The sequence below is a fragment of the Diospyros lotus genome, chromosome 7, assembly GCF_014633365.1.
Source record: "Diospyros lotus cultivar Yz01 chromosome 7, ASM1463336v1, whole genome shotgun sequence".
NCBI classification, from domain to species: domain Eukaryota; kingdom Viridiplantae; phylum Streptophyta; class Magnoliopsida; order Ericales; family Ebenaceae; genus Diospyros; species Diospyros lotus.
The window spans coordinates 34,827,946-34,895,324 of NC_068344.1; the positions used below are offsets into that span (position 1 = coordinate 34,827,946).

At 32.6% G+C, this 67,379-nt stretch overlaps 4 protein-coding genes, 1 long non-coding RNA gene, 1 other non-coding gene and 1 pseudogene across 7 annotated transcripts; all 7 read right to left on the reverse strand.

Annotated features, from left to right (window-relative positions):
• Positions 1 to 6,153: 6,153 nt before the first annotated feature.
• LOC127806219 (aldehyde dehydrogenase family 2 member C4-like) lies at positions 6,154 to 10,188 on the reverse strand. The gene is made up of 9 exons (XM_052343360.1): positions 10,056 to 10,188; positions 9,141 to 9,283; positions 8,680 to 9,063; positions 8,490 to 8,579; positions 7,851 to 8,024; positions 7,594 to 7,731; positions 7,208 to 7,345; positions 7,020 to 7,081; positions 6,154 to 6,923 (listed from the first exon to the last, which is right to left on the reverse strand). Exons 1-9 carry the CDS (start codon positions 10,156 to 10,158, stop codon positions 6,650 to 6,652), a joined length of 1,506 nt encoding a protein of 501 aa, XP_052199320.1. The 5' UTR covers positions 10,159 to 10,188; the 3' UTR covers positions 6,154 to 6,649.
• A 1,045-nt stretch (positions 10,189 to 11,233) lies between these two features.
• On the reverse strand, positions 11,234 to 15,099 carry LOC127805707 (aldehyde dehydrogenase family 2 member C4-like; annotated as a pseudogene).
• LOC127807025 (U2 spliceosomal RNA) lies at positions 15,063 to 15,261 on the reverse strand. The gene has a single exon (XR_008024562.1). It is a non-coding gene; the product is annotated as a U2 spliceosomal RNA (small nuclear RNA).
• A 14,771-nt stretch (positions 15,262 to 30,032) lies between these two features.
• Positions 30,033 to 30,534, reverse strand: LOC127806221 (uncharacterized). The gene has a single exon (XM_052343363.1). The coding sequence runs from the start codon at positions 30,452 to 30,454 to the stop codon at positions 30,113 to 30,115; it is 342 nt and encodes a 113-aa protein (XP_052199323.1). The 5' UTR covers positions 30,455 to 30,534; the 3' UTR covers positions 30,033 to 30,112.
• A 4,003-nt stretch (positions 30,535 to 34,537) lies between these two features.
• On the reverse strand, positions 34,538 to 40,681 carry LOC127806220 (aldehyde dehydrogenase family 2 member C4-like). 2 transcript variants are annotated; one of them, XM_052343361.1, is made up of 9 exons: positions 40,527 to 40,681; positions 39,401 to 39,543; positions 38,892 to 39,275; positions 38,691 to 38,780; positions 38,135 to 38,308; positions 37,903 to 38,040; positions 36,364 to 36,501; positions 35,105 to 35,166; positions 34,538 to 34,963 (listed from the first exon to the last, which is right to left on the reverse strand). In XM_052343361.1, exons 1-9 carry the CDS (start codon positions 40,627 to 40,629, stop codon positions 34,690 to 34,692), a joined length of 1,506 nt encoding a protein of 501 aa, XP_052199321.1. In that variant the 5' UTR covers positions 40,630 to 40,681; the 3' UTR covers positions 34,538 to 34,689. The 2 variants fall into 2 exon arrangements, with proteins under 2 accessions (XP_052199321.1, XP_052199322.1); XM_052343362.1 differs by lacking the exons at positions 34,538 to 34,963; positions 35,105 to 35,166 and adding an exon at positions 35,173 to 35,824.
• Positions 40,682 to 44,390: 3,709 nt separating this feature from the next.
• Positions 44,391 to 56,206, reverse strand: LOC127806218 (casein kinase 1-like protein HD16). Its single transcript, XM_052343359.1, has 18 exons — positions 56,021 to 56,206; positions 53,728 to 54,194; positions 51,558 to 51,683; positions 51,356 to 51,429; positions 51,192 to 51,261; positions 51,000 to 51,055; positions 50,841 to 50,912; positions 50,653 to 50,747; positions 50,467 to 50,533; positions 49,981 to 50,110; positions 49,666 to 49,884; positions 49,445 to 49,575; positions 48,726 to 48,900; positions 48,543 to 48,633; positions 46,862 to 47,019; positions 46,593 to 46,781; positions 45,063 to 45,157; positions 44,391 to 44,781 (listed from the first exon to the last, which is right to left on the reverse strand). Exons 2-17 carry the CDS (start codon positions 54,106 to 54,108, stop codon positions 45,098 to 45,100), a joined length of 2,094 nt encoding a protein of 697 aa, XP_052199319.1. The 5' UTR covers positions 54,109 to 54,194; positions 56,021 to 56,206; the 3' UTR covers positions 44,391 to 44,781; positions 45,063 to 45,097.
• A 6,894-nt stretch (positions 56,207 to 63,100) lies between these two features.
• LOC127806491 (uncharacterized) lies at positions 63,101 to 64,154 on the reverse strand. The gene is made up of 2 exons (XR_008024425.1): positions 63,766 to 64,154; positions 63,101 to 63,324 (listed from the first exon to the last, which is right to left on the reverse strand). It is a non-coding gene; the product is annotated as an uncharacterized LOC127806491 (long non-coding RNA).
• Between the last annotated feature and the right edge of the window lie 3,225 nt (positions 64,155 to 67,379).

Consider the following 67,379-nt stretch of genomic DNA (forward strand, 5'->3'; position numbering starts at 1 on the left):
CCTAAGCCTTAAAATTTACGCCTTTGTTATTTTTTCTTTGGGAACTACCAGCAGCAAAGAGTTGCTGCATAAGGACTAGGCATGCACTGTCTATTTGAGAAATCAAAACTTTCTCCTCTCTTATCTTTTCCTAGCAGCCCAAATGTGCTCTTGCTTGGTCTTCAACCATACCAAACGAAAATAAATACATATATGGCTTACTTTAATTCCCTTAGTTGAACATCAGACAAAAAGAAGATGCCAAGTACCTTATCCCTTATGTAGAAAAAGAAAAAGGAAAACAACTTGTTCAACCCAGAAAATTTCTTGGCCTTCTCGGAATTATGATTGTTCCAAAGGTGACAATTTATCCATTCAATCCTCCTGGAGCAATAAAATGAAAATCATACTATATGGTAATCTTCATCTATCTTTTCTCAGAATATGTAGTCCTGGGATTTACATGTATAATAGAAAACAACATTCATGATCGTGTCCAAAACAAGCACCCAAGAGTACATGGAAACCAACGTTGGACCTTCCCACAAGTTCATCCCTCTATACATCCTGAACTCAAACAAACACTCAACTAGCCTAAAACCTACATTACTCAATAAAGCCATAGCCAGGGCCATTTGTTTTCTCCCCTTAATAAGACTCCTAGCCTTTACTAATGATTCAAACCCAGAACACTCACCCTCCAATACAGATAAAACTCTTGCTAAGTTTCCCACAACCATCACGTGTGCAAATGCCACACAAAAGGGTACCCCAAAAAACCCTATGACAGTCCAGAAACCTAATGCCCTTGAACATATACCCCATGCTAGCAGTATCTTTGGAGCAGTAGTCAAACTAGTAACCAGAACTCCAAGGAGGCCAAGTATAATCATGAACTCCCAAAAACTTGTGTGGAGAAGCCTAAACCAAGCCAACCCACTTCTGACAAAAAGCCTTCTTCCATTGAGGTTGACTCCATTGTAGGTGTCTGAAACTGCTTGAATGGTTGCGGCCCTTCCAAGGAGGGAGAAGGTGATGGCTGAAGGTAGGCAAATGATTATGTGGACAATGGTTTTTGGAAGTAGCTTGGGCAAGGGCAGATCACCATTTTGTCCAAGCACACGGTCTGTGACTTCAAGCATGGAGAAGGGTATCTGAGGAAAATTGTGAATGAGGAAGTGGGAGATGAAGAGAGAGATCGGGAGAGGTGAGAATAGAAAGATAGAAATAGAATGGAAGTAAGTTGGATGGAGTTGTAGAATTCTGATTGATTCTCTGAAGATTTGAGCTGTGTTAATGAAATGGCTTGAGTCAAGTGTTTGTATCGTTCGTCTTGGCATTGTGTGAACTAGAGAGCGGGAGGGAAATGCAGATGATAGAATGGGAGAATGTCAGCCTGTGTGGATGTATGCTTGTTATTGATGAGTATAAAAAGGCCACCCTATCTTAGACTCCTTATAAACTAAGGTTTGGTTGCTTGCTTGCTAATAATTCATGATTGAAGAGGCTTGTTTCAGGGTGGTCATATCATTCACCAAATTCCACATGCATTGTCTTTCGAATGTTGAGTTAATATTATAAAGCTATCAATCATGACTATGTAGAAATTCGTAGGTAAATAATACATTTTGAAAAAACTTGATTTGTTGCTTCGCATATTATTGAATCTGGTTACTTTGCTTGTGACAGAAGAGCTATCAATGTTGATCACAAAGTTACAACTCTAAAAGCATAAAATTTCCTTAATTGCAGGGTTCGTCCTGAGTCAAATGCCTACCACATTCTTGCATAGAAGTTTTATTAAGATTGCTGATGCTGATTGCTGGATAACCCAAAATTTTTAATATCATATTTAATTACCAAAAGTGATCATGTATAGTAAAAGCTATTGAATTAGAGCTCTAGAGAATCCATTTTTCAGATGGTCGCCTACTCCATGCTTCTGGAGAGTGAATTGGGGCAAGAAAGGCACGATCACGGGATTGGAGGATTAATTAAGGGGTGATTAAAATAGGGGCTAAGGTTTCATGATGTACCTTGAACGAGGGGTAATGATTTGAGCTCCCATTTCGGATGAATTCGGGTGTGGTGGATGAAATGATGAGAAAGAGAGGAAGATTGGTAGTTGTTTGAAATTATAAAGAATAGTTCCTGTCAACTTCAAATTTCAAGATTATCTAAACTCCGTGAAACAATAGTTAAATTATAGTCAAGGCTTCTTTGATTGAAAGACTTCTAATTCTTTGGGTAAAGTAAATGGTATATTCTTGATATTTCATATAATTATAAAGAAGATTTGTATTTATCAAAAATTATACTGATTATTCTTAATATTCAGAAATTGTATCCAATTATTCATTATTACTAGATTCACATCACTAAGAATACCTCTAATGTTTTATATATTTACACATTTTTTAACATCTGTCTAACAAAAAAGAAGTTAGTGTAACTTTCAAAATATGAGGGGTCCAACTTGCAATTTGGTGAAACTTTGTGCTGTATTTTATTTACTCTATTCTTTTTCTTGAGTTTTTTCCTTTTGTTTCAAAGTGATGTTTGCTTCCCAGAAAAGGATAAACCATGGGAGCCAGCCGGACTGGATAAGGCAATGTTTGGATGTCTTCTTTCCCCTAGTTGTTGTATAGGAAGCAGCCAAACAGGGCTTAAGCTGGGATGTTGTCAGAGTGGGGACTTCAGATTGGATGCTATTTCTCTCTTGAGGTGGAGGAAATGACTTCTCATGTAAGCCAGCAATAATGCTGATAACTTGACAATTCAAACACATCCCAAGTTTTAGAATTTTCTCGTCATCTTCCATATATATATATATATATAATGATGAAAATAATTTAATTATTTTTGTGAATTTATAATTTTATTCAATCTTTTTATTTTTATCAATTAAGATCAAATTGATTTAATTAGATGTATTTTATTCATCAATTTAGAAAGAAGTGTCTATATGTTGACTTGGCATATTAGGTATCGTATAATAGTAATATTTGTAAGAATTATATTTTTATATAAATAATATATATATAATTTCTTGTTCAGATTTTACTTTTTTTTTATAGTTATATTTTTTTCTTTTCTTTACTTATTTATACATGTGGGTCTAATAAATATTATTATTATGACACTTGACATGTCAAGTTAACATGAACACCACCATTCTAAATTAATTGTATATGTTGGATAAAATTATATTTAATTTAGATTTAATTGTCAAAATTAAAAGAATTAGATAAAATTATAAATCAACAAAAAAAATTGAATTGTTTTTATATATATTATTATCAAGCTTGGACAACTTAAAATTTTGTTACTAAAAGTATCTGCTTACATGTAGATGGGCAATTACATTTTCATGTTACTTCAGGGTTCATTTGGAACATCTTATAGAAATTAGTTTATTGAAATAGGTTGTAGTTTCCGTTCAAACGTTTTTATTAATTTTATAAAAACAAATGTTAAGGTTAAGCTAATTAAGAAGTAAGAAACCCACAAAAACTAAAACAAAAAATTGAAATTTTTTTTTTTTTTTTTTTGGGGGGGGGGGGTTTGAGTATAAAAAAAGTAAATAATCAATTGAATATATGGTGGCAAATGAAGAGTTTAATATTTGAAACTCAATATATATTCATAATGTTAATGTCGGAGCAGGGGAATTTTAAATATTACGCTATTAATATATAAGTTGTGTTGTACCCCTTAGTTAGAGTTATAATCAACTGTACCTTTTCAATTAGATATTATAACCAAAAAGAATTACCTATAAATAAGTTAAGTGCAGAGGATGAGAGGTATGTTGAGAAATAACACAAATTCCTCTCTCAAATTCTCTCTCTCTCTCTCTCTTTCTCTAAATCCTCCCTTGTTTCAAATTCTCTCTATTTCTATTCTTCTTCTTGGATTTTTTATATTTTTTTTTAGAATTGTCCAAGACTCATCCTTGAGGCTTGATATTTTGATATCAAAGCCAATCTTCGACTATGGAGTGAGTTGAGGCAATTGTTATAGCTAGGCGATTGCTGATCTACCGCAATTCCAACCTGATTCGATGATCGAAAAGTTAAGGGAATTAGGATCATCAACAAGTAGAGTTGATAGTAACACCAATCATTGGCGACACACCATTGGTGTTCAAATTGGGAATTATATGCAAGAGTAAGGCAGATTCGAAGTAAGATACTGAAGGATGGCCAAATGGACAAGGATGAAGTAGTTGGAATCAAGGATGGAGGTTTGGGGTGTCGCAAACATAGAAGGCCATGATCCGCAGGGATGACATTTCAGCCATAAGGAAGAATGTGTAAGGAGATCTCGCTACAACTCGAGAAAGTATGTAAAGAGAATTGAAAAAGCACATGTAGACCATGGATCACTACAAAGAGACCATGGATCAGTATGACCAAAGAATTAATAACATGTTCAATATGTTGTCATCACTACCTCAATTCTGGTAGCCACCAAATTTCCCTCTTACTGATCCGATTTTGCCTAGCAATGGCATCCTTTCTAGGGGCACTGAAATGCAAGAAACAGAGGAAGATTCGATCCTAGAATTGGTGATTCAAGTAAGGGGATCCTGTTCTCAAACCTCTAATTACACTCCAATGCCAAGGTTAGAGATTCCGTTTGAGGGATTGAAGTTGAGGTGGTGGATCCATCATTATGAAAGGTTCTTTTAGTTTTATAATGTTGTTGAAGGGTAGAGAATTAACTTGGTAGTAGTGGCTTATCTAAATGACATGGCTAATTTTTGGTACTAGGGGTGGATTAAGACTATGAGATTTGAGGCCAGTTGGGTTAAGTTTGTTAAAGAAATATGTGACCGTTTTGGTGAGAAAAATATGACTGATGTGATTGAGAAATTTAACAAGTTAAAACAAAACGGATCGGTAGTTGAGTATCAAATGAAATTTGAGGAATTAAGATCTATAATGTGGAACTCGCAGCCAGTCCTAATGGAGTAATACTTTGCATCTAGTTTCATTAATAGTTTAAAAGATGAATTGAGGCTCATGGTCAAGATGATGATGCCTACAACAGTGAAACAAGTTGCTGAGAAATGAAGGTTACAAAAGCTTACTCTAGAAGCAATTTTCAAAAAGCACGGAATCCTATTGAGTAATAACCCTTCAACTAGTTAGTAGTTGAAAGGAAATCTTGGGGCTGCAACAATAGGAATGAACCAAGGAGATCTCGAGGTTTACTCAATAAAAAATTCTATGCCAGAACAAAAGAGATAGTTAGGATCGTGCTATAAATGCGAAGACAAATTCCATCCAAGTCACCAAATGCTAAAGATTGTTATTGAACATAGAAAGATTAGATGAAAAGGAAGAAAAGGAGGAGGAGGTTGTTCTCTAAAAAGAATTGGTGAGTGCAAGGTGATCACCGAGAAAAAGTCGCATAAATTATTACAAAAATGGACTCAAAAGTCTTACACTCTATACAGGCTGTTGAATTTGAAAAAAAAATGACTAAGGCAGATGAGGAGCATTCAAAAGTTACGAACTATTACACTTGAACTCCTCAATGGGATTGCCACAACCCCAAGAATATGTTAATCATTATGCTATTAATATATAAGTTGTGTTACACCCTTTAGTTAGATCTGTAATCGATTGTACCTTTTTAGTTAGACATTACAACTGAACGGAAAAGCCTATAAATAGAGGATGAGAGGCATATGGAAAAATAACACAAATTTTTTTCCTCATTTTTCTTTCTCTAAATCCTTCCCTTCCTTTCAAATTCTCCCCCCATTTTTATTCTTCTTTTCGGATCTTCTCTATATTTTGAATTGTCAAAGTCTCAACCTCGAGCCTTGACCATTAACTCAGATTATAATCAAAATAATCATTTAATATGGTAATGGTCTAGTAGAAAATGGATCAAGGATGGGATTTGGAGTAACCAGTTGAGCCAACACTCTGCTCTCTTTTATAGTCATGGAAACTAAGTCTTTTTTTTTTTTTGGGGGGGGGGGGGGGGGGGGGGGGGTTGGTTTAATATGGCTATTGATAAGAATTTATAGTCACTATCTTTTGGGTGTGTACTAATAAACTTGCTAAATATGTGCACTATTATCTCCGATACTATAATATCAATAAAGTACATAAAAATTTATATATAAATTAATTTCTATAAAAAATTAAACTCTAATCACAAAGAAAGACAATTAGAAGTTTTTATTGATAGGACAACAGGTTGAGAGTGGAAAAGAACTTTGTATGATAGACCCTGCATGCCCAAACAGTACGAGAGAAGATGCCTTTTTTCCTGAATATGTCTCAGCCTAAAACTGTATTATCTTTATCTCACCAGTCCAGCAAAAGGGAAACTAACCGAACTTAGTTTAATTCCTTCTTAAAAAAATGAAAATAAATAAGTAAAAGAACTTGCCTAGCCTAACTTAAAAGAACCCAAGGGTAGCTTCTTCTTTTCCCGGGCTTGAAGCAAAGTTCTCTCATATTGTGACTAAATATCACAGCATGACTTAAGTGCAGGCTTGGCCTAGACCTTTCTTCATCAAAACATTAAAACTAAATTCGATACTTGATATGACATTGACAGTTATGACAAGAAGGAACTTTTTGTCTTTATTCATCATTATTGTTTACCCTCCATGTTTGTTGCATGGCAAAGCCAGCAAATGCATTCAGAGCCAGGGTGAGTTGTAAATGGGAGTAACCACAGACTTGACATGAAGATACTTGTGAAGAGCATGTAGACCCATATCTCTCCCAAAGCCACTCATCTTGTAACCTCCATATGGGCAGTCTTTGTCAAAAGCAAAGTAACAGTTGATCCAAATGATTCCAGCCTTCACTGATCTTGAAACTGTGTTGGCAATATTCAGATTGTTGGTCACTATGCCTGCTGCCAGCCCATATCTTGTGTCATTGGCTCTCTTTATTGCCTCTTCTACTGTCCTGCAGTGTTCAAAGTAGAGTAAAAAAGGTTTTAAGTTTCAGTTGAAATCCAAAGCCTAAATGAGATTTTGTTGCTACATAAGAAGATCCACTTACTTGAACTTCATTAGTGACATGACAGGGCCAAATATCTCATCCCTTGCAATTAGCATATCATCCTGAGTAATTTAATAGCGTTAATTTAAGAGCAGTAACATATTTGTGGGCCCATTACTCATGTTCAATAAATTGATTTAGTTCAGGTTCAAAAAGTAATGATTGTAAGCTTTTAAAAATGTCTTTACCATAACATTACTGAAAATTGTTGGCTTTATATAGTATCCTTTCTCGCCATAGCGCTCCCCACCAGTTAGAAGGGTGGCCCCTTCCCTCTTGCCATGCTCAATGTATGAAAGTATTTTCTCAAATTGAGTCTTATCTACCTGAAAACAGTGTAATTTACACTTATGATTATATAAGTTATGTATAACTTCTATTTGCACATCAAAAGAATATAAAAAATTGTGATTATACTTGAGTTTAGAAGGAATTGGAAGGAAATGGAAAACGATCAAGCTGTAGGAATAGAAAGTCCATTTTCAAGCATTTTCACTTTCCCTTTACTTTACTTTACTTTACTTCACTTAATTATAGTTTATAGAGTTTATAGCAGTCAACTTTCTTTGTTTACCTGAGGCCCTTGTCGAACAGAAGGATCAAAGGGGTCCCCAACCACCCAAGTCTTTGCCTTTTCCAACAACTTCTTCACAAGTTCATCATAAATCCCTTCTTGAACTAACACTCTCGAACCAGCAACACAAACTTCACCCTTCAAGCCCAACAACATTAAAAGAGAGTCAATATTACAAGAACAAGAACAATCAAGCATGGAGCAAACTAAATGCAAGAAATCAATAATTAATTGAAGTGTGTATAGAGTTATCCTGCCTTGTTATGTAGAATGCCTAGTAGAGCAAGATCTGCTGCTTTATCAACATCTGCATCATCAAAAATGATGAGCGGTGACTTCCCTCCCAATTCAAGTGAGATTTGCTTTAAATTGGTCGTGGCTGCAGCTTGCATTACAAGACGTCCCACTTCTGTCGATCCTGTAAAGCTTACCTATCCAAACATCAAAATTAGAGATGAGGTTATTTAATCATATATTTGAATGATTTTTGTTAAAAATAAAATATATGAGAGACTAATATTGTTAAAAATAAAACATCAAAAATGATTTGATCATATTAAAAGAACATCAATAAAGGTCTCTGTGTGACGATAGCGGATGGATTGGAACAACTTTTTAACACAAAAGATGAAGGAAGGCCAAGAAAAAATCTCTTGAAGCATGGAATACTAATATAAGTATAATAGGAGTTGCAAGAGTTGTACATAATATATATAAGACTATAAATAGAAATGACTCGTGAGCTAATGTAACTAACCCCAAGTATATATAGTGCCTAGGTATATTGTTACAAAGAACACAAGAAAAATCCAACGGCAGAAAAGGTTCCAGTTTCTAAACTTGTAACTCAAATACAAGTGATTGTAGGGATTTGAAGGAGATGGTACCGTACTCACTTTATCAACGTCCATGTGAGAGGCGATGGCAGCACCAGCTGTTGGTCCAAAACCCGTTATAACATTCAACACGCCATTAGGAATACCTGCCTAATGATCAAAAGAGATCATTAAAAACAACCAGTTGCCATATGAGCTTTAGAGCAATGGAGGTTAATCAAATAATGTAGCGAAATTAGAGCTTAATTACCTGTTTAGCTAGATGAGCATGGTAGAGAGCTGAAAGAGGAGTCTGCTCGGCGGGCTTGACAATCATGGTGCAGCCAGCGGCTAGGGCTGGGCTAACCTTCATGAAGAAGAGGGAAGTTGGGAAGTTCCAGGGAATGATGTGGCCGACGACGCCGACAGGCTCCAACAGGGTGTAGGCTTGAAACTCGCCAGACATCTTTAGCGTCTCGCCGTGAATCTTGTCAGCAGCGCCGGCGTAGTAACGTAGAAGATCTGCTGCTGCCGGAATGTCCCTGTCCATGCCCCGGCTAAACAACTTCCCGGCGTCAATGGTGTCCAAGGCGGCTAGCTCCTCGGCATTTTCGTCGATTAGATTTGCCAGTTTCATAAGTATCTTTGCCCTTGCCTGATGCAGGAAAAGAGTGGGAAATTTTAGCTATGGAGGTAATTGGGTTGAAAAATGACGTATTAAAGAACACTTACTGAGCCAGATAAACGAGGCCAAGGACCATAGTCGAAAGCTTCTCGAGCAGCTTTAACAGCTAGATCAACGTCTTCTTTCTCACCTTCAGCAATCTTTGCTATCACCTCTCCTGTTCTTGGATCTATTGTCTCAAATGTTTTCCCTTCATTAAAATACTCAAAAATTAAACAACGGAATTAGATAATTTTATCATCAATCACCATCTACCTTTAGAGATCCTTGGCGGCCAGACAATTTTCAAATGCAAAAGTTCATTATCTTCTCTTGAACAACTGAATTACATAGAAATCTTTCATACAAAACATTTAACAGTTAATGCAATAATCATAGTTTTTATTATTCTTGAGTAGACATGGAAAGTTGAAAGAATATGGAATAAGATTAACATCTGATGCGGTTATCAATCAAAATTCAGCACAAATTGATCAAATCGAAATAATATTTTAATATTTTTTAAAATTTAAAATTCTACTTAATTTAAGATTCTATTTCATGTTATTTTAATACTTCTTAAGTTTTAGAATTTCACTTGATTTAAGATTCAACTTCATGTTTCTACTATTTAGAATTCTACTTCATGTTAAATTAGAATTTTAATTAGATTTTGTTTATAAATATTAAATGAATTTGAATTAGTCAAATATTATAAATATACCTAAGATCTAGAATTTGTAATAAAAAAATTTCAATTAAATTTCAACAATCTATTTGGGTTTCTTAGCAAAACAATCTTATTTTTGCATCTTTTTGAAAGTCAAGGTTCGACCACTGAAATTTATTTTTTTAAGAGTTTATTTTAGTGTATTTTCTTCATACTCGCGCTATACACTTCATTTATCATCAAAGAGCTAGCTAGCAAATATAGGAATAGAAAAAGTATATATACATATATATATATATATATATGAAAGAACCTGAAATGGAATCCACAAACTCTCCATTGATGAACAGCTTCTTGAACTTTATCTCTGGGATCTTCATAAATGCCTCTGAACTCCCATTCCTCTCTCCCTCCATCTCTCTCTCTCTCTCCCTCTCTCTCTCCCTCTAGCTGAAGTTAATCATAGAACTCTGTTCTAATTAAGCTTTCCTTTGTAGATACACACATATGTATATATATCCAGATCCAGATCCAGATCGAGATGGCCTATTTGAGTATTCTATGCCTTTAATGAAAAATAATCCGATCTGACATCACTAACAAAGAGATTGATCTCGCTGATAACTTCAAACCAGATAATGTTTAAGAAGGTAACTGACAGCTACTTAGGACTTGGGATAATAAATGAAATCATGAATCAAACAAAATCCTCATTAAATTAATGGTAGTTCCATATAATATTACGAAAGCTTCCATTATTATGATGAATGAAACCTTTGTTGTAATTGTTTTTTTTCCATCAAGACAAAATATAATTATTAATAAGAAGGTTATGGGTATCAAATGGGCGGCCAGGCGGGACAGCCCTCCACTTGGCCCCTTTTTTTAGAGAGAGAGAGAGAGAGAGAGGTGTGAGAGAGAGAAAAAAGAATTTAAATTTCGAGACTTTTGTTTTGCTATCCTCCCTTCATTGGAAAGATATCATTCGAGATATAGCGATATTTTGTACCAAAATATCTCTTGAGTGACACTGAGAGTGATATTGAGAGTGGCCCAATAGCATATTACTCTTTTTGAAACAAGTTGTGCCATTCCCGACCTCAACCCAACCCATGTTAGCGAAGCGGGTCTAGCACAACTCCCAAGGCTTTAATAAAAAGGCCGCGGCACAGCTTGTGTGAACTTTGGTTTTGGGGGGGGGGGGGGGGGGACACGAAGTTATTAGGTAAAATGGGTTGATTTATGTAAATTTAAAAAAAATATATTTTACAAGTATTTTATCGATTGCTTGAAATTCTCTTAGTTGAACTTACAAATTTTATGATGTAAAATCATTTAAATGTCATTACAACTAGAATTTAAACTCATAATTTTGAATTCATAAGAAGGTATTTTTATGTACTTAAATTGGACTCATAATTTTAGAAGTATAACTTAAATTTGTTGCAATCATTTGTAATTCTACAAATGAGACTAGTGCATGATGCTCTAATGAGGAATGATTAAATAATTAAATATTAAATATAATATTCATATTTATATGTACTTGTCTTCAGTTTGCTGTGCTTGCCTGAGGCCCTCGTTGAACAGAAGGATCAAAAGGGTCCCCAACCACCCAAATCTTTGCCTTTTCCAACAATTTCTTCGCAAGATTATCGTAAATCCCTTCTTGAACGAAAGCTCTTGAACCGGCCATACAAATCTCACCCTTCAGGCACAAGAATATATATTAAAAGAGAGAATTATGCAAGAACAAGAATAATCAAGCATGTAGGAAATTAAGGGCAAAAAAGAATTAATTAGCCAACGGAAGTATGTGTGGTCTCACCTTATGTGACGTCCTGACCCCACTATCGAGTGCCACCACAACTCACATTATAATCTCGGCCTACTACAAAGAACGATTATATCTCTGTCAATATAAAGTTTTAAGATAATATGGGTGCTCTGAGTGGAGTCTAGACTTCGCCGCCTTCGATCGGTTGAAAACTCGAGAGTAAATTGTATAGGCAGCAAAAACGCACCCAAGTCTCGTACCTGATTAGGCCTTTGGAGTATAAATTCGATTTCAAATAAATAAATACCAACAAGCTCAATAAATTACTTAAATCACCAAATATATTTAAACATATCTCAATTTTCGGTCGTAGCCGACAGGTACAAGTTCCTTACCCTACTGGGTTTACTCATAGTGGGAACCTTAACTTGATTCCAGTTTGCTTCAGGTTAAACCATAACCATCACTTATAGTTAACACACAGTAATTGTATTACATTATTAACATTTGGGGTTAACCCACACCCTCATGGTTAACGGTCGTTGCCAACTGGCAGCTCATCTATTAGCACCGCCTTTCCCTTCTCAGATCCCGAGCCACTTGCTGGGTTAGTGGAAAAAATATAGGGGTGAGTTCGGGGACTTAGTAAAGGCAATATGTAGTGTAATAAATTAATAAACATAACATCATAGATAAAAGTGAAGTGCAGCGTGCATGCAAAGCTGTCCACCGCACCCTGATCTCGATTTTGGTGGCCCTATTGACTTCATCAGGGACCCCATCTCAAGACTCACAAGGCCCAAATCCACAGCCTCATGTCTAGGCACTTCCTCAATGTCTTATGCAAGTCATGACAAACGTAAATTTACACACAAAGCATATTAAACTCATACATCGATTAATTCGAAGAAAAAATCAGGAAAACATCCACCTAGCGTTGTTTTCTAAACTGCCATCTCGTGTTCGAATTCCTATTTTCGAGTCTTTGACACGTTCCTTAAGCTCCAAATTAATTTCTACAATTTTTCCCATTTTTTCAGAAATTTCTAATTATATTTTCTTTTTTTTTCTTTTTTCTTTTATTTCCTTTTTTTTTTCTCTCTTTTCTTTTCTTTCTTCCTCCCTCCTTCTTCCTCTGTTCTTCTTCCCCGCGGCCCCCCTACGCGCGCCGGCTCTAGCCTCCACCAGCCGCCGCTGCCGCGGCCATCGCCAGTCGCTCCTCACCGCAACGCGACCATCGGCCTCTGCCGCGGTGCCATCGCTGCTTCGCTCGCAGCCACTGCGAGCTTCCAACCTACTCGCGCACAACAACACCTCCGGCCACCGCTCGCCCCTGCTGCTCCAGCCAGCATCGTCGTCGACCCCCCACGCTTCTGCTGCCCTGACTGGCCTCCATGAATGCTCCAACTCCACCCGGATTCATTGCGGCACAGCCATGGCCGCTGCTCCAGGTTGCAGTCTCTGAAAACGGCTCTGGCCGGCCGCTTCTCGCTCCCACTCAATCTCTTGATCTCTCTTTCTCTGCTCTCGGCTCCCTATCTCTCTCCCACTCTTTCTCTCTCGAGCTCTCATCTCTCCCTCTCGCGATCTCTCACTCCCCCAATCTCTCTCTGTTTCTCGGCCAAAGCTGAGAGGAAATATCTTATTTTTGATGCTTGTTCTCCAAGTACATGCACCGCCACATATATATATATACATTATATATTTATAGTTTATATATTTTATTATATAATAAAAATTACATATAAATCCATAAATTAATTATTTTAAAGTTAAGGGTATTACACCTTACCTTGTTAACAATGCAAGATCTGCAGCTTTTTCTGTTTTTCAACATCAGCATCATCAAAAATGATGAGAGAGGACTTTCCCCCAAGTTCAAGTGAGACTTGCTTTAAGTTGCTTGCAGCTGCAGTTTGCATTACAAGGTGCCCCACTTCTTTGTTTGTTAGAAAGGGTTTGACTCTTAAACCGATAAAGTTCATATAATCATCTGTGATCCTTTAAGTTAGCCTAGGTTTGTCTCATTTATATTTATGTTGCCCGCCAGTGGGCAACATAACATTCCTCTGAAAAGAATAGAACCCAAAAATAAATAAGTTGCTTGACAAGGTGTTAGAAATTAATTTCCTAGGCTAGATCCCCTCTCCCATCCATAACCCTAGTTTACAAATATATAAAAATTGGATTGGAAGGGGATGAAGACCTATAACCCTTATTCAAACAAATCAGCATTAATTTCATGGCAGTGTGTAATGGTTTGTATTTCATTCTTATATTGACATTATACAATAAAACAATGTTTTAGTTATTAGTTTAGCATATGATTTTGCTCTCATTTTAAACGAGTAATTTTATGGTTATGAATTAGGAGGATATATAGTGAACTCACTTTATCAATGTTCATGGGAGAGCAGATGGCAGCACCAGCTGCTCGACCAAAGCTTGTTATCACATTCAATACTCCATCGGGATTAATTACCTGCTTGGCCAGATGGAGAATAGTAGAGAGCTGAAAGAGGAGTGTGCTCGGCTGGCTTGACAAGCATGGTGCTGCCAGCGGCTACGGCTGGGCTAACCTTCAGAAGAACATGGTAGTTGGGAAGTTCCAAAGAATGATGCGGCCGACGACGCCGATCGGCTCCAGAAGCGCGTAAGCCTATGCCAAGTTTAATGATAAAAATATTTTTTACCCAAAGGAGGTCTAATAAATTTCTAATGATAAATATTTTAATATTAAAAAGGAATCCTAATAAAATTTTTATATTTTTTAAAAAAATTCTAAATTTTAAATGACTAAGACCCTTAAATTTCATAGATGAGCAGGAATCATGTCGGCAGCACAGTAGCACAAAAGATTTGCTGCCTGGCTTGCCCCAAGCGAACAATACAGCTTCCGGACGTCAATGGTATCCAAGGCAGCTAGCTCCTCCACATTTTTGTCAATCAAGTCTACCAGATTTTCTGGGTGTAGGGGCACTCAAGGTGAGCGATTTCACCTTTTGGACCAAGTATACCAAGTTTCATTATCCTTGCTCTTGTAACTAAGTCTACCATTGATGATCGGCACCGAAAGAGGGCAATGGCTAAAGGTGGTTAGTGACATGTCTAGGAAGTCGCCGCAGTTGTAGTCAAAACGAATTTGTATGAGAATCTCCCAAGTTCACAAGAAAATTCAAGGTAAAAGCCATGGTGGCAATGAAAATTCATACACGAGACCACTTTCACGATAAATCGCTGCTTACACAATCTAAATTGTAGAGTTCAAACATAACCTAAATTGAGCTAAAATTGACCGACTTAAATTGCTTACACCTAATAATAACATACTTAATAAGACTTCCTACAATTTTTCTAATTAACATATTTAATAGACTTGACTTAAATTTCTTACACCTAATAATAACATATATAACTCAATTATTAAATATTGAAAAAACAACTATTCGATTCTTATAGCTATATACAGTACAGGTTAATAACAAACCAAACGAAGATTCGGCCGGCTTTTAGGCCCAAACGAAACTTTAACTAGAGCATTGGGTGGGGCAAGCCAGGCCCGTGCAGTAGTGCAAAGCATGGGCGACCCGCGAGGCCCCCAGTAGCAAGCTACTGCTAGTGGAACCTCAACCCCGAGAAAAATTAATTTAATATCATGTGAGCCGATGGCCCACGTATCAGATATTAAACTGATAAGAACAGATACTACACTTGATCTTAGCCAAAAGGCCGAGAAAGGTATGCTTTGGCACTCGTTGTTCCTTCTCTTATGTAACTTCCGTTTGGCTTATCTCCACTCTTGCTTATTCGATGTGGGACAGTGTTCGTCGCTGTCACCATATGCTTTGTCTTCAAAACATGAATAAAATGAATTGTTCCAAGAGCTTTGCTTATTTTTCTTCTTCTATTTTTTTATTCCTCACAAATTCGATGACAAGCAATTTTTCTAATTAAACAATTATCATAGAAAAATGGATGCATTTTAAAATATGATTTATTTATTATTAATGAATAGAAATATTTAGTATTAAAAACAAAATGTACTAAATATACCTTAAGGAGTGTCAATATAATATAAAACTACTTCATTTAACCAAATAAAACAATATGATTTTTCATACACCAAACAAAGTAGGGACTTGGCAAACCATAAATATACAAATAAGATTAATTACAAAAATCACTGTAAATATAGTGTATAGATAATTAATTATTCTTACTATATATATATATATATATGTGTGTGTGGGTGCGCTAATCTCGAAAGCCAGACCTTCCATAAGGCTCATGAAGTGATTGTCGAGTAAATCACACCAAAGATCATAAAATTTTGACGTTCTTTTCAATTTGATTACTAAACTTTAATTTCTTGCAAAGTGATAACAAAATTTTAAAATGTTTTGTAATGTGATCATTAAAGTAATTTTTTTATGGTTCCTAGCTGAAATTGCTAACGTAACGATGACGTGGCGATGATATGGCCATTGCCACGTCAGTAATTTTGATGAAAAATTATCAAAAAATTACTTTAATAATCATATTATAAAATATTTTAAAATTTTATTATCACTTTATAAGGAATTAAAATTTAGTAATTAAATTAAAAAAGACATTAAAATTTTGTGACCTTTAGTGTGATTTACCCAACGATTGGCTCAGGTTCATGAAAAATTAACTATTTAAGAGCCAAACCTCTTTCTTGTATGGGCCCACTGCCCAGGCTTAGCCGCCCACCTCCTCTTCCTCTGCAAAGCTTTGCGTTGCCCTTGCTCTCGCCCTCGCCGATTAGCAGTGCGGCATTGCTAATCTCTATTTGTATACTTTTATCAAATTAAATATTAGATACATATATACATATAAATTAAAAATTCATGTACAGTGCATTGCCCCAGCCTCGATAACCTATAAAAACAAAGATGGATTAAATGGAGATGTCCTAATTGATGTAGCCAGCTACCCAAATTCATAGATATTTATAGCTTCAAACTTCGGCGGGCCACCCTACATATGGTCTAACTAATTAATTACACGTAAATGCAGCGCTAACTTTCCAACAAATGATTATTTAATTTCAAATAATCTTTATCTTTAAATATATAAAAGTATTATAGTTTGGTAAAAAGTTTTTTTCCTCAAAACTTGCATTAATTACTAAAAGTATTAATTATTATAAAATTAATAATAAAGTTTCCAATACATAAGTTTTTCAATACTAATTATGGGTTTTTCAATCCATTATTTTGTGTATATTAAATATTTAATTAAAGTACACATAATAAAGTACGATAGTTTGTAAAAAAAATTTCTCTCCAAAACTTGCATTAATAATAATTAAATTATCTTTATTTTTATATTATTATTATTATTGTTATTTTATATATATATATAAGTATGATAGTTTGAAAAAAAAATTCTCCCCAAAATTTACATTATTAATTTACATTTAATACTTATTGCATTAATAATTTAAATTTTTCAATTACTTTGAAATAATAAATACTAATTACTGTAAAATTAATACTAAATTTTAAATACACGAGATTTTCAATACTAATCATGAGTTTTTCAATACATTATTATGTAAATATTAAATATTTAATTAATTCGTCAATCAATCAAAAATAAATACTATTTATGAGGAATATGAATACACACTTAAAGTATTAATTAAGTTACATAAAATTATCCATCAAATAAAATCTTATCTTTATATAATATAATCTTTATATCTATAAAAGTATGATAGTCTGAAAAAAGAAAATTCCCAAAACTTACATTAATAATTCGCATTAATAATTTAAATTTTCTAATTGCTTTGAAATAATAAGTACTAATTACTGTAAAATTAATAATAAATTTTAAATACATGAGTTTTTCAATGTTAATCATGAGTTTTCCAATACATTATTATGTGAATATTAAATATTTAATTAATCTATATATCAATCAAAAATAAATACTATTTATGAGGAATATGAATAGACACTTCAAATATTAATTAAGCCACATAAAATTATCCATTAAATATATAAAAGTAAGATAGTTTGGCAAAGAATTTTCCTCCAAAACTTGCATTAATTACTAAAAGTATTAATTATTGTAAAATTAATAATAAATTTTCCAATACATGAATTTTTCAATGCTAATTATAGGTTTTTCAATGCATTATTTTGTGTATATTAAATATTTAGTTAATATACACATAATAAAGTAAGATAGTCTGCAAAAGAAATTTTCTCTCCAAAACTTTCATTAATAATAATTAAATATCTTTATCTTTATATTATTATTATTGTTATTATTATTATTATAAAAGTAGAATAGTCTACAAAAAAAAAATTCCCCCAAAACTTGTATTAATTATAATTAAATTATTATTACTAAAAGTAGTAGTAATTAATAATTACTATAAAATTAATAATAAAATTTTTAATACATGAGTTTTTCAATGCTAATTATGGGTTTTAGAACGCATTATTATATGTATATTAAATACTTAGTTAGTAAATAATTTGTTGTGAACACAATTAAATAGATGAATATATGTATACACATAGATAATTTTTAATTTACAATAATGGATACACACTAAGAAATTACACAAGATGTAGCGAGAAAATCACTTTTATTTTGATTTTTCATAGTCTTTCCGGCTTACTTGCTAAAAAATTATTAAAAACCATTTATAATGTGTATATTATTTATTCACCTGTTTAAATATTTAGTTAGTTAACTTCTAAGTATGGATTTTTCAATGCATTATTATGTGTATATAAATATTAGTTATTAAGTAGTTTGCTAAGCATTTTTTTCCTCCAAAGTATTTTTTACCTCTAAAACTTGCATTAAATTAAAGATAATAATAATTAATAATTAAAGTAATTTCCAATACTATTTATAAAATTTATTTATAACTTAATTTTAAACTCAATTAATCTTCTCATCAATTAATTAAAAATATTTATAATATTATTGTTGATTAATTCCTCAATTAATTCCTCAATCAATCAAAAATAAAAATTGGTTATTAATTAAGTCATAGAAAATTGTTCAATTGTATAAAATAAAAATAATTTACATTTAGTACTTATTATTCCAAAGCAATTGGAGACTGTTAGACCGAGAGGTGCTATGGTTATTTTAAAAACTTAATTGAACTTGAAAAGCTTTTTAACACAAATTGAGGTTTTAGAATTTAAAACGTGAAATATATAAAAATGACATATGTAAGTTTACAAAGATAAATATGTGAACCAAGTGAGGAATAATGAAATGTTTGGAAAGATAAATAGATCAAAGAGCACAAGCATAAGAAACACAAGGATTTATAATGGTTCGACTTAACCCAAGCCTAATCCACTACCTTAGCTCCTCACTAAGAATTTTGCAAACAATCCACTAAGACCCCCTACTTAAACAAAGTAGGTCCTCTGGTCCAAGACTAGGAATTACAATCTCTTGTTTATACAAGCAAGCCCTCTAGCACCTAACTAGGAATTACAGCCCCTTGCTTCAACGAGCAAGTCTTCTAGTACAAAGTTAAGAAAATAAGAGTAATACAAATGTAAACGAGATGTTAAGAGTTGGCACTCTTAATTACAAGTTCTCTCACAATGAAAATAAGACTTGAATGAATTAATACAAGTTAAAATCAAAGCCTTGAAGAGAGAAAAAAATTGAAGCACAATCACTGTAAATACAAACGAGAGTAACAGTAAACTCAAATTATTTCATTCCCGTCCATTAGCCTTCTTTTGATCATCCATGACTTCTATTTATAAGCTTCCCACAAGATTGAAGAGAAATGTAGCCGTTTGTGACCGTTGGAGTTTGAAAAACTAGCCGTTATTGATTTCTGAGAAACAAACAGTCGACAGATAAAATGAGTTAGTCGATTATTTCTTCAAATAAAACTAGGCATAGTCTACAGACAAGAAAACATAGTCGACTATTGCTCAATCAAAACTTCTCATAGTCGACAGATCATTTTACATTGTCGATAGATCAAAAATTACAAAGAAAATTTTGAATATCATGTACAAACATAGTCGACAGAATAAATAGCATAGTCGACTATCCTTGCACAATAGTCGACAAAATGAAATATAGTCGACAGAAGCCACACATAGTCGACAGAACAATAGAACAATAGGCATAGTCGACTATCCTTAGGCATAGTCAACTATCCTTAAGCACATAGTCAACTATTTATGGGCATAGTCGACAGAAGCCACACATAGTTGACAGATGAAGAAGATTTTCAACAGAATAAAGCTCGAAAACATTACAACATATTTACATAAGTAAATGTCCTCATGTTGTTTAATTTATATTTTACCTTCCATTTACTTTAATACATAAATGTAAATAAGAAAATACCCCCCATTTGGATTCAATAAAAATATCTAAAAAATTAAAATCCATAAGAATAAGAAAGTAGAATTTGGGTTTTAATAAAAACTTAGGATTTTGTGATTTTACCACCTCCAAGATATACACTTTTCATTTTTTTTGAAAAATTCGTTAAAAATCATTTTATCACTAATGAATGTTAGCTATTGAATTACCGGGAGTTAGTTTTCTAAAAAGAAAATATTTTCATATATGTCTCCTTATAAGATGTTAACCTTCCAGATTTAGAAAAATATGATTTTGAAATCTCGATTCTTGAAATTCATTTGATTTTCATTCTCACAAAGTAATACTTGATATTGAAATTGATTTATATTGAAAACCACCACATTGATTCATGACTTAGGGATTAAATAAAATATTATTTTTCATCATCAAAACTAAGTATACAAAAGTAAAACAACATTCTCCCCCTTTTTGAGGATGACAAAACTTAAAAACAACATTCTCTCCCCATTTTTGTCATAAATAAAAAAGATAAGACTTTAGAAAAAATAATAAACTCCTCCTTAAATCAAAAGATAATATCTGTAACATCCCTGATTTTGGAAATAATTAGTATATGGATTTTAAGGTGAGATTTTGAGGAAATTTATAAATTGTTGAATCGATGACAAGAAATGCCTTAGGACTTGGATGTTCAGGGAAGAGGGCATGAGATTGGTGAACATCTCGAGATGAGGCTAATGATGTTGGAAACAGTCAAATGGATGTTGGTACTAAATGGTAGTAGGAGATGCCTCCAAGAAGCTGAGGGGACCCTAGGGGTGGTTCGATTTTGCCAATGAGGTAACCTTGAAGTATTTTCGAGTGGAATAAAGATCCCGTGTAGGCGCACAGACGAAATCGACCTTTATCGAGTAAATATTAAATTATTAATCTTGGAATTTCGATATTTTAATCTAAATAAAATTGATATTGAGGATGTAATTGTAATGTGAAAGGTTGAAGTGAGAGTATGAATATAATTTATGAATTTGTATGCAAATTTTATTATATAATAAATTATGTGTGCGTGTGTGCAGTAAGATATATGGTATATGGGTGTGCAAGTAAGCTTTATAATATATATATGCATGGCCAAATCTGTGGGTGAATTCAGTGGGTTCACTTGACTTGAGGAATATTATATAATATAATGCAAATGCTATTGAAACTTGAGAGAATAATAATGATAATGTATCCTTGAATGGGCTATCAATTGATGGCCATGGAATATGAATTATGTGATGCCTTGGAAATTGAAAGAATATGTAGCTTGTAGTGGGAAATGATGGCTATAAAATAAATAAATTATGTAATAGCTCATGGAAATCTAGTATAAATAGAGAAGTTGACCATTGAGAAATGAAAGCAAATTGAAGATAGAGAAGCAAAGGCAGAAAGAAGGGTTCGTCATCTTAAGGTAAATAATTTGCCTAAATTAGTTAATTAGCAAGTTAGTTACTTAATTAACTAATTTAGTCAATTAATGAATTGGCTAAACCAATAGACTCGGTAACCAAGTGAATTTAGTTATGGGTTGCTAAATTAGTTTCTTGACATTACGTTCAAATATTTTGTTAAGGAATTTTGGGTGCATTGACGGTAAGACTAACGAATCAGCAGGCAGCACATATTTCGAGGTAAGGGTTAATATGCTCTGCGTGTGTAAATTATTTTTGTCATGGCTTGCATAAGATGTCGGAGAAGTGCCTAAGCATGAGGCTGTGGATTTCTGACCATGGGAGTCTCGAGATAGGGTCTTAAAGGAAACCACTAGGGGCCACCTAGAGTCTGAGATAGGTGCGGTGGACGGGCTTGCATGCATGTTGCACTTCATGTTTATCTATAATGTCATGCTTAATAATTTACTACATTGCATATTACCTTTACTGAGTCCTAGGACTCACCCCTTTCATTCCCACTAACTACACAGATAGTTCGGGGTCCGGTAAAGGAAAGACGGTGTATGTCGAAGACCAGCTGAATGATGAGAATGGCAACCCATGATGGGAATGTGACCTAGTAACTCGTGTCTGTCATGTAATTATTTTGTGGTTGTGTTGAATGTTGTTTGTATTTTCCAATTGGACTTGTTACTTTTAATGAGTATTTTGTGTAAGTAAATTATGTTATACCCTAATTGCAGTTTATTAATCTGCTCATAAGGCATAGGTCAGATTTGAGACTCAAGCGTCCTTCCGTTGCAAATGAGTCATAGACCTCGAGTCCTCGATGGCCGGAGGCGGTGAAGCCTAGACCCCACCCAGGGTGCCCACTTTATCTTTATCCCCTGTTGCTAGGGCATAGCCGACCTGTAATACCTGAGAAATTTGGGTTAATTAAAAATAAACAATTTATTAGAGAAATGGAATTTCAGAGAAAATTGGTATCTGAATAATCCAAAAATTTGACCAAATCGACTGCCGGGAGTGCCCTGAAGCCGAGATGCCAAAGAAAAATGATGTGGCATTAACGAGAACCCCGAGATATGATTTATAGCATCGAAATAAATAAGATCGGGAACAGTTTTCGGTACAGCTAAAATGCAGCTAGCAATTAGGCTGCAATACCGAATTGTTATAGACGACTTCTCAGAAGTCAACGGAAGCTTGAGGGGGCTTCAGTTTTTCATAAAGAACAACCCTTCAGTGGTTTCAGGAAGAAACGAAAAGGTTTAGGGCCAAAACAAAAATTTGGGCCTAAGTGTTATTTTTTGAAATTGCTAGAGGGAGGCCGAAATGATATTTTTTCGGAATCCTCAAGGGCCAAATGAATGTTTTAGAACTTGAGGGTCTCAATGGCAATACTGGAAAGTTCAGGGGTTAAGTGAAATGGGCTAAAGTGGAAATAATCGAAATTGGGAGGGCCAAAATGTAATTTTTCAAAGATAGCCAATGACCAGCACATGGCTGGTCGGCCATGGCTGAAATTGGCCACAGGGATGGCACGAGGGAAGGTCAAGGAGCATCTTTTGTGAAGGCTGGACCAACAAAAGCCATCATGGTGGCCTGAAAAAACAAAAATTCGATCAAAAAATTCGGCCGAATGGTCGATACCGGGAAATCCTTTTTGTGGTCGGCTAAAGCTCGATCGAGGTCGATCCAGTGGAGGTCGAGCCTCCTAAGGTGATGGGTAAGGCAACCAAGGGTGTTTGAAGGTTCAGAAATGCCTATAAATAGGCATTTGAAGTGGCCAAAAATAGTAGAGAAAGAAGCTTCAAATCTACCATTTTATGGAACGAATTGAGAGTCAAGACCATAGGGCTTTTGTTTCCCATGGCTTGAAGAAGAATTCTGAAAAATTTGGAGCATTTTGGTGCTCGTTTGATAGGTGTTCAATGGGGGCCGAAAATGGTGAGATTTTGAGCTTCAAATTGGCCAGGATTTTGAACGAATTGAGCCTCAAGAATAAGGGGATTTTGAAGACTATGAGAGGTATAAGATTTATGGAGAGTTAGAGCCATTTTCATGGTCGTTTGATGGCGATTTGAGCTTCGTCGGAAAGAGGGAGGCGGGCGGTTGGCCGAGACTTCAAACGCCCGATTGGGCGCCTTTCCGTGCTCCTTTCGAGCCAAGATCAGTGCCAAATGGATCGAATGGAAGAGGGCTTTCAGACCGTGGAGTCACCTCAGATCGCCGTCATGGCCGGCGCTGGGGAAGATGACCGGCGCGTGGGCCACACGCGCTGGTCAACACGCGCAGCCCACGTGCCAGTGCGTGAGGGCGCGTGAAGGCCTAGAAAAATGTGAAAAAAATCCCTAAAATTCTAGAAAAATATTTTATGAAGGTCCGTGTAAAAAGATTTGAATTTAGGATTCCCAATGTCTCAGTTTTCGCACCAAAGAGCCTCATTTTGCGTGAAAACGCAACATCCAGGTAAGTCTAGTATTTTTCCTTGGAAGTTTATAGCCTATAATGAATTTTTGTGAAATTAGATTTGAGAAAATAGTCTCGAGGTAATTATTGGAATTTTCAGAAAGGAAAAATGATAGAAAATAAAGAAAAATGAAATAAATGGAATATTGAGGATATTTAGTGATGAAATATCATTTTGATGAATGAGGTGGTCGAGATGATGTGATTTGTGTAACGTTTGAGAATTGACACGAGAATCAAGGTCGGACACGCATATCGAGGCGGTGCATGCTTTTCGAGAAAATGCAAGTTTATCTCAAAATGTGAGTTGTTCTATCCTAAGTATGATTTGGTGAGTGATTTTATCCCATAACTCATATATGATATGATTTTCTTGCTATGCATAATATTTACGAAAGATATGATTTATTTTGTCATATTGCATGAAAAGTCGTGATAATTACATGGCACGATATTATTGTCACGTTGATATTTGTGCATGGGAGTGGGATGTCGCCCCCATAGTGTAGCCATAATTCCCCAAGGGCGTTGAGGGAATAGCGTTAGACTTATCCTACAGAAGTTCGGGATTTGCCTAGGATTTCTAGCCGGGCTTGCGGGCCAGGGAAGTTACACTAAGAGCAAATGTTGTTCATGTTATTGCATCATGCATTCGTATATATGTTTTAGACCCTCACTAGAAGTTTCATCTTCTAATGGGTTATGCCCCTGGAACATTCCACGTTCCAGTTTTAGACTTGCAGTTAGGGCAGGGAGCAGGTTGAGACATGACGGCACGTGATGGCGTGGCCAATGAATCCAGCAAGTTAACTCGGATATTTTTAGCTGATGCTTTATTGATATTTAGCCTTGTTAGAATATTATGGAATCTCCATATATTTATGTATTTCAATATTGAGGATATGATGTTAATTATGGTACAAATTCTTATGTTATAAATAAAATGAGTTGATTATGTACCATATCAGGTTTCGATTATTGCTTGCACATTTTTAATGATTTGTTGGGGGTTTTGTTCGGAACTCGGTACTTAAGATTTAAATTATGTACCGGGAAAGAAAGAAAAAAATAAATTATATATGTTTTGGGCCCCAGCATAGTGACACGCTCGGTAAGAGGAAAAGCGGGGTGTTACACGACCTCCAGAGCGGGACCTACTGATGTAACATTGGGTTACGGTGACATCTGGTAGTGAGGACGGGGTGTCACAATATCTCTCCCTCCTTTTAACTCTTTCCCAACGATAGTTTGAAAAACTTCATTTTTAAATAAAAACATTTCAAACGATTTTACAAATCACAAGACAATGTTTCTTTTAAAACATTAGAGATAGCTCCCCCTTAAGATGGCATAATTAGCATCATAGAAGATTTTTGAGCACATGCCATATACAGAAACCTTATTCATGAGATGCCACAAATTGAAAAAAATTTCATACCATATTGCATACTCATGATCATATTAGAGCCAATCTATATCTTTTCAAGAAATCACTCATATTTAAACAATCAGGGCGCTAGATCAAAATGCATAGCCATTCATCATGTAAGAGGCATGTACATCAAATGAGCAATATAAGAGTGAAATATATCATTTCAAACAAATAGAAAGACTCTCTTTGAAAAACTCCCCCTTAAACTCACACAGGAGGTTTTATCCATAGAGACATTTTTCATATATAAAAAAATAGTAATTGTCTCAATTCAAAATATTTTTACAAACATATCAATGGCTATAAATTTAAGGAATGAACCACATGAATTTACTTTCCATATATTCAAAAATAAGTGGTCATCCAAAAATATAAATCTAAACAAGTTATGGTAGATTTCATGCAAGAGACATTAAAGATAGACTTTAAGAACATACGTTCAATTTTTGATAATCATAGCCATACTTGTAATCCCAAAACAGTAGCAAAATATTCCATTTTTAATTTATAGTACCCAAAAATATGATATTCAATATATTTAATGCCTTTATAAGAGATCAAGCCATAGGTACCATATCCTAAACTTAGGATTATAACATAGGATTATTTTATATAGAGATCTACAATAAGCAAGATGATCCTTTAATTTTTAAAGAAAAAGCATGTATTAGAATAATTTCTTACTCAAGCAATACACAAGAGTAAATACTAATTAGCCCAATAAGCATACATGCATGTCTTATTATAGCCAAAATGCAAAAACAAGATTGGCTTTTGACAATTTAGATCATAAATCACAAGATTTTTGTATATTTTCAAGGGATATAAGATTTTGCATATCACACACAATTTAAAGATGAATCATTAAGAAGTTTGGAAGGATGGATTGAAACTCTATGAACATCCCCAAGTTAATCTACTTTAGAACCAATGATTGAGATAAGAAGCATGCCATATGGAAGACATCTTTTGTTTGAAGCGAATGCTTCAATCATTAAAAAAAATAGAATTGAAAACAATATCTCCTTCTATAGATAGAAAACAATTAAAGATGTTAAGGGCATTTCAATATAAAGATCTAATGGCATATTCATAAATGATTCTATGGAGTGTCAGAAAGTGTTTCCAACCAATATTTTCTAGATTAATTGTATATGGAAAATCTATAAAGTCTAAGAAAATCATATGTAAGAGCTGTTCCTAATAAATGTTTTAATCACACAGTATATCAAGATGCAATCATCCCTAGTTCACTTATCTTAGGATTGGATTGTAATCTAGCATATAAGTATACACTAAACATGATATTCATCCTACTAGCTATCAAATATAGCAATGGTTCAATCATATTTCTATATAGCTTATTTTCCACCATTTGGCATGTCCCATATTTGTCTAGGCTTGATGTACTATTCTTTTGAGATGCAAATTTTCAAAAATATTAAATTTCTTAAGAAGATGTAATTTTTGCTTAGACATAAGGATCATTTCATCTTCTTTATATTATACTTATCTCAAGTTCCCTTTTCATTAGATTGGCAAATTTGATTCCATAGGGATTTATAGATGCTACATAAATTACTTGTAGATTCATAAGATATCCTTGTTATGAGATTTAGAGACAATAATATATCTTTTTGACCTCTTTTAAATTTTTCCTCTAGACTAAATTTGCTAGGACTTTCATATCATGACTTAGGGGCTTGTTTTAAACAATATAGTGCCTTGTTGAGTTTGAGCACATAATTCTCATGTTGAGGATTCTCAAAACCAAGAGGTTGTTTCACATATACTTCCTCATTTATATAACAATTTTAAAAGAAATTTTTAATCATTCATTTGAAATAGCTTATCCTTCTTATGACATGCAAATGCCAACAATATTCTCAAGACTTCTTATATTACTATAGGGACATAAGTTTCATCATAATCTATTCATTTTCCTTGATTATATCCTTAGGCTATTGATCTCACTTTAATTCTAATAAACATTCCACTATCATCTATTTTGCTTCTAAACACCCATATGGTTGGGTGATCTTTAGGTCTTGGAACTACTTGTCACCATTTATGTCTTTCAAATTGATTTAGCTCTTCATGGCAATGATCTAATTTTCATCATTCAAGACTTCTTTAATGCTTCTTGGCTCTACTTGAGATATAAGGGCATCATATTGAAATTTATTTCTAGGAGATGATCATGTTCTAATTTCTCTAAAAAGATTTTCTATGATCTCATTATCTTGCCCACATCCTCTCTTAGAAATGATGATTTTCTCTCTTCATGAGCTACATTTTCTTCATTAAGCATTTAAACATATTATAATTTGATAGATTTGATTCTTTTGATCTAATGAAAATTTTTTCAAATCTTTATCCTAATTCTTTATCACCACCTTCCTTGAGTTTTGAAACTTCAACCCTCACATAATTAACTATAACTAGAATAGATTCTTCTATTGTTAGAGTCATATTATTAAATACTCTATATGCTTTACTTTGAGTAGAATATCTTAAGAAAATTCTTTCATCACTCTAAACATCAAATCTTTCCTAAAGAGTTTTTACCACCGTTAAGGATAAAACATGTACTACCAAAAACATGAAAATGTGGAATATTTGGTTTATAACTCATAGGGGTTTTCTTTAAGTCATAGAAAATTGTTCAATTGTATAAGATAAAAATAATTTATATTTAGTACTTATTATTTCAAAGCAATTGGAGACCTGCTATAAAGTATTTTGGAATTTTTCACTATCAATTAAATAAATGTTATTAACAGAAATTTTGAATAGACAATTTAAATTATTAATTATGTCATGTATAGATATATAATTTCTCAATGAATTAAAAATAAATATTATTAATCAAAAATATTTATAATATTATTTTTTATTAATTCCTCAATTATTAAAAAATAAATATTAATGTATGAATTTTTCAATGTTAATTAAGATTTAACATATCACATTTACAAGACTATGAAAGAAAATTAATACATAGTGAAAGAAAAATAAGTCAAAATTCATATTTTCAAAGTTTTGTTATCACTACAAAAATTAAATTTCAAGATCAGAAATTAAAAATTTAGAGTAAATTTTTAATTAGCATTGAAAAATCTATACTTTCTCACATTTAGGAGTTTTAATTTATATTTATAATTTATAAATAAATATATAATATAATAAATAATTTTACTTTAATAATTAATTAATCACTACCTTTAATTTAATGCAAGACTAATGTGTGTGTTTTTTAATACTAATTAAGATTTAAGATATTATATTTTTAAGACTAATATATAAATTTTTTAATATTAATTAAATTTTAATTTTTAAATTTATTATAATTACACCTCTCGTACCTCGCAGATGAACACTAGTAGTATATAAAGATGAACACTAGTAGTATATAAAGGAAATATATTTGAATGCCATCAAAATACGGTCGAGTGTCTCATAAGACTTAATTTATCCTTTAATTTAGAAATGTTCTTCAATGTGATCTTACAAGTCTATCCTAAAAAATTGTGAAATAAGAAATGAGAGTGATTTTTTATTTAAAACTCATGATTTACATTTGACTCATTTTTCTTAATACATTATCTTATTTATGGCTGAACTATATTTTGATAGCACAAACAAACAATATTTTTATAGGCCAAATACATATTTTTGTCCATATACTTTTATTTTTTTCTTATGATTATTTAAATTTTTTGTTATTTCAATTGTAACTCTAAATTATACATTTTAGAGTCAATTATACACCTTCATCTCTTTGCTTTCTACTTTTCCATACCGATGATGGCCTCTACACCTTTTGTCACATGCCTCGTTGCTTGCCATTAAAAGAAAAAATTGTGGTAGAAATGGTTTCATGAGGAGTAATTTAGTCATTTTAATATGCATGTGTTGCACACTCTAATTAAAGTGTGCAATTAACTCGAAAATGTATAATTTATGATGTAATTAAAATAATAAAAAATTTAAATAATTATAAAAATATATAAAAATAAAATGAAAAAAATATGTATTTAGCCTATTTATATAAAAATGCATATGGCCTTTTTCTAAAATTTAATTTATATGGCATCGCCTTTGGTAAAGAATCAAAAACTCGTGAAAAAGAAAAAGGGCAAGTTGGATGAATAGGTTAGATTCCCCTTGCTTTTTATTGGGATGTGCTCCATTTGACAGAGAAAGCCATCCGTGACGATAATTCCACAGGCCTTCCTGAAGTAACCCAGTATTCTCAACTTGGCGGTGGTGGATAAAAAGCACAAACAGAAAGCAGCCCCTGAATAGTTAAATTTCAGTGTTTCTTAGATGTTTAAACCTTCATATTGGCTAATGCGCTCATATCTCTGTTCAAATTTCAGAGAAAATGCTATCTTCGATTTAAGTTTGAAATGGAAGACTAGAAACTATATCCGTTAAAAGTAGAAAATTTGGCCGCCACTGCTTTGGTAATTCATGAAATATCATCAATGTTGAGTCTTCAATTCTTATAGTAAATTTATCTATAATTCTTTGATTTCTAAAGGGAAAGAAATTAAAGCGTTTGAGAGCTCTTATGATACGAACTAATTATTGCCCAAATAATTAAATTCAGTATGGGAGAAAGAAAAAAGATATGATCCATTACATAAAATCATCAAGTCTTTTAACTAATTGTTTTGGTTGAGTTTCAATCAACAACTGCAGATTTTTAAAGTACCTAATTAAGAACTACGGAACTAAACTAATTTGTAGCAAAAGCCAAATCGAAATAAGCAAAATCTCATGAATAGACAGTAGGGTAATTAATTAAGCTTCCGCAATCATATGTCAAAATTTATGGATATCAAAGATAAGCTTACAGATACAGAGATTCAAACATGAACAAGTTACAGGTCTTCACATGGCAGCTTCCTGATAAAGATCCTGGACGGATCGGCGAAGCGAACAGAGAAGGATCTGGAGAGGCAATCTGGTTCATCCAGCATCGATCCTTGATCGAAATTCTGCGAATACGTGAATTCGTCATAGCGCAGCTGTTCCGCGTGAACCGAAGAAGATCCGAATATCTTCCTCTTCTCCTTCAAAAACTTTCTCCACAGCCATTTCCACCCCGCCCTTCGTGGTCCGGCGGCGGCGGCGGCCGACGAGTTCCCCTGCTCAGGCACGCTATAGCTCCGCCCTAGCCGGATGCTTCTCGTGCTGGAGCTGCGGCGGATTCTGGCTTCCATCGCTGTTGCAATGCATCAAGCTCTCTGCTGCGGACGTTTTTGAGGCTGCCAAATAGCAATTCCCTCCGAAGGCGGGCGTATTATAGTATTACGCAAGTCAAATAACCATATCCATGTTACTATGTTAGTAAATAAATACTGATGTCATTAGAGAATTTTGTGCTAATCGCTCAATAAAGTCTTCGTAATTATAAATTTCTTGAGATGGTCTTCTTCTCACGTGATCATTAATGAATTGAATGATGAAAAAATTATATTAAAATAGAGTTTAAGGTCTAATGTGTGTTATGTTTTCTACATTAATCATTATTGAGAATTAAACTTTTGTAGTGGCATGAATTCATCAATTTCGATTAAATTACTTAATGTGAGTGGTTTGTGAGCTTGCAAACTCACGATTTACCTAATATGCAACTAAAGGGTGGTAGATGTATAAGATTTTTACAATAACAACAATATATCTACTATTTATCCCACTAATGCACAAAATCTTTATAGTAAAAAAAGATAAAATACACTCAGACTTCTTATGTTTTGACTTATTGAATGAGACACTCCGTGGTTTAAAAATACTTTTACTAGTCTTCGTGTTTTAGTTTTTTTGTTTAGGCACCCTTCGTTACTTATTTAACCTTTAATTAAATAAAATTAAGTTAATAAAATAACATTTAAGTTAAAATAAAACAAAATTAAATCAACATAAAAACAAATAAATCAAAAAAAAAATGTTGCCAACAAGAACCCATCGATCATCGGTCGTCATTCTAGCCATGGAGTCCTAGATCCCACTAACTATGGAAAAAGAAGAAGAATGAAAGGGAAAGAGAGGAAGTGTAGCTAAATCGACAAAGAAGATTAGATGAAATTGGTGAAGAAAAAGAATCGAGAAAGTAGATGAGAACGAATAGGGAATGGATAGTTACCACCTATATCTATATTGTCACTGATGAAAGGAAGAAGCAATAATATTAGCAAGGATAACCCTTTTGAAACTTAGATCTAGAAAAGTACTATCACTTTTTTTTTATCATTAATATCTTTTTTACCTGTCTTTTCTTTGCCCCATTCCCAAATCTTGATCTAAACAATGGTCTAAGTCTGGGTTTTAGATATCCATGGTCGGTGAATTCTCAAAAGCATCCCCGCTATAGGAACCCATTGTTGACAATGGGCTCTTACTATCAATATTCTTTTTGTTTTCATTTTTTATTAAATTTAGTTTTAATTTATCTTAATTATTATTTTATTATCTTATTTTAATTTAATTAAAAAATAATTAACGGAGTTAATAACTAAAAGGGTGTCTGAGTAAAAAAAACTAAACCACAAAAACCGATAGAAACATTTTCAAACCACCAAAGTTGTCTCGGCCAATGACTAAAGTTACAAGAGATTTGGGTGTAATTTACCCTAATAAAGAATAAATGTGTTTATGTCAAAACATTTGTTAGTATGTTTCTCTCTTTATTTTTATATCAACTTCGTGAGCTCAGCAATACATACAATGAAAGATGACTTTAAAATCTAATAAGAGAATTAAGATTCACAAAATTTAAACACTTTACTTGTTATATGTCCCACTAAACTGTAACCAACCTTTAAAATCCATTCGTTTACACACGTATTAGATATAGTATAAGAAATATCAAGATGAGGGTGAGCAGCATTTGAAGACCGGAATGGTCCAAATTGGCCAAAAAGACTGTGTCGCTGATCAGGATTAGGGTTGGCTTGGCCTGCTTTGACCCACTAAAGCTGCTGACGAACTTCAAAAAACAAATGGATCTCGTGGAAAGTAGCAAATGGATTTAGACGGGCGCTTCAGATATTTGTATGTTTATGGATTTGACTGGAACCTACAAGGCCTTGTTTGGCAAACCAGAAAGAGAAGTTCACCCGTATGAGTTCCTGATCCGAACTCGATTTGAGTAGGGCAGGTACCAGATCGCATTATTTATTTATAAATTGTTTTAATATTTTGTTACTAACTTTTAATTAAGTGGGCTAGTCAATTATTTTGCTCGTCTCTGAGCTGGGGTAGCCAATTTTTAATTTGTAGGAACTTTAGTAAAATTGCTTCATTCTTGACCCGTTACTGGTTTTCTTAAGTGGGCTAGTCGATGTTTCTTTTTTAATTTCAAATTTTTTATCTACCATTATTGAACGAATTCAACAAACGTGGCCAAACCCCCCCTAATTAACCTTACCAGCAACGGCAAGGACGCCGTGGTATTTTCAGCTCGTTTGTTTTCCAAGATGAGATGATGACAAAGAGGAATGTTATGTATAATATTGGTTTTGTATTGAAATGTCGTGTGTTTAGTTGTAAAAATAATATTTTTATAAAAATTAAAAATGTTACAATCACACCACCTTCCTTTGGCCCAAAATTGTCGTTAGATTGAAATTGTGTCTCTTGGAGACCTGTCTATTCTGTTATAAATCATATTTTTGAAAATTTGTCCATTTTTCAAGAGACACAATATTTTTGGTCTTCAAAAAATACCAATCTGATCATTTTTATTTTTATTTTTAGCCCAAAAATTGTTTTGGATTTTTGGTGGGCCTTTTGCTCATTATACATCACCTACGTTCACTTCATATTAGGTGTTTTTTACCATTTGTATTTGAAAATATTTCAATTACGAGAATTATATTCATATATTTATATACAAAAATTAAGATAAAAATAAAATTCCTAATTTAAGCCTATTTAGTTTTCAAGGGTTGGGCTTATGAGCCCTTTGCCCATTGACTTCTACTCGTTGACTGGGTAGGGGGACTGTATGGACGTCATGTTGATATTATAAATTGAATCAGATTTTATATTTTTGACACTTAACTTAAATTAAAAAAAAGTACCTTATATTAAGTACACTCTTTAGGATCAGAAAGTGAAATCCCTTACCTTAAAGGTCATCACAACTCAGTATTAAAATTTTTACAAGAAAGATTAATCATATAATTCAATAACAAGATTCAAACACGGGATCCTTAATCGACTATGTAACAGGTAAATTTTTTGAGATCAATTCATATATGATCTCAACCACTAAGCTATAGTATAGGAACATTAAAAACACCCTTTGTATATAGAGAAGGGAGGATCGTGCCAAATAACCATAGGTAAGACTAAAAAGTAAAAAGTTACAAGGATAATTTATTTTCTTTTATTAATATAAAAACTTTCACTCACTATCTTTCAAATGCAAATTTGGTTAATTTATAACTACGTGTAATAACTTATATATAAATCACACACATTAAATAAATACACAAAAATTAATTTATGCACGTTAGACTCACTTTTAAAGAAATTTAAATTTTGATCATAAAAAAAAAAAATAAGTATAATCTTTTAGATAATTGTTATTTCCTAGTCTCCAGTATCTATGCCCTCAATTACATTAAAGAAGGTAAATTACAGATTAGGCATTTGACGCTTGTACAATACAAGAATCGAACTTACAACCCAATATATTATTCATTCGATCACTCTTTCTGCACCAACCCTAACTTAATGATGACCTTTCATGCCCAATAATCAATTGTACGAAGGAATATGCTATTTTCTGCTAAGTTCTTCCTAAAACGATAGACGTGCAAATTTAAGTAGATTTTAGATACAATCAAATTTATATTTTTATTCATATATTTTTATAATTTTTTATGTAGTTATTTAAATATTTTTTATTTCAATTATATTTTTAAATTTATATTTTTGAGTCAATTTTATTCTTATACTCTTAATTCTTTTTTTCATATAGCAAGTGAAACTCTTCGTTATTTCAATTATACATATGTATTTATATTTTTGAATTAATTTAATCTTTGTATTTTAATATATTCAAAAAAATAAAGTGAAAAGAGCTAATTTAATCATTTTTTTACACATCAAAATACAAAGGTTAAATTAATTAAAAAATATAAGTATAGTTATCGAAATAACGAAAAGTTCAAGTTTTCACAAAAAAAAATATTAAAATATAGGAGTTAAATTGACTAAGGGTGTAATCAAAATAATAAAAAAATTGAATAATAACATGAAAAAAAAACATAAAAATACAAAAAAAAAAATGAATTTAAACGTTTAGATACATCTGATCATTATGCGCTTTTAGTTTATCGTAGCAATGACAAATTTATTTCTTTCCATGTGAGAGCACTACATTGGGCGACAATAAGGAACTTTCTCCTCATTCATTATTGCAATATCCATGGATTGACATATAATTTCAAAGCCAAGGCGAGTTGTAAATGGGAGTAACCACAGACTTGACATGCAGATACTTGCGAAGACCATCCATACCCATATCTCTCCCAAAGCCACTCATCTTGCAGCCCCCAAATGGGCAGTCAGTCTCCAAAGCAAAGTAGCAGTTGATCCAAATCAACCCAGCCCTCACTGATCTTGAAACTGTGTTGGCAATGTCCAGATTGTTGGTCACAATGCCTGCTGCCAGCCCATATCTTGTGTCATTGGCCCTCTTTATTGCCTCCTCTACTGTCCTGCAGTGTTTAATAGAAATCAATGAATTAGAATTAAAAAACAAAAAAAAAATATCTTCTACAACTGAACAAATTCTAAAGTTTTAAATGAAAATTCAAAACCCAACTGAGATTTGGATGTACATAGAAAGATGAGCTTACTTAAACTTCATTAGTGACATGACTGGGCCAAATATCTCATCCCTAGCAATCAACATATCATCCTGCAGGGTAACATAATAACATTAATTTAAGAAAGTATGTTGGGAAAATAATCTCGCACAAAGCCAAAACACTTTCTGTTAGTAGCGAACAAATCAAATCACAAGTGATAGCAACAAACACAAGAACAGAAAGTTAAACTTCCCTTTTAAAATAGCAATGAAAGTTACAGCTTATTCAAGGCTCAGATCTGTATATCATCACCTACAGCAAACCAACGAGAAGCTCTCCCAAACCGATGTCCTATCGGCCCAGCTCGGTACCAGCACACAGCAAGAAGATCACACAAAAATGGTTCACACAAAGACCCAACGAGTTCAACTAAGTTTCTCTTCTTTTTCACACACCCGTCCCATCGAACCCACATAGGTTTTATAGCTATCAAGAGATAAACCGAAACCAGTAAAAAATCCGTCAAAGGAGGATAAGGGAACCAGGCTTTTGGAGAAGATAGAAATGGCGAGATAGGAGGAGAGGATAAGCTAGGGTTTTGGACGGAGTCGCAAACGGCCAGAGAAGTAGGTCACAAAACGAGAAACAACTATTATATACCTGGGAGATGGCTGGTCGAGCTGGGCTTCAATTTGGGCCTGAGCTGCTGGGCCAAAATTGGCCCTACCTCCTCAAAGGCCCTTTGGGCTTACTTCTCTATTTGGTGACCTGCACATTGGGTTGAATCCACACAAAAGTGGCCCACATGATCATCATAGCCTTGGGATGTTTGGTATCACAAACAACAAAGTAACTTTTATTAAAATAAGTAAGATTATATTAAGATAAAATTAAAATATTTTATGAGTCAAATATAAAATAATCAAAATAAAACGACAAACATTTTAATATTTTTATCAAATTATTTGTTAATTTTTTTTTAGAATACACCGGAAGATATATGCGTTATTTTTTTTATTTATAAGGATCAAAATAAATTTATCTAGAGGGGGAGAGAGAAATTTATCTAAAAAAAACCCAAATAAGAAGTCTTTTGACTTCTTTTTCAAGAATTGCTAAATAAATTTAACAAATACAATGAAAAATACTTTTGTCTATAATACTTTTCACATCCTACTTTTTTCGATCTATATATTAGTTGCACTACCAGAGTATAATTCATCTTTAGAATATTAACTTGTGTCAATGAATTTACTCAGTTACATTTGAAAAGTTGTGATTGCAAAATTTTTTTAGAAGAATTTTACCGTAACATTGGTGAAAATTGTTGGTTGAATGTAGTATCCCTTCTTGCCATGGCGCTTCCCACCAGTTAAAAGAGTGGCCCCTTCTCTTTTGCCGTGCTCGATGTATGAAAGTATCTTTTCAAATTGAATCTTATCTACCTGCAAGAGATGTAATAAGCATATTATGATAGAGGTTTATTCTCGTGCCCATGTTCGATTTGCCCGACATAAGGGGTGGAGAGAGGTGGGGCTCACACACCTCTTTGATTTTGCTTACGTCAAATAAATTTTATGTTGTCCGACATAAACAATATAACAATATTATATTATAATATTACTATTATAATTGTTAGTCGTAAATGAGTGATTATTGGGCGATAGATTGATGAGAAAGATAATGTTATATGTTGATTAAATTTTTATATGAAAAAATTGTACATATAATGCCAATTTTTGTAGTCATTTAATTTATTAGGAAGCAAAGAAAAAAAAATTATAAGAATATATTATAAGAATATCACTGTTACATTCATTATCCTAGACAGTGAATCAAAGTTTACACTTATGATTTATTTTTTTTTATCAAAATTGAGGACATAAGTGACGTATAATCTCAATAATACTAATACTATATGATCTTAATAATATTTATTTTAGAAGAGATCAGTAAAACTATTAAAATATTCCTTTAAGAAAGTCAATTCAAATTTATCAAATATCTTTTTTTCAAACTCTGTAGGTGAATAACATGTTAATTTCATATCTCAAAGGATTCAATACAGATAAGGAAAATTTGATCCCATTCTTATCAAGTTCGAAAAATCATCTCAAAATTGATGGGATACGAGCTTGGAGATTTCAAAGCCTATTCCAAGTACCATGTCTCCTCCGGTCACATTACAAAATGCAAAAACTCCCTTCCAAGTACAAAATCTGACTCAATCGATATTACTTTCAACGCTTACTTTTATAGAGTTATCCATTTTTTCTTTACCAACTTGAGCATCAAAGGCCAAATCAAAAAACTTAGCCTCATTTCATTCTTTTGTAGATATAATTCTTGAGATGCCAACTCCAAAATATAAATATCAAAATCAAGATTTCAAAATAGGGTGTGATAATTGACCTAGAACCATCATCATAAAATAATGGTACACAAATAAATTATTTTACAAAAAATTATAAAATGATGTGTCCTTTTTGTTTTACATCGTATTCATTGAAAAGCAAAAAAGCCATCATCATAATAGGGACTCATATTTATAAACATATAGTTCAAAACTTCTATAACATTTCATTTTCCATAATAAGGATAATTTCTATCGAAGCATAATGAACATAATGATTCAAATTTATGAAAATTCTATTGCTTCTAGTGGCATTTTCTACATAAAAAAAAGTGTAAGAATATCTTATTTATTTATTTATTTATTGCCACCGTAAGAACATCGTTTTTCATTAATAAGGGTAATTCCAATTCTTTAATAGAACGTTTAAACACTGTATCATTATCCAATTTATATAAATGTCTCTGTGTTACCACTTTATTTCTTGAGGTACCTGAGGTCCTTGTCGAACAGAAGGATCAAAGGGGTCCCCAACCACCCAACTCTTTGCCTTTTCCAACAGCTTCTTCACAAATTCATCATAAATCCCTTCTTGGACAAACACTCTCGAACCAGCCACACAAATTTCACCCTTCAAGCCCAATATTATTAGAAGAGTTAATACAATCGAGCATGGGAGAAAACTAAATGCAAGAAATTAATAATTAATTGAAGTGTCACCCTACTTTGTTAAATAGAGCGCCTAACAGAGCAAGATGTGTAGCTTTATCAATATCTGCATCATCAAAAATGATGAGAGGTGACTTTCCCCCAAGTTCAAGTGACACCTGCTTTAAGTTGCTCGTTGCTGCAGCTTGCATTACAAGGCGTCCCACTTCTGTCGATCCTGTAAAACTTATCTACACACATAAACACCATAAACACAGCAATGTCACTAAAAAGATGGGGTATATATTTCTTGGCATTTTATGATCACTGACGTCAGGAAAACATAGAAAAAGTACTTTTCTCAGCATTTTTATGATATTTAAGCGAAAACCCAGAAAAAAGTTGGGTGAAACAACAAGTTTCTAGCATTTTGTTGGTGGAAAAAATTACTATTTAATGTGGACGACTGTTAATTATTTTGTTCGTGAAAAACAAGTTGAATGTTAAGTTGATAATGCTCATATATGTATGATATGAAAGGTGTAGAGTCGACAATAATTAAGGTGAGGTGTATGATGGGCCAAAATTAAAACATTAGACTAGGGTTAGGAATTATGTGGGCGCTATACTCACTTTATCAATTTCCATGTGAGAGCACATAGCCTTACCGGCTGTTCTTCCAAACCCTGTTATTACATTCAGCACTCCATCAGGAATACCAGCCTGCAGATCAAAAGAGCTAGGTCATTAAAACATCTAGTTTCGGCCATAAGGGCTTTACAACAATGGAGGTTAATCAAATAGTGCAAGCGAAATTAGAGCTGAATTAATTACCTGCTTAGCTAGATGAGCATAATAAAGAGCTGAAAGAGGAGTTTGCTCCGCTGGCTTGACAACCATGGTGCAGCCAGCGGCTAGGGCTGGGCTAACCTTCAAGAAGAACATGGTAGTTGGGTAGTTCCAAGGAATGATGTGGCCGACGACACCGATCGGCTCCAGCAGGGTGTAAGCTTGAAACTCGCCCGACATCTTTAGTGTCTCCCCGTGAATCTTGTCGGCAGCGCCAGCGTAGTAACGCAGAAGATCTGCTGCCCCCGGAATGTCCTTGGCCTTGCCCCAGCTGAACAGCTTCCCGGCGTCAATGGTGTCCAAAGCGGCTAGCTCCTGCGCGTTCTCGTTGATCAAGTCTGCCAGTTTCATTAGTATCCTTGCCCTTGCCTAACACCATTGACAGCAACACCAAATGAGCGGGCAAAATTTTGCCATAAGGTTGTTTTCTATATATTTTTTCTGTGTCATTAATTATATAATCATTAATGATTTGTATCATTAAAGTTACTTACTGAGCCAGATAAGCGAGGCCAAGGTCCATGATCAAAAGCTTCTCGGGCAGCTTTCACAGCTAGATCAACATCATCTTTGCCTCCTTCTGCAACTCTTGCTATCACTTCTCCTGTTCTTGGATCTATTGTCTCAAATGTTTTTCCTTCATTTAAAATATTCAATACTTAAATAACTTCGTATATATCAAACTTTTATCTTACTATATGAGAATAATCAAACATTAACCAATATAATTATCTTCTAAATCTTGTAAAACTATGCACTCAAAGATAATTGATCAAAAGGGAAACTATGATGGGAGAATAAAAAATCCCACTTAATTAGTTCTCCCCAAACAAAAAGAGTTTTTTTTTTAAGAGATTTTTTATTCCTTTCCCAATAATTGTTAGTCTCCGTCAAATTTAATTGCTTTTGAGTAAAATCTATGATGCATAGAAATATCTCAAAAGTGTCATTTTGACGTTTTTTAAATATTTTTTGTATTAAAATGTCAAAAAATACCAAAAAAAAAACTTTTTTAGCCATATTTTCATTTTAAAAATATTTTAGAGCGTTTTATAATATTAAAAAAATATCAAAATACATTTCTAGTTAAAAAATACATTTTCATCCACTAAGAAGAGGTTAGAGACAGGAAAAAAAATCGTCTCGTATCAAGTTAGAGACCTAATTTTTTTCCAAAAAAAAAAAGAATTCCATCTCTATTTAAATTTTAATTTTAGATTGAATAACTATTTTTTATATTAAAAATTATATTTATAAAAAAATTCTATATTATTTTATTTGCATGTTTCCCTCATTTTTGTTTCCTATTTTTTAAAAAATAATTTTTTATTTTTGTTTCGTATTATGTCTATTTTTTATTTTTGTTTCTGAACAACCTAAAGTAAAAATCAAACTTGAAATTTGATCACCCTTAAATGGAAAAATAAATACTCTAAACTCGGTAAAAAAATAAATAAATAAAAATCACTATTCTACATATATAGTAGCATGCATAGACATGGAAAGATGAACAGTGCAGTTGAACATAATGAGATATTAAGATGGATCCTGATCAAACAGAAAATATAATTAAGTTCTAATGATTAGAAAGAATATATATATATATATATATGAAAGAACCTGAAATGGAATCCACAAACTCTCCATTGATGAACAGCTTCTTGAACTTTATCGCTGGGATCTTCGTCAATGCCGCTGAACTCCCATTCCTCTCTCCCTCCATCTCTCCTCTGTGTCTCTCTGAAGTTATAACTCTATTGCAATTAACTTCAGCTTTCCTTGTAGATATGCATATACACATGTGTATATATATCCAGATCCAGATGGGCTATTTGAGTATTCTATGCCATCAATGACGTGTAATCCAATGCTCAGCAAAAGGACAGCTGCTTTGACTTGGGATAATAAATAAATTAGTCATGAATCAAACAAAAATCCTCATTAAATTAATGATATATAGTTCCATACAGTATTAAGCAACTTCCCATCTATCACTTCAATATTTATTTAATTTTCTGTCTTCAGTTGGGTACTACGTAAGACTGAGTGTTTTCATTGATGCGTAGTTGTTTTTGTTTTTGATTGTTTCATGACATGACAAATAATACTTGACTCGTCAAAAAAGAATCTAATTGAACTGTTTCAATTAAGCTGTAAGTATCATTTGATTATTTATCTTTTGTAAGAGTAAGACCCGTTATAATTCTTTACTTAACCAAGCAAGACAAATAGCCCATGATCGTGGATATGGATGCACTGATTCGATGAACTTCAAGATCAATCAATCAATTAAAAATGAGCAATCACTCCAACCAGTCATCTTCACCTCTTTCCGCCATAGACGGCCATTCAAGGTCTCTGCTAGGTGAAACTTTTGACGCTAGTAGTTGGCAAATTAATTAATAACAATTCCTTCCGAGGGCTGGCGTAGCAGTATACTAATATGAAGGAAAGTCAAGACACCATATGCTTATTTGCAAATAAATAGTTGATGTGACTAGAAATGTTTTTTGATCAATGCCTTAATAAAATTCATGGGGATTTGAGTGGAAGGGGTAATTGGCGATAAATGGCATTGTCTATAACAACCCTAAAGGACTATTTTATGAAGTTATGAATGACACTTTTAAGTGTTGTAATTCTGAGTTCTTTTTCAGTCAATTTTCTTTTAGCACGTTATCATTGATAAATTGCGTTATTTTATAAGAATTTTTATATTAAAATATTTATTTGAATGTATTAGTGGTATTTGAATGATACGAGGAGGACTGGGGTGGGCATCGTGTGGCTAACGGGGCAATATATGTATGTAAGGTTGATTAGTATTAGTGTTGAATGGGCATGGGTTTGACCCAGCAATAATGCTCCAAATTTGCTGGTTGCTTTAAAGAATTGGATTTCTTGAATGAATAATGCTATTGGGTTCAATTTTTTAGACCTAAGAAATCTTTGTATTTTGGTTGATTTTGTAGTGATTCACTTATATCATGACTTGAAATTTATATTTAAAGCTAGTACATAGGCATTGTTTATTGTTTATTGTTTATTAATCAAGATATAGACCAAAAAAATTATGATACGAAAAGTATTCAAAATTTTTATATTTTTCAAAATTTATATTCAAAGCTAGTATATAATTTATATGAATTGAAAGGAGGAGAGAGTTGATAATGTTATTTTGTATGACTTATTAAGATTTTTTTAAATGCCTTAAAAGGAATACCTATGTGAAAAACACATACTTAACCTCTCACTTTATTCATGAGATTAGACTCAACAAAGTTGATTTAGGTAAACTAACTCATGCTATACTTTTAAGTGTAATCTAATTTGGACAAATACATTTGTTATTAATGTGTCATTAGCAACAACTCATTAAAAACCAAAATAAGTCTAAAAGGCCAAAATAATTTTTTGAGATAAAAAGATATAATTTTTCCCTAATCAAGGGAAAAGAGGTCCCGAACAAAATGCAAATAAAATAACTCTGACATTCAAAAATTCATCCAAAAGTTATATAAAAAAAATAAATATTATCAACAAAGATCCTAATATTAATGAATCTTGAAATATTACGATAAATATTATCTTGAAGAATTCAAATTCTAAGAGATTTGAAAAAATTCTATACTCTTATATAAATAAATGAGCCCTCATTTCAAAAGAGATATATCTCTAATACTGATTTTAATATAAATTTTAAATTTTTAGTATCTAATTTAAATATTAAGATATATTTGTGCAGGTAGTTCAATGTGCTTTTTGATCATTTTATTTCTTACAAAATCAAAGTAACCTGACAAAGACTAATGCTAACGAGCTGTTACCATGCATGCCCCAGGTGGCATATGTTATGTTTTTAGTCAATTAAACTTCCCCATTTATTAAGAGAACAATTAAAAATAAATGGCACACGGATTTCGCCATTTAGGAGATGGACTTTATATAAAATTATGTATTTGGCTTAATTTGACTGGAAACCCTTTTCCTCAAGTAGAAACCCTTGTTGAGTGGAGAGAATAAGGGATGAAGCTTTGACTAAAACGGATTCGGGTTGATCACTGACTCAGTTATTCATAAATTATCTTTAATATTTTACTAGGAAGAACAAAATATCATTCATTAATATTTTACTAATTAAGAAGGTCAAACTATCATTAACAACTATTATTAACTTTTTGTTAATGCCAAATACCAATTCATACCAGCATCATTAGGCCACATCTGTAATTTTGTTTATGTACTTTTCTGTTTTTTTTATCATTTAAACTTTTTATTATTTTAATTATATTTTTAAATTAATTTAACTCTTATACTTTAATTTTTCTTTTCCCATAACAACTTCTTTGTATTATTTTGATTATATCTCTAAATATACATTTTCGAGTAAATTTAACTCTAGTACTTTAATGTAAATAAAGTATGACATGTATTTTGTCATTTAACTTTATTTTTTGATTATGGTTTTAAATTTTTACAACCAAATGGATAATGGTTTGGTTATGGTTTTAAATTTTTAAAACTAAATAGGTAATGGTTTGATTTTGGTTTTAGTAATTTAAGTTTGGTTTGGTTATGATTTTGGCAAAAACCGAAACCAAACCGAACTATTGCCAACCTTAATCACTCTTAACTAAAAATTATTAAGTAGATTATGGATTTTGAGAAGGTAAGTACTTAAAGTATAGTGTAGAGGTCTTTCTTATTATTCTGGGGTTTGCTTTGATTTTTGGGTGTGGTATCTCTATATTAATTAATAATAATATCTCATTATTTATCAAAAAAAAGTGAATTTTCTTATTTAATTAGAAATAGGGTTTGGATAAAGTTGTTTCATCTTGTTTGTTTGAATGGAAAAAAGGAATTGAAAATCAAATGACTATTTCATTTTATTATTATGTTTTGATACGTTTTTAATTTTATGGAACAAAATAATTAAAATAATTAGCTAACATAAATAATCTTTTAAATTATAAATATTAAAAAATCCCACAAAAATTATATTTAACTCCAAAACAATATAATTACAAAATATATGTTAAAAAATTATTTTTTCCATTTTAGCTAAAAATATTAAATAAAAAGAATAAAGATAATTTATTTTAATTTTCAAATAAAAGCATGTTTAAGGGATGAGAGATTGCAGCGGACGACGACAAGTTTATATATATGGCAATATGTAACTATAAAAAAAAAGAGTGTAAAATGTAATCATGTGAAATTCATTTTAGAGTGGAGAAGCTTTCTATCAATTTTATAATTAGAAGTCTTTTAATCAATTTGAGGAAAAGGTCATCTCCTAAGAAACGGATCACTTCCATTCCTTTGAGGCAACTAAATAACCTTTGGTAAGAATCTTATTCTGATTCCTATTTCCTCGTCCTCCATTCTATCCAACCAAACATGACCTATCAAATTAAGACTTTTTAGTGTGTGTGTGAGTGAGTGAGAGAGAGAGAGAGAGAGATGGTTCGGTTAAAGTGATAGGTTGGAAGATCCTCAAAAGGCAAGTCTTCGCTTGCAATTGGCTTTGCTGAAGATTGTAATAGCATGCTGCTAAGATATGTTCATTTCATAGATTACAACAACATTTTTACTAACTTAGCATCGATCTATGATTTCTTTCTTTCTTTTTCTCTCAGTTATAAACCAAAACCCAGAAGAAAACTTCAAAAGGAGCAGTACCCTTACATTCTTACAGAAACTCTACAGATTTGTTTGTTGGATTTGAACCGCCTCTTGAAGAACACTCCTCAAGTGGAGGCAAAGACCACATTAGCAGAAACCAACCACATTCTCAACTCCACTAGTTTAAACGATAATCGATTGCAGATGCAACTCGACTGTATCGGCAGCATTGAGTTGTTCCAGCAGCCTGCGAGTATTTAAGGAGGAAAAAAAAAACATGAGAATAGTGTAAATGAATGGCATTTTGTGTCTGAAGTAAGGTTTCAAACAGATTCAGGTCTTTTTATAGGAGAGATTAGCACCACAAGCATGAAACTGAAAGGAAAAGAAATCGACACAGCTTCAAACATGAAACAGACTCGGCATCATCCATTTCAAAATTGAGAGAGATGTGAGATAGCTTTTGGTTTGACAGATTTTGCACAACCAGTGATGCACAAGAAGTCGGGTTATGGAGGGGAAGCATACCAGTTTCTTCAGTTTCAGCTTTCATGTCTCAGACTTTAAGACACTGTTCTCCCATAACATATCGATGCAATATACAGATTCTTTGCCCATTTTTCCTACAAAGATGGGAAAGCATATGTAAGTGACTGCTGTGAGAATAAAATCACATTATAACTACTTATAAAGCACAGTACATTTGAGTCAAAATCCTTGAATGCTCTTGTTTCTCATTAGAACTAGTTAACTCCCCAACTGAAATTTTTCACTTGAAGAACTCCATAGACGACATTCGGCTCGTGAGACTGGCCTTCATTGACCACTGAGGTTTATTTTTTAAGGGGCCTTCACTCTACAAAGTTGCTTAGTACTGGCCAAAAAGTTTAAAAATAAGCCTATCTATCTAAAGAATAAAGCAAATGCTTGACAATTCCTTCAAGAAGAAATTGCTGAGTAGAGCTCTATCCCAATTGAAAGAATACACCAAGTCACAAACCATGCGATTCAAGGAACTGCCATGTCAAAAACTTAACTCATTATTGTCTCAGCAGTGTTTGAAGAGCATTTAACAAACTCTCTAACAGATCATTGATATGATCGTTTTATTGATAGCTGTGCTGTTCTAAATAGTGGGAAAAGGCTTCTACAAATTGGATCATGTCAAGAACATATTCCATATGCAAGGGTTCAGCTTGTTTTATAGAAGCTAGCATCCATTAAATGCGTGTAGTTAGAATAAATTTGATTGCACACCCACATTGGGATTGCTCGAGGGGGTTGCCTCATTTTTCGCCACAATACTTTATGTCATCATTAACTTTGTTGTTAACCACAACCTTGTCTAGCAAAAAGGGAAGCCATGTACGTACAAGAAAAACCTTAGAATTTTAGTGTCAGAAACAAACCTGCATAGAGCTTCAGATGGTACATCAAACACAGTTGTATTAATGTCTAGAAAAATAAAAAAGGAAAGCTTTATTTTCAAGGGGCCTTTAGGAAAACCAAATGCCTAGGCAACATCTCTGTATCACTGCCACTCTTCAAAAATGAGGCCATAAAGTAAGATGAAAATGTTTCCGAGGCTCATATTCATTATTTTTCATATTTTTGGGAGCTTGGGAGGCCAGGTTTGATGGTGGTTTTCAAGTCCACCTTGATCTGATCTGATCTTGATCTATCCAAATCAAACTCTTGCTAATCAATGGCCAAGAGACCAGCTTGTAGTAGAAATCATTGACGAAATATTTGTTTATTTGGTAAAAGGCAAAGCCAGTTATAGAGTATATAAAAAATTTCGTCTTCTCTGATAGAGATCTTTTAACCCCAAAGTCCAATGAAGTAATTAACACCCATTCCTAACAACCCCCCCCCCCCCCCCAAAAAAAAAAAAAAAAGAAAAAAAATAAAAGAAAAGATAGAAACACTTCTCTTTCCTCCCCGATGGGAATAAAAAGATGACTTCAAGAAGATGATGGAAGTTTGATGATCAAATAAAATAAAACTAGGTAGTCTAAGTACAAACAACGAGATTGAATTCATGAAATCCAAAGGTACCTTAACATGGGTGCTAGGAAAGGCTGATGTCCGCAAAGTTTCTTGAGTTACGTCTTGTGCTCTCCTCTTGGATGTACTCAGTATGAATGCAGCTTGATCTGCTGTTGCAGCAGTTGCTGTAATTCTATATCCATTCTCCCACCTTCTATGAATTCCTTCACTCGGATAGAGGAAATCAAGTTCAACAACCTGCAAAATGCAAAAAGCATTAAGTGCTTGCATGCTATAAAATTTTGATTAGAGCATAAGAAAACAGGAAAATTGAGTACTTGATTAGAATAACCAGCATCTCGGGACATTACAACACCCCATCTGCTACCAGCAGTGGACATGGAGGTAACATAGAAGCCTTCTTTCCACTTCTTATTGATCCATTTGAATGGAAATACATCACTGACTTTGTATGACTGTTGAGTATAGGTTGTCCCTTCAACAACAAGAAAAGCAAAGCAATATCAGTGGTATATAAGCATTTAAATACATAAGATCGGACATTGAAGACATCAATTCCAAATTTACTTTAAAACTTGGGAAGCCATAACTGTATTAAAATGTATGTCTTCTACTTATGGCAAGCCTAATACCACCATCATCATCATCAATTGCACCTTATCCAAACCAAGTCAGAGTCAAGGGCACAACATTCATAATATTAATTGATTTCTAAAAGTTAGACAATACAAATCCATGCAAAAGAAAAAGAGGCAAAATTTTAAGCCAAATGCCCTTCCTAACACAACCCTCTAGCGAGGGAACGATGAGATAAAGCTCAAACACCATTCTTCATACAAAAAAGTTTCATAAGATAGTGGTAAATGAAAATAATTGATATGGCTGTATTCCATCACATAGTTGATATTACTGAACCAACTTGTACAACATGGAAACGCAACCAAGGACAAGCCTATTATACATTGGATTTTATTTTGTCAGAGAAACTTTTTATGCAAAAATGTGCGCAAATCTGCATACACAATATGAAAGGAGTACTTCCGGGCTGACCCCTGGAGCAGGGGTGAGGGTGGGGCAACTTCTAGACCCATCTACCAGATTGTAGAATCAGCAGTTCTCATTATCCCAAATTAAAACCCCAAAATTTTTTATACCATCCCATTGAGCATTTGAACATGATTTTTAGATAATCAGCGATAATTTATATTGGAATGGTCAACTGAGATAGATTGCTAAGGACTCTTACTCTATACCCTAAAAAGATAGAGGCATGATGGGCACTGAAGAAGCATTTCCAGAACTTAAAAATACAATGCCAATATCAGTCCGTCAGTTGATGATGTCAATAGCTACATTAAACTTGGAAGCTAGTACCTCCAGAAGGTACAATAATAAATGGCATTGTCGCCAGTAAACTAACAATGAACAAAATCAAGAAACAAGTTCAAAATCAGTTTATTAACCACAAATAATGCTCAAGTAGTGTTTCAAGACCACAGGTTATATAAAACATAAAACTGTTAAAATGCACCAGTTCACTGGTATTTGTGATACTGGATTTCAATGTAGTAAAAATATTGAAATAAAATGAAACTAGTTTTCGTGTTTGATATTACATGATCTTTCCTCAATGCCCCTCAAGGAGCAGTATCTTATTCTGAGAGAAACAAACTGCGTAATAAACAGAAAAACAATTTCTATCATAAAACTGTGCAGGAGAAAAGAAATATACTGTACCTCAGCATGCATTCTGAAATTAAAATTGTCAAGGTACTAGGGATTTTTGGTGATTTGAGTTGAAACTAAGATGTCCTTTATCTTTAAGATTCTCACAGTTTCAAACCAAAGCTTAGGCCAAGGAATGCTACTAAACTTGCCTAATCATGAAATCAAACGCCCGAGTATGAAAATTTGTCACTTAATGGGCTACTACTTTGCAAGTGTTGTGATACCAAAGTTTCAAGAGTGAAGATAATCTTTTGTTTCTTTGCCACTCACCCTTGGACATTACCACCAATGCATTGCCATTGGCTGCACCAGCAAGGGAAGTGATGTAATAGTTCTTGTCCCACTGCTCCATTATCCAGTCCTAATGAAGAAATTAGAAAGTGGATATGTCAGGGTAATGGACCTCTGGTTTATGAATTCATCCAAAATCATTGTAAGAAGTGTAACACCTACCTTGTTCAAAAAAACAGGGGAGAGTTCATAGACCTGGGATGTAAAACCTGTTCCTGCATCCATAATGACTGCCCACAAATTTCCAGAAGAAGCTATACAGCTGATGAACAAACCATCTTCCTTTCCCTTCTCCACATGTTGGTAAAGTCTTGTATCCATTACATTATAGTGATATCTGCAGTCAAGAGTTTTTGTCACTTGTCAACTTATGGAGCAAGAGTCACAAACAGCAAGCGTAATAACCATTTTCCTCACTCTCAACTAATAGAGAAAGAGTCCCACATAGAGTAAGTGTAAAAAGCAACCCAAAGGCTGCTTTTCTGTGTCAAAAGTTTCAGTATGTGCAATAACATTGAACAAACCTGGCCAATGGAAAAGTAACAAGAGGATTGCCGCCACCCCCCCCCCCCCCCCCCCAAAACACGCACACACGGGGAAAAAACACAAAAATTTTACAGCTTCAGCCAATAATTATCAAATCCTTAATAAATCATAAGATCTTGGAGATAAGAGTTTTCTTTTAGAAACAAATGACCAGATTCAAAACATGTTAATAATTTTGGAGATAAATCTTCAATATATGCCACAACACTCTTTTAGAAAGGAATTGATGCTTCGCCTGGAATAACTATTATTTTTTTCTTTTCCTCTTTTTTCCCCCCTTTTTTGGTCAGGGGACAGTTAGGTAAGAGTTCACACTGCTTGATCCCAGGATATACCTCTGTTTCATCGCTGATCTGGAACTGTACACAGAGATCCACTGAGTAGCTGGAGTACCCAACCGAACTCTCTTGCGAGGCTGCACACCATCTTCCAAACCCACAAGGAATCTACTCCTTTTCTGACCCACCTATAACACATGACAGGTTTGGTAACCAATAGTAGAAACAATTTGTTAACTTCCAAAAGATTGCTCGACATCAATCACAAATCAGCCTACCTTTAAGGCTCCATCTATTCTGATGGGCAGCAATGATGCATCAGAACCTATGTTGTCCTCGAAAAGTGAGATAAGCTTTGAGTAGTTGGGCTCTTCATCAAACTTCATGTTGGTCACCATCTCGAGAAATTGTTGAAAAGGAGGAGGGCATAAGCAACAAAGCAGCTCTGAAGGAGTCCCCATCTTCTTTTTACAAACAAGGAACCCTTTATTCTCACCCTGCAGCCCAAGATTCCACCAGTGATTGAAATCACATGCTTAAACCAAAAACTTGAAGTGTAAGAATGACAATGCAAAATAAAACAAGAAACTTACAACGAAACCTTGCCAGGGCAGCTTCCCTTTGAGGAGGAATATTAAAGTATAAGCTAGTGACTCAAGGTCATCCCTTCTACTTCCTGTCCTACCCAAATGAGCATGTACACTTGCATAACGTACTGTGCCCCTGTCAACATATAGAATTCAGGGTCCATTCCAAGATGATACATAGATCAGGAAAACTAACAAATTCCAGTCAGACATGCTGTTGTAGGTAGGAACAACTTTTCCTTTGCTAAAGGGGGCAAAGCTTAAGATCAAACCAATAGTATACATTATGGAGAGTCCTCTCTATATAACTCCCAACCAAAGCAGAAGTAAGATGAATATAAATGAAGGATATATTCCATTTTGGAAAATACTTAAATGAAGCAAGGTTTTCTTAAAGCTTCCCACTGTCAGTAAATAGTGGGTGACAGACTTCTGGAACTGTCATCACAGCATTAAAATCTGAGAGAGAGAGCGCAGGGGGGGAAGAGTTACCTGAAAACATCAGGCTTTTGATCATAATCAACATGGCGACCAGAAGAGACTTCCTTCCATCTTGAAGCTGAGGTAGTCATTCCAAGACCAGTTAGAACTCAAGATCCAAATTATAAAACACAATTACAAAAGCATTTAAAAAATTGTCTGCATCTGAAATTTTTTTTGGGGGAAAAGAAGACATACCCAAACCAAGATCAATTAAGTACAATTTTTTCTCATTAGGTGTTCCAGGCTGACCAAGCAAAAAGTTTTCTGGCTTTACATCTCCATGCACAAAACTGAAGGAAAAATTAACTACAACCAGCTCAGAATGTGCTTGTGCATGTATATAATATATTAAGAGAGAGAGACAGCGAGAGAGACACAGGTACCCCCTAAAATGAAGCTGTTGTAGGATTGATATTGCCTCCACTGCTATACAAGAAACCATTGTTTCAGACAGCCTATGCAAAGAACAAAAATAATAAGAAACAATAAAAATTATTAAAACATCAACTATAAAATTAGAAGGAAGGAAATTAACTTCATACATCTGGTTATTCGAGTTCCAGACATCCCATAAACTTGGGCCTAGCATATCCATAACCTGGCTTCCACGTACCATAGTATTAATGAACACATATTAGGAGTGGTTTCACAACAACAGCAAAGGAGGGCCCCCCAAGGGAACCAAAAAAGAATAAGAACATTTACAAAATGCCAACATAAACAAGAAAACTCACGAGTATATAATATTCTCCTAATCGGCCTTTGTGATGCACCAAAGGAATTCCATAGCAACCATTTAGAGTGCTTCATAAACAACAATAAAGCATAAGATAACCATTCATTTGTAACAGGCACAAAAATGGAGTTTAAAGAATATCACCGATGAAGTCTCACATACCTGTAAACTTGCCACTCATAAGGCGGACCATAACTGCATCCTTTACCATTTCGATGCTCAAATTTCAAAGCAACCTAGCACAATATCATCCAATGCACACACACAAGAAGAAAAGGAAGGAAAAAAAAACATGAATACTAATTGTATAAATTCAAAAGCCTTGGAGAGAGAAATATTGGAGTTATAAGAACAAATTGTATACCTCAACAGCATCAGGGCCAGTGTGCCCTGAGCCACCTGTCACTCGCCTTCCAACATAAACTTGCCCAAAGCCCCCTTTGCCCAGCTTTCTATCTAACTTGTAAACAGGGGAGTTTCCGAGCTTTATCTGATAAAACAAAAAAATAAGATAGTTTCCATGGAGAGAAAGTTTCTTCAGTAATAAAGTTATTCCTTATTAGTATCCATTGTCAACCTTTTTCTTCTTTAATTTATATGCATATGTACCTTCTTTCAGGATACCATTTCACAAAGATACATTGTCCACGCATCCTAAAGGGCAAAAAGTTCATAATATCTTTCCCAATAAGTAGTCAATAGTTCAGGATATACATTACTAGTTCAGTGTATATGCTCAAAGATTAAGAATTATATTTGCAATCAGCGTATTACAATATACTATTATTTTCATTAATGATAAATTCTAATAGAAAATTAGAAATATTTTACATGTGCTTGTGTATCAAAGAAAAGGTATATGCCATGGTCCAATACGCTATAGTGTCCCCTTAGGAAAATGGATCTAGCGTCTCCAGGTTGTCAGGTGGAAGGTTATGATATCATGTCATTGAAAACTATGACACCACGGGGAACCTTCTAAGCTTGACAATCGGCATCAATAGAACAAACACTGACAAGTACTGTGACTAAGACAGGAACCATGACAAGAAATATAACCAAAGCCCAAAGATGTTGTGGTTAAGTAGTCTAATGTGCTGACTAGAAACTGATATCCTTCAACCAACTTTTATCCAATAAAGAACAAGACTCAAATATTATAAGAAAGTATTTGGACTAATTCCCATTAGCAATGAGTATGAGAGAGAATCGCCCTGTTGTCTTATATTTCAACGAACATTATAAAGGTTGATGATATGCGTTCCTAAAGAACAAAAATTTTCTTTAAAGCAACAAAAGGAAAAGAAAACACTAGGCAAATCAAAAACCAAGAGACTTAAATTAAGAAATCATCAGCTCCCATAATTGATTCAAACTAACAGTTGGAGGCCTGGAGCACCACTTCCAATTGAAATAGATGAAGTTCAAAGTATGCATTACTAGTCAGAACTAGATAATCCCATCTGAAGTAGTGTTTCCATTGGGGTAGAGAAGTTTCAAAAGTGATTGGGTAGGAACAAAAATAACACCTTTAGTTACTCATTAAGATTATAAGATATCACAATTAGCATAACCTGTTAATGAATGGAAGGATTTTTTTCCCAGATTGTTACATTTATATCCATGATACTTGTTCCAAAAATCATTCTCATACTTGTCGTCTTGTTCATTACCAAGAACTGTTGCATTAAATGTTATAATGGGGATAGGCGAATTTAATTCTTCATATTAACATATGCTATCAACAGACAAAAGGTCAATCCTCAGCGTCGGACTGTATTAATTGAGGATACTGGAAGCAGTTACCTAATAAAAACTGTAAGTAGTTGCTGCCATCTTATTTCGAGGATCATTTATTTCATCATCATCAGTTGCTCATCATATTTGGAGCCTTTTGATATTCAACGGGTGACGGCAGTTACAGTGATGGATTTTTTGTATTCATAGATTTGGAGGCTTTTGGAGCATTATGTCTTTTTCTGTTTCATGGCATGTTAGGTGTGACTATTGAAAGTCAAATTCTTTTTGTCATGGAGGAAACCACTCTCATTTCTTTTTCCTTTTTTTTTTATTTTGGTGAGAGTTTTACCTTTCTCTTTTGAGGATTTTGTGTAGTTTATTAATAATCTCTTCCTTTAAGTAGTTCTTTTAGCTTATCTTGTACAAGACCCCTTAAGGCAGTTCTTTTAGTGCTCCCTAATATCTATTAGGAAAAAGAAAGATAAGCACAGACCTAAACTTTGGGAATAGTCAAAAAAACCGGCTACCATCAAAGCATTCTTGTTAGCCCCATGCCATCAATACCATATTAGGGAACAAAAATAAAACAATGAATTATCTTATAAAGCCAGCCACTTGTTTTGTCATGGTTCCTTTATTACATATGCTCATAAATTGCATGAAATACTCGTAATGCATTAAGGATATGTAGATAAGCTGACATAAATAGAATGAGAAAAGGACAAAAGCAAAGCTACTTTCATATGTTAATTGAAATTCAATCCCGAAAAGACTGGCTTATGTTTAAATCATACCCTTTCAGGAAGTGGGCTTGTGTTTCCTTCTTCCTCAACAGCTGCCAATTTCTCTCCTGCCAACTCATTAGGAATACCAGCCACTTCTCTTACCACCCCATCAAAAATGTTATGCCCCTGGCCTCCAACACCAGCACCAAGAACCGGAGCATTCTTATCTTGATTCATTGCTCTAGACCCCCTGCCTCTGCCAGCAGCTCTTGGTCTCGTACAAGGGTATACTGGGATAACAGGATTCAAGGGAGGTGATTTCAGGCCTGCAGCTTTGGAGCTATTACCTCTCCCAGTGCCACGCTGAGGATTTGGTACTAAAGCAGCATCATCCTTCTGAGTATTGCCGACCCTCTTAGATCTACGGGCTCCACTTCTCAAATCAGGCATCCTTGTCCCATGCAAGAAGAGATCTTTACTAACTTTCTCCTTCAACTTCAATGTACACTGAGTAATATAAACCTAGAAGCCTCCACCTAAGTTGAAAGAAGATTGGAATACAAACCACATCATCCCATGAAAACTGACTAAATACATAATCACATGAAACTGATGTACCAACCACTTGGACCTCAATTTTCAATTTAGGAAATGACATCTTGTACTACAACTAAAGATTAACATCATAATGATATGATTTTACAAAGCACCTCAACGTTAACGAAGAAAACATTCATAGACAAAAAGGAAACAATAAAATATAATGAAGAATTTATGGATCAATGTGGTTCACATGCAGTACACCATCTCCCACCAGTTCTCCAGAATTAATTGGAACTTAATGGTAACTAACCCCATTTAGTACCAAAAACAGCCAAAAATCCAAAAAGACAGAGAGCTTTAAGAACAAACCCAAAAAGCAATCTCAGGGTGAAACAGCACCTCTTGCCCAATCATGGATCCATTATTATGATGAAGGGGAAATTCGTGTTGATATGCATATAAATCCTTTGCATAGGAAAGAAGGTCTCATTTATTCAAGCAAGAAGAAGATCCTAGTAAAATTATCTGCACCCTTGCACTTCTTTCCGTTGCAATAAAAAATTATCAGTAGTAAAGAAAGAAAAAAAGGGCGTGCAAGATAAATAACACATGAATACACATTAGTCATGCTTCCAACTTGACATGGGGCTTGCAAGAGATAATGTAGATTGTTATGTGCTAAGAATTACTAGGTTTCTTTGAAAAAATCATGTCATATTTTCATTTTATTATGATATTTGGACGCTTAATTCAGGCTAGTAGGTTACTTTTTACTGCATTGGATAGCACTGATTTTAAGGATATTTATTTGTCTTTTGGGTTTTATCAAGTCTTCAGATAGGCTTAATGGATTTCTGAAGAATGTACTTACAGAGAATTGATGTAAATGGTGAAATGGAGTAGCTAAGGCTCTCCTCTTCCTCTGGAATCTCTATCACCTATGTTGTTTTCTTGTTCATCTACTTTTTCTTTTTATTTCTCATATCTTCTCACACATTTGATCTGCCTCTCCTAACTTTGTTCTTTCTTTCTTTATCTCTTTCCTATATAACACATGTAATAGAATTACTACCCTACACACCCAACAACAAATTCAGCAAAATATTTCAAGGGGCATGCTTCATGAAACAAGAACTTAGCTAAAGTAATCAAAGCTATCTTTTTATCTAATTATCCTTGTATTCTAATCTGACCACAGATGAGTACATAAAGATAATTCCATTTCCCAATGTTTTCTTTCCAGAAGACTACCAATTAGAACAAAAAGTATCTTATTAGCAAGTGATCCATCCAGTTTAAACAATGGCTATAACTCCAGCATCTATGCTTATGAAGACTAGAGCTGACCTTCAATCTGCTAAAGCCATCAAAAGGGGGGAAAGAGGAAAAATGGAAAAATCTATCATACCAACTGATCCAAGATCAAGGATATCGTCTGTCACGAACCAAGAAAAAAAAAAAAACTAATGAAAACACAATCAATGATGCATAAAGTCTAAAAGTTTACCATCCAATGATTTTCCAGAGAAAACAAAATGAAAAGGATGAAACTGAAGACTTTCATTCCAGATTACCATCACAACCACAATTTGCAACTAATTTATAATCGTATCATCATCGACTCGGCCATCCACCACACGGACGATCGGCCAAAAAAAAACAAGCAAAACCAAATCATCAGACACCGAATAAGGAAGAAGAATACCCAATACCCATTTTCCGATTCACACAAATCAATGTACCCACCGCCATAAATATACAAATAGCCAAGAAATTAAACAAATAAATAGATAAGTCGAAGGAGGCTTCGAGAACACACCTCCGTGAGAGGAAATCTGAAACCAGGGGACTGAAATGAACAGAACAGGGCGGAATGTGAAGGATCCAATAAAGGTTGAATGGTTGAGCAAAAACGGATGGTCCGTGGAGAAGACGAGGCGAGAGTTTAGAAGAGAAGCGAAGGGGAATGAGGCGATATGGGTTTGGGCATGTAAAGGACGGTGCGGACCGGACCTAGGGGCGTACGATAGCACCATGCGTGTGCTTTGCCAGTGTATTATTATATTATTATATAATACATATGTCTTGTCTGGCCCATCCCATGGGTAATAATATCTCCCCCTCTACGGTTAAAAACTTTTTTGCTGTTAAATGTCCCTAAAGGAACTCTTCCAGACTTTCTTTTCTTTTTATTATTATCATTATTATTATTTTTAATTTTAATTTTTGAAAAACCAAATGGGAGCCTTGGTTGACATATCTTTTGTTTTGTAGGTTTGTAATTATAACAACAAATGTTATTTTAAAATTTTTGAGATAGTTTTTCTATTAGTTAAGTCAAGGAGTTTGACAAAAAAAAAAACTTAAATTAAGTGACATCTGTAGAAAATAAAATTTTAAAAAAATATGAATAAAATAATAGTAACTAACTCCGAGAAAATTTAAGGTTAAATCTTTTAATCTATCATTTTGGTAATATCTCATTTCATCTCATCGTATATCACATGATATGATTTATCATACACTTATAATAAATAGGTTGGGAAAAATATTGGCTTAATACATGAAAATTCTTCAATAATTAAAAAATATGATGTATAATATTTGATGTGAAAAACGTCAAGATTCGATATCTCAATTATTAAAAGATATTACTTTAAGTTTTTACCGTAACGGAACGTTAGTGCATGTATGAATGTTCCTATTTTTTAGAGTGAATGTCACGTTAGTAAAATATATTAAATTAAATTTAATACATAAATATAATATTTATTCCCTTAACAATTAAAAATTTTAACATTTGATTCTTCAATAATTAACAAATTTAACACTTGGTTCATGAAATAAAAAAAGGACCAAATTTGATAAATAAAAAATACTTAAATTTCATAAAAGAAAACCTAAAATTTCATTAAAAATATATATATAAGAATATTAAAAAAAAACCTAAATTTCATAAAAGATCTAAAAATATTATTAAAAAATATCTAAAAATATTCAAAATTTTGATGTGTATTTTTTTTTTTTTTTTTTACTTCTGGTTTAAGATCTCATTTGACAATTTATGAATAAGATTTATGGATTCAATGAATTTTTTGTTATTTTTCACTCAAATTCTTGTTATCACAGTTTTCATTATGTCTTTTTTTTTTTTGAAATTTGATCCTTTTTTTTTAATATGTTTAGGTATTTTTTATGATTTTTTTAGTTTTTTTAATGAAATTTATGTTTTTTAAAATATTTGTAGGTATTTTTATGAAATTTTTAAGTCTTTTTATGAAATTTAGATAACTTTTTTTTTAACTAAATTTGGTCTTTTTTCATATTAGGGATCAAATATCAAAATTTTTAATTATTAATGGATCAAATGTCATATTTATATATTAATCATAATATGATATGTCTCGCTAACATGATATCTTGCGCGATGTAAATAACAATTCAATTTACTTTTAATCACAATAAAATTTTAAAATAATAATTTTTAATAGTTAAAATATGGAATCTTAATGTTTTGTACATTAAAAATTAAATATCATATTTTTAAATTATTGAAAGCCTGTTATACATAATAAGCAAAAAATATTTAACATAGTTATAATATTAATTCATGATGTTAATATAGTATTGCAAATATCATATCCTAAATACATGGCAGTGAGATGAGATATTTTCAGTTTTTCCAATCCAATGGGAAAAAGAGGAAAAGAATCCTAATATTGTTAACATTAATTTTTAATTTTTAATTGATACGCATCAGACAAGACTATATTTAGAGGGTCTTCGAGAGATTTATCATTCTCTTAAAGAATGTTCTCTTAACGCCTAAATAGGAGTTACTGAGGAGGTCTTTAAGTGACTAGACGAGATGAGTCTATCAAGTTTTCATAATTTGTCTAGATTTATTTATTTTTGAATCTAATCTTTTTGTAAGTGGGTCATGATCTAAATTACATCCGTCATTATATGCATATGATAAATGGATTATACATATTTTCATAAAATAAATAAGTAAATTTTCAAAAATTAAGTAAACAATACTAAACAATAAAAGAATGGGTAAGTCAACAACTTGATATACAATTTTTTTTTCATTTAAATAGTGTGCAAATTAGACTTTAATATTAAACGTGTTGACATTAACAGTGAACACTTTTTATGGGTGTAACAGATCAAATTTCAAAGAAAAATATCTCTATATTTTTCAAAAGCATGCCACCTCATTTTATTATTTTTCACATATATTGTCAAGATTTTCTAGAAGTTTGATGTAGCCATTGAAAAAAATGAAAAATCAGTTTAAAATTGAAAACTAATATCTCTTTGGGTGATTATCAATTTTCTATTTTGTGTAAGAGTTCATGATATTTTAACCCATCAAGTTTTATATTAACCAATGTCACTAAAGGGAGGGTGTAACATCCCGCATCGAGCGATAGGAAGGACCGGAACAACTTACCCTGATGGGCCTACACGAACTTCCCAGGGGGGTCACTCATCCTTGGATTGCCCCAGGTCAAGCACGCTTAACTTGTGAGTTCTTTGCCAACATTCAGCCCAAAAGGTATCCAACTGGTGTTGTTTCCTTTCTTACACTATCCTCGATATATACTAACTTCTCTGGGCTCTCGGGGTATTACATTCTCCCCCCCTTAAGCACATGACGTCCTCGTCATGCGACCTTACAACTGGTCCCAGACCTTCTCCCCTTGGGGGCTGCCATCCTAGAAGCCTGCCAGAAGCCGCTCCTTGTACAGGCCCTCAAGCCCCGGCGCCACTCCTCGCCCCCATCGGACCGCCTTCGCCAAGGGTCGGCTCTGATACCACCTGTAACATCCCGCATCGAGCGATAGGAAGGACTGGAACAACTTACCCTGATGGGCTACACGAACTTCCCAGGGGGGTCACCCATCATTGGATTGCCCCAGGTCAAGCACGCTTAACTTGGGAGTTCTTTGCCAACATTCAACCCAAAAGGTATCTAGCTGGTGTTGTTTCCTTTCTTACACTATCCTCGATATATACTAATTTCTCTGGGCTCTCGGGATATTACAGAGGGTCTAAATTTGGATAAGTAAAAGAAATTTTAAGTTTAAGTATTTGACCCTAGATGAAGTGAGAAACTTGAGGAGTTTATATTAAAGTATTTCATTTTTTCTAAAATTCATGATTCGTCTTAACTCAACATAGATGTACACATAATTTTATCACCAATTGAAATTTGGAAATTGGCATTTAGGATAGTAATTGTATTGTTTAAAGGTAGAATAAAACTCATAATCTCGTAACATCTCAATCTCTTAAGTATCGTGTGATGAAGATTTTCTAAAATATATAATTTTCATTTTACATGTTAAGTTAGGATGAAGTTTCAAATGTAATTTGAAATCTAGATGTGAAGGTTTATCAAATATTGGACCTTGAGAACTTAAAAGGGAAGAAACACTAACTATTAAAGGGGTGTTTGTTAATCAAGATAAGAATGAGAAAATGTCAGATATGGGAAGCATTCCGGATATTTGGTCTTTCCAACGTGTTTGTTAAACTTATCTGATCATTTTTTGAAAAGGTCTCACGTGACCTCTTATCTCACCATTTCAAAATAAATTTATCCAACTTCCTCTCTCGAATAAATTTATCTGACTCTTTCAAGATAAAGGTCAATTACTTGTCTGCCCCTTGTAAAATAATTAATGCCATTTGATGCATTTTAAATATTTAAATTTATTAAAAAACCTATTTATTTAACTCTTATAATTAATATTATTTAATATATTTTTAAATTATTATATGTTTTGATAATTTTTAAAATTTAAATGACATTATTCATTTAATTGATTTTTAAAATTTAAATTTCTCTTTCTCTATATATATTTTATTAACTAATATAATTCCTTTCATCAATTTTTAAATTATTTTATTTAATTTTATATTTTATTATCTATTATAAAAATATGTTTTGACCATTTTTAATTATCTAGGTGGAATTATTGTAATTCTAACAATTATTATTTATACTTTTCAACTCTTTTTAAATTTATTTTTAAATATGAATTTAGAAAATAAAATATTATTTTTAATTTTAATCTTAATTTTTTTTGACAATTCATATTAATCATAAAATACTATTTTAATCATAAATTTGGTAATAGAAATATTTTGATAAAAAAATTCTTATCTTGATACTTATTATATGTATGAACAAATACTGAAAAGAAAAAGTACAGTTACTAGTGGATTCTAAAAATTTAACAAATAGTCTGATAGAAATCTTAAAATACTTCTTGGCTTTATCTTGACCATTCTATGGTCCCGTTTGTTGCAGCTTAATTAAAGAAATTATAGTTTCTAACTTCTTAGATTATAGTTTCTAAAACTTAGAATAAGTTGTGAACCTGTTCGCTACAGCTTCTTAGAAGTTGTAGTTAAGTAGTTGTAGTGTTTGATACCATAAGCTGTAAAATAACTTATTTTTGTATAATTGTCCATAATACCCTTAGTAGTTATAGAATGATAATTTAAAAATTAATTAGTGTATATGTATAAATTTCAAGTATTATAAAAAAATTAATTAAAGTATAGAGAGATAGAGGAAAATGACGAGAGAGAGGAAGAGATCTGAAAATGGAGATGGCGGTGGAGAAGAAAAACCTATGATTGCGTAGACAAAAGAGTAATTCTTTGTTAAAAATAAGGGCAAAATTGTCATAAAAATATAATTATTTAAGCAGAAGTTGCAAAAGTTGGGGTACCCCAGTTTTGAAAAAGCCAACTTCTACCCCTTCTAAAAGCTAGTAGGAGTTATAAGTTAGAATTCTATAAAGTAAAACAAACACTACATCTCAACTTTTTTTGAAGTTAGAAGTTAAAAGTTACAACTTAAAAGCTGCAACAAACAGGCCATATATCTTGATCCGGAAAGTATCTTAATCTTATCTTGATATCACCTTATCTTGCTCATTTTAACAAACGTCTCTTAATTATCTCTTGGTTGGTTAGATTATTTGGTGTCGATGAAAGTACTGATAAAACGTGCGATCGGTTAATCTGGAAGAGAGTGATGAACATCAAGAAGTTGATGAAAGGACGAAACCATCTAATTAATGAGTTCATCTTCCAATGCTTGATAACTTTGAAATTCTAGAAGCTATCCGATGGCAGTGAGAAGAGATGATAAGAACAAAGTGAAAATCAAGCGAAATTGGTACAAAGACTGGCCTTAGAGGAGAATTGCAATTGAAAGATGCTTCTAGTGATGGGTTAGATATGACAAAAGGGCTCATCTAGAAAATATTTTTTTTTTATAAATTTATAATTTTATTTAATTTTAATAATTAGATCTAAATTAATTTAATTGAATATAATTTTATTCAATATGTAAAATTAATTTAAAGAGTGTATGCTCATACTAATTTAACATGACATGTATCATATAATAATAATATTTATAAAATTTATATGTATATATAAGTCAAAAAAAAAGTTAAATTTCTAAATTATCCTTCCATTATTTGGAACCCTTGAACATCACCGATCGTCGTCAGCCCCTTACAATTGCCATTAGTCCCTTGCAATCACCGTCGATTCCTTTAGTCGTCGTTTTCTATCATCATTATTGTTCACGTGCCTTCTTCGATCATCATGACCAACTTTCAATCTTTTCCTATCGATGAAATCTCTTGCTTCGTCTTTTCCAATCATAGTCTTTCTAGTCAATGGTGCCTCCAATTGTCCATCTTCTTCTTTACTCGCAACAATTGTCTATCTATTCAATCGATTCGTCTTTCTTCCTCTATGGCTCCTTCACCTTTTTGCCAATGCCAATGACGCCCTCTACACCTTTTTATCATTGGTTGCCCTTTAGCCACCACCGATGAGGACCAACTTGTCCTTTTACTTATATAAATGTGTAAATTTATAAATATTATTATTATATAACACTTAACATGCTAAGTCAGCATGAACAATACTTAATTTGAATCGTTAAATAAAATCATATTCAATTGAGTTAATTTATATTTAATTATCAAAATTAAAAGAATTGAATAAAATTAAAAATTCACAAAAAAAAAATTGGGTTTTTTTTCATGATTGACTGTTTACGATATTTAAACTTGCTACTACTTTATGTAGAGTTTGGAATTGGATTTCTCTCAAATTTGTTTGGACTTGAAATTGTTGGAAATTTATAATGTTTTGGGTGTTTTCAATCCTGTCAGATATATAAAAGGACATGAATTTCTTTAAATACTCAAACTGTTTAATTTCTAACGTTATAAATAGGCATTAAAGGACTTTTGGTCCTCCCATCTTTTGAAAGAATTTGAACAGATTTGTGTCATCTTTAAATGATATATATCTTCGTAATTTTGTATATAGTGGGGGTAATATCGCTTAAGAAAAGTGTATTAATTACAAGATAAGCTTTAGCCAAACGCTTCTTAGACTTGCAATTGGATTCCTCTTATTTGGGACTTATTTTCTTAATTCTTATCTCTCTCTAAATTATTTTCTTAAACATTATTTTAAAATTTCTATTAACTTTTGGCAAACAAGTCTGAATCCTCTTTGTTTCATATACTTATAATGACAACGAGAATCCCTTTCCCACGTACTAATGGATTAAATGATGGATGCATTGTAAAGTAGAAAAAGAGAAACATTACTAATTACGGGCCCGGCTTGGTAATAATTTCAACAAGTTTTGCCAACTAGACAAGCGCATCTTTCAAAACCTTCATGGGTTTTTCCTCAACAACCACGGGCTTGACCTGAAATATGGACCTTGCTAGGCCCGGCCCAATCAGGGCCCAAATAAATGTAATATCTCCCTTTTCTATACGCAACACATTTGGTATCCCTTCTTCCATGAATGGACACAATGTCAATGGGAATCATGTAATCAATAATAAATCAAATTAATATTAATAACTCTCTATATTTTTACAAAATAGTTAATATTTCTCCAAATAAATGCATGGAGAATGATTACAAAAAAATAGAAAAAGATGATAGAAAAAGTGGCAGAGAATCCTCGAGAAGATGAGCATCAATGGATGAGGTATGTGATGGCCAGTGCCACGAGTAGGAGGACATAAGCAATTCCTTGATCAATCGCTGAGCCTGCATTATTAGTTTCAAACTTTGATTAGTTTCAAACCAAAATTTTAATACAACAAAGCAAAAGCCAATTTTAATACAACAAAGCAAAGCCAATTTTAATTCTAGTTTCAAGCTTTCAATCACATAAAATTTTAATACAAAATTGAGATCCTGGTTTTTATACCTAAGCGAATGGAATTTAATACAAAATCGATTTATTCTAATAAAATAAACGGCATCCAGATCGGAGATGTCATGCTCATTGAGATTTTCTCTAAAACAAAGAAAGAAAATTCGTGCTGAGAATCAGATAATCCAGATCCAAGATATATCATGCTCACTGAGAAATTTTTCGGAAAAAAGGAGAAAGACAGAAGAATCCGGCCGAGAATCAGATTTCTAGGAAGGAAAAGAGAGGAGAGAGGGAGAGATACGGTTAAGAGGGAGATGCTAATTGCTTACCATCACTGACCGGGCCGTTTGGCGCCGGCGAAGGAGCTAATCCCTGTCCACGAGTAAGCTGCAAAAGAGCCGCGAACATCAAGCCGATGATCGAAAGATAGAAGAATCCGATGGAATTCATCTTCCAAAACTAAGGAACGAAACTGAAGAGAGATGAAGAAAGCAGAAATCAAGCAAAGTCGGAGAAACAGGAAAATCAGAGGATCTGATGAAAATCTGAGGCTGCCTGGTATATATATATATATATTCAGAGATGGGGACAAAGTAGGTGAATTTTCCGGGAAAACGCGGGAGAGAGAGAGAGAGAGGGGTACGCGCCACGCGGTCCAACTGCGAGGGTTCCCCCTTTTTGAAGCGTTGACTGGAGACCGGCGGCTAGCTGGGTTGATTCGGACACGCTGAAGCACGTGAAGTCATAGGTAAAAATTGATTAAAAAATTAAAAAAACTGAAATAACTATTTAAACTAAAAATGTAATTTTGTTAATTAAAATCTCAAATAAAGTGTAAATAGAATATCTCCTTTGAAAAATCTCTTCAAAAATTATGTAAAAAGAATAAATATTATTCTTAAGAATTTCAATTCTAATAGATAATGAAATTCTAGAATAAATATTATTCATAAAAATTTTAATTTTAATAGATTTTGAAATATCAAGATAGACATTATTCATACAAATTTTAATTTTATTTATAAGAATCTTAATCTTAGTGAAATTTAAAATATTATGATAAATATTATTTAAAAATTTAATATTTTTCTATAAATAGATAAGTTTTTATTTTAAAAGAGATATATTTCTAATATTAATTTTAATATGATATTCGAGTTTTAAATATTTGATTTAAATATCAAAATATTTATTATAATTTTTAATTATTTTTTATATAATTTAAATAACTTAATGATAATATTTTTATTTAATAAATTTATTATTATATTAAAATAATAATTCTAATAGAATTATATAATATTGCTTGGAGTTTAGGCTAATAGGCTTTAGAGAAGAATATGGAGAGGGGCGGCGTTGACTGAATTAATAATGGGGAGAAGGTTCTTCCACCTTCCAAATGGATGCGTAAACGAGCTGTAAGAATCTGACAAGACGGTCAAAGATTGTGTCCTTTTAAGAAACTCAAACCCTTAAATCTGGCAAATTTGATTATTAGTCTTTTAACAACGAGAATTTCATTTTTAATAATATTTTATATTATATATTATATTAAAATAAATATCAATAAAAATATTAAACAAGGCTGGCATGTATTGTTTGTTTGAGCTTTTTCTTTATCTGTAAAAAAAACAATAATATTTTGTAAAAATATTACTTCAAATGACATTAATTGAATTTATTGTTATTTTATTCTATCGTTATGTTCAATATATAAAAAATAAATAATAATTTTATTTTTCAAGAAATGAATTGTTCTATTCTTTCGTAACAATCTAATAATTTTTTTATAAATTTTATTTTCATTCCCACTCCCTCGACTTTCATTCTGTTTGTTGAGCTAATTTGCTCATATTAATTAAGTTTTGATGATTAACAAAAATATTTTTATGATATAAATATATTTCTTTCTTATATAAAAAATAAATTTATTTTGAATTAAAAATAGATGCAAAGAGTAAATTTATTTTGAATTAAAAGTGAATTGTCTTTAGATATGTTTCTTTTTTTTGATCATTTATGTTCCAAGAGTTTATGTTTGAATTTTTATTTATTGATAAATACTTTTATTACTTATAAAAAAAAATATATTTATTTTAAATTAAAGAAGAATTACTTTTAGACATATTTTCTCTTTTTCATACAAAAAGTAAATTTATTTTGAATTAAAAAGAATTGATTTTAGACATATTTTCTTTTACTCATGTAAAAAGTAAATTTATTTTGAATTAAAATAAATTATTTTTTGACATATTTTCTTATTTTAATCATTTATCTCTCAAAAACTTATATTTGAATTTTCAAATCTTAATTTTTTATGCAAAAAGTAAATTTATTTTCAATTAAAAGTGAGACATATTTTCTTATTATTTAAAAAAATTTAAACATTTTTGAATTTTAAATTTTATATTAACCTTTTTTTAATGGTTAAAATGCTTATAAATACCCCCAAACTCATTTTTTTAATATCTATTGCACATCCAAAACTCCCAAAAATTCTCAAGCTAATTTTCAAGTATTTCAAGTCTCTCAAAGATTCATTGTTCATCTACAGAAGAGCCACAAGGCAAGAGGAGAAAAAGAGATTGCAAAGTCGAATCCAATCTTCTTCATTTAAACTGAGGTCATCGCTTATTTAAATATTATTGTTTTGTATAATTTGTTCTTAATTGCTTATTTGTGTCCAAGTATAAACAAATTATTTGTAATATTTAAAATACTATTGTGGATTGTATAGGTTTCCTAAAACTATTAAAATTTAAGTAAATCTAGTTTTCAAGGTAAGTCAGGAAGAAAATCTTGGTGTAGTGATTACCCAGAACCAACTATAATCTAAGGGGGTGTTTGTTAACTAAGATAAGAGGGAGAAAAGGTCAGATATGGGAAACATTCCGGATGTTTGGTCTTTTCAACGTATTTGTTAAGCTTATCTGGCCATTTCTGGAAAAGGCATCACGTGACCTCTTATCTGCCCCTTTCAAGATAAATTTATCCGACCTCCCCCATCGGATAAATTTATCTGGCTCTTTCAAGATAAGCCTCAATTACTTATCTACCCCTTGTAAGATAGTTAATGCCATTTAATGCATTTTAAATATTTAAATTTATTAAAAAGCTTATTTATTTCTCTTATAATTAATATTATTTAATATATTTTTAAATTATTATATGTTTTGACAATTTTTAAAATTTAAATGACATTATTCATTTCATTAATTTTTAAAATTTAAATTTCTCTCTCTATATATATATTTTATTAACTAATATAATTCATTTCATCAATTTTTAAATTATTTTATTTAATTTTATATTTTATTATCTATTATGAAAATATGTTTTGGCTATTTTTAATTATGTATGTGGAATTATTGTAATCCTAACAATTATTATTTATACTTTTCAACTCTTTTTAAATTTATTTTTGAACTTGAATTTAGAAAATAAAATATTATTTTTAATTTTAATCTTAATTTTTTTGACAATTCATATTAATCATAAAATACTATTTTAATCATAAATTTGGTAATAGGGATATTTTGGTAAAAAAACCCTTATCTTGGTGCTTATCATATGTATTAACAAACACGTGGAAAGAAAAAATATAGTTACCAATGGATTCTAAAAAATTTAACAAACAGTCTGATAGAAATCTTGGAATGCTTCCTGGTCTTATCTTGATCATTCCATATCTTGGTCCGGAAAATATCCCAATCTTATCTTGATATCACCTTATCTTGCTCATTTTAACAAACGCCCCCTAAATATATATCTAGTTTTCAATATGAGCTAGTGTGAAAACCTTTATAATTTTGATTTAGTGGAATCTCAATGGTGGTTAGACTTTGGGAGAGTGGATTAGGTGTGTGTGAAGATACCGAACCACTATAAATTGTATTGTGTCTCATTGTATTTATTTTTGTTATATTTTGTAGTTTATATTTAT

Excerpts from the sequence above, each read along its gene's own strand:
- LOC127806219 (XM_052343360.1), bottom strand. The coding sequence starts at position 10,158 with ATGGAGGGAGAGAGGAATGGGAGTTCAGAGGCATTTATGAAGATCCCA. Across the intron at positions 9,064-9,140 it reads GGCCTCGTTTATCTGGCTCA|GCAAGGGCAAAGATACTTAT; the intron begins GTAAGTGTTCTT and ends TTCCTGCATCAG. Across the intron at positions 8,580-8,679 it reads ATGCTCATCTAGCTAAACAG|GCAGGTATTCCTAATGGCGT; the intron begins GTAATTAAGCTC and ends TTTGATCATTAG.
- LOC127806221 (XM_052343363.1), bottom strand. The coding sequence starts at position 30,454 with ATGGAAGCCAGAATCCGCCGCAGCTCCAGCACGAGAAGCATCCGGCTA.
- LOC127806220 (XM_052343361.1), bottom strand. The coding sequence starts at position 40,629 with ATGGAGGGAGAGAGGAATGGGAGTTCAGCGGCATTGACGAAGATCCCA. Across the intron at positions 39,544-40,526 it reads GTTTGTGGATTCCATTTCAG|GAAAAACATTTGAGACAATA; the intron begins GTTCTTTCATAT and ends TTTTAAATGAAG. Across the intron at positions 35,167-36,363 it reads CAATTTTCACCAATGTTACG|GATGATATGTTGATTGCTAG; the intron begins GTAAAATTCTTC and ends GTTACCCTGCAG.
- LOC127806218 (XM_052343359.1), bottom strand. The coding sequence starts at position 54,108 with ATGCCTGATTTGAGAAGTGGAGCCCGTAGATCTAAGAGGGTCGGCAAT. Across the intron at positions 51,056-51,191 it reads TAGGAGAATATTATATACTC|GTTATGGATATGCTAGGCCC; the intron begins GTGAGTTTTCTT and ends CGTGGAAGCCAG. Across the intron at positions 49,885-49,980 it reads TGCCCTGGCAAGGTTTCGTT|GGTGAGAATAAAGGGTTCCT; the intron begins GTAAGTTTCTTG and ends CTTGGGCTGCAG.